Source organism: Podarcis tiliguerta, assembly GCF_965153285.1.
Source record: "Podarcis tiliguerta genome assembly, chromosome: 1".
Lineage (NCBI taxonomy): Eukaryota > Metazoa > Chordata > Lepidosauria > Squamata > Lacertidae > Podarcis > Podarcis tiliguerta.
In genome coordinates, this window is record NC_139534.1 from 5181478 (window position 1) to 5253168 (window position 71691).

The following is a 71691-nucleotide window of genomic DNA, read 5'->3' on the forward strand; positions in this document are numbered from 1 at the left end:
GCTTTCTTCCCATTAGCATTCAGGTCTGCCGGATTGAGCTAGGAGGTGTCATTTATAGCCATTCTCCCTCCAAATTATTCCATACCATTTACATTTCACCCTCCCACTGTCTCCACACTTTTAGCACTTCCATACTCACCAACATTTCTCTGATGAAAATAGGGACGTCCTAAGGGAAAGCGGGACATTCTGGGATCAAATCAGAAACTGGGACAGCTTCTGTAAATCCAGGACTGTCCCTGGAAAATAGGGGCACTTGAAGGGTCTGCATTTGAGATATATATTTTAGGGCCCAACCAATGATGATTTGTTTTAACTGTTTCTAATATTGTGTTTTTGATGGTTGTAACCTTGCCTCAGGGGACATGGGTGGCGCTGTGGTCCAAACCACTGAGCCTTGGGTTTGCCGATTAAAAGGTTGGCAGTTTGAATCCCTGCAACGGGGTGAGCTCCCGTTGCTCAGTCCCTGTTCCTGCCAACCTAGCAGTTCAAAAGCACGCCAAAAAGTGTAAGTAGATTAATAGGTACCGCTCTGGCAGAAAGGTAAATGCCGTTTCCATGCGCTGCTCTGGTGTCGGTGTTCCGTTATGCCAGGAGCGGCTTAGTCATGCTGGCCACATGACCCGGAAAACCTGTCTGCGGAGCGGACAAACGTCGGCTCCCTCGGCCAGTAAAGCAAGATGAGCACCACAACCCCATTCGCAAATGGACTTAACTGTCAGGGGTCCCTTTACCTTTACCTTTACCTTAACCTGCCTCACACATTATGGTAAAGGGTGGCTAAGAAATCAAAACAATAGTAAAAAGAACAACAGCAACAATAATTATATTGAAAGCTTAAACTCATATTTTTTCCAGGCTTCAAAAATCCATCAAGTTGTTTCTTCAGAGTCTTAACTTTTGATCCTGCTGTGAATCCAGATGTTTCTGATCTCTCCCTTTCCCCTTTGCTTCTATCTCCTGGTCCACATCCAACAGTTTCAGTTCTGGCTAAGTTGTTGTTTCCTGAAGTTTGAGAAGCTTTGGCATATTCTATACAGCACAAAATTTAAAGCCAGAATTTATTTAAAATAAACTTTGACTTTTAAACATATTGCATAGCTCCATCTTTGCAGCCCCATTTTGACACAAAGCTGCAGACTTCAAAATGGGCGACGAAAGACACTCGACTGTGATAACCCAGTCAGTAGAGCAAGAGACTCTTAATCTCAGGATTGTGGGTTCAATCCCCACTTTGGGCAGAATATTCCTGCTTTTCAGGGGTTGGACTAGATTACCCTCATGGTCCCTTCCAACTCTACAGTTATATGATTCTAAGCTCTCCCCATCTCTGTGAGGGCAGCGGGGCAGCAGTGGTGAAAATAATAATAATAATTTATCTATTTATTATTTATACCCTGCCCATCTGGCTGGGTTGGCGGCTTCCAACAGAACACTAAAATACAATAACCTATTAAACATGAAAAGCTTCCCTAAACAGGGCTGCCTTCAGATGTCTTCTAAAAGTTTGGTAGTTATTTTCTCTTTGACATCTGATGGGAGGGCGTTCCACAGGGCGGGTGACACTACCGAGAAGGCCCTCTGCCTGGTTCCCTGTAACTTGGCTTCTCGCAGTGAGGGAACCGCCAGAACGCCCTCGGAGCTGGACCTCAGTGTCCGGGCAGAACAATTGTCAAAACAGCACCAGAAGAAGCGAAAGAAGTTTGGCGGCTTCTAGGCCCCATGATGCACCATCCTACTAACACCCTTGGGAGCATCTTTTCAGGCTGTGGAGGCTCCAGCATATGTGCAGAGAGCACTGAGGGTTTGTTTTCTATCAACCCACCAGCCGTGGCTCATGGTGCAAAATGGGAGTGGCAGGTGTGATCCTACCCCAATGGGAACGGATCCTGGGGTGTGTGGGTGTTAGGGAAGGAGTAGTACCTCTGGTGGGGAACATGTCGTGCTCCTTCTGGGGTAGTTTGTCCACCTTTTGCCCCCACCCTCAGGAGCACTCAGCTCTCACCTGTGGCTCCTGGAAGCTGTCAGCAGGCGATAGCAGCCGCACCCCAGGAAATGTCTTTGACTGGCCGGCTAAACCAGGTGCGGGTGGCTGATGCATCTCAAACCCTCAGTGAGTTAGGGACCTCCGCTACATGCAAAGAGAGGCTCTGGCGCATTGAGCAGACGAGACCAATAGTGGACCCAGTGGTCAGGAAGGTGGTTTCCGCATGTGCTGTAGAGGGAAGTGAGGGGCAGATGTGGCTCATCAACCTGGGAAAGTAGCCCTCTAGGAGAAGGAAAGCTCTGATTTCAAACCTCTGCTGACTTGTGGGAGAAGAAAAGGCTAAGGAGCAAAACCGACACAAATCTGGAGTGGAGTTCCTAAGACGGCTGGATGGTGCCTTGTACTCCTTCTTCCAGTGTGGCCAAGCTGGTGCTCTGCTTTCCAGTGAGCCCGAGAGCGGGGTCTTGTTATCCAGCCGGCCAGGACTGCCACACACACACGGCCCAGACTTGCGCCCCAGAGACGTTGCTTTGGTGCTGCTAACACAGGGGTTTGGCTTCACCCCCAGAAGCACACTCCATTGTCTCTTGAGACACAACAACTGGTTGCAAGGTGCCTGTCACCTACACACACATCCCCTGCCCTCTGGACACCTTTGTAAGGTAAAGGGACCCCTGACCATTAGGTCCGGTCGTGGCCGACTCTGGGGTTGCGGCCCTCATCTCGCTTTATTGGCCGAGGGAGCCGGCGTACAGCTTCCGGGTCATGTGGCAAGCATTTAGGACACCTTTAGGTAGCAGCTAAAACCTGGGTTGTTTAGGTGCAAATTTAAGTTATTTATAAATTGTGGCTTGATTGATTACCTCAGGTGTTTTTCAGCTATCTGTTCACTACTGGTGTTACTGTTCTTCTTCTTTTAAAAAATATTTCTTTGTGTTCTCTCTTTGCAGTTTTTAAACAATACAAATTTAAGGGCAAGGGCAAGGGCAGTCAGGGAGGCTCCGCTGTGGAGCCAGCAAGCTGGATAGAAATACTTTTGCATATAAATAAATAAATAAATAAATGCCAAACATAGCGCTTTAAAAATTAGGAGCTCTTTAAATAATCTTACAGTGCGTTATCTATCACTTGCTAAACGGAACATTATGGAAGAAGTGTGCAAATCCTTTGCTCTTTGGTTCTCAAGCAACATTTAAGAAACAACAATATGATTTCAAAAGAGATGAAATGAAAATCAAACCTCAGTGGTGCACCCCCACTTTGAAGGAGGGATGTTTTAAGAGCTTAAAGGCCACACTGTGGGAACTCTGAGATGGGACCTTGTTCAGAGGGCTCTGCTTGTGACTTTTGTGTAATTCGTGGGTCACATTGCTGATAATAGCACATTTTAGAAGTATGATTCTTGGTTAACAAGGCACCCACGGCAATCTTCTTGGAATGACCCTAGAAATAAATAAAACTGTGACAAATTATATTGGTATAGCTGCACACAAGGTGGATGGAACAGACAGCAATAAACAATGTACTGCTGTTTGTACCTTCAGAGACTCATTTTTCATGTGTCTTTCCTACTGGGCTTGAGGTTTCTGTATTCACCTTTGCTCATTTAATACCTGACCCTCCATATTAGTACAAAGTCCGGGGGAGGGGAGTGCTTCTCAACCATTTTAAATTGGAATCCTGCCAGTAAGACTTGTTATCTTTGTTCAGGAATTACCTGCCGTTCTCCCACAAAACTCAGCACCTTCAGTTCCTTGACTGAGCTGTTTCCAAATCTGCACTGCAGTCTTGTGACACACTTTCAAGGGTCTTCCGCAACCCAGGGGGAATCACTAACACACAAACTGGCACAGCGACAAGACAGTCAGAAAGTTAGGGTGCCAAGAAGGAATTTTCTACCTTCTTGCCAGAATAACATCTGATTTCCCGATTGACTTAATTTGCAAAGCTGTATTCATGTCTGCCGCTGTGGATCCTAGGTGATGATTCGCACGTTCTGTGGGTTCTTTTCTTTTCTTTTTTAAAATATTTTTAAATTGTTTTCCTTAAGTATTCTTTTCCCAACAATCCATACCATCACAATATATTCCCTTTGACTCGACTTCCCTCCCTCCCTTCAGTTGGTATATTTATCACATTCTTATCGTGTATATTATTCTTATATCTCTACTATTTTACATTGAAGGTATTATTCCAGTCCTGCTAGTGTCTTTAAGTTTTTACAGTTCTCCTTTAAGTATTCAATGAATTTGCTCCAATTGTTCTTGTATCTCTGGTCCTCTTGGTCCCGGATCCTCCCTGTCAATTTGGCAAGTTCCGCAAAATCTGTTATCTTCACCTGCCACTCCTGGATGGTTGGTATATCTTGTGTTTTCCATTTTTGGGCTAGTAGGGTTCTTGCGGCGGCTGTGGCATACATAAACAAATTCTGATCTTTTGTTTTAATCTCCCTTCCCATTAGACCTAGCAAAAAAGCTTCCAGTCTTTTGGGAAAGGTGTACTTAAATATCTTTTTAAGCTCATTGTAGATTGATTCCCAAAATTTTTTAACCTTGTCACAGGTCCACCACATATGAAAATAATCACCATCTACTTCTTTACATTTCTTCTATCTCTCTTTCTCTACATTTTAGCCAATTTTGTTGGTGATAAATGCTATCTATACATCATTTTTGGGATGGGGTGAGCTCCTGTTGCTTGGTCCCAGCTCCTGCCAACCTAGCAGTTCGAAAGCACATCAAAGTGCAAGTAGATAAATAGGTACCGCTCCAGCGGGAAGGTAAATGGCATTTCCGTGCGCTGCTCTGGTTCGCCAGAAGTGGCTTAGTCATGCTGACCACATGACCTGGAAGCTGTACGCCGGCTCCCTCGGCCAATAAAGTAAGATGAGCGCCGCAACCCCAGAGTCGGCCACGACTGGACCTAATGGTCAGGGGTCCCTTTACCCTTTACCTTATACATCATTTTTAATACATTCCCTTTCAAAGCCATACATTCCGTAAATCTCAAACTCTCATTCCATAATTTTATCCACTCTTCCAACTGAATATTATGCCCAATGTCTATCGCCCTCTGTGGGTCATTTTCAAGCAGGGCAACCTCTGCCCCACTAAACTATTGATTAAAAAAATCTCTCATGCCTAATGCGTAGTGAAACTCTTTCTGCCCCATTCATTCCACCATCTGCTGCAGATGCAACTTGCCACCAGTCACTGTGAGGCAGACCCACCCACAGAGTAGCTAGAACAGGCACCCTGAGCACTGTATGGGGGGGGGGGGCGAGGAGTGGTACTATGGGCTGCCCTTTCCTCCCCCCCCTTTTTTTTTTTTGCAGGGGACTGTATTTGGATTGCAGCATCTAATAAATAAATTTCTCAGGAGAGGAAAAACTATTTTTAAAAAAGTCAAGTTCCTCTTGAGCTGTTGGAGTCCTCCCTGAATAATATTCAGCAAAATGGCAAAAAAAAAATAATAATCAGTGAAATCATATTTGATTTTCCTGCCCACAGTTTGCACTGAGAAGTCAGGAAGCCCCAGTTTGCTCCGATGCTGTGCTTTCTTTTTTTCAGCACCACTTTTCAATTTGTTTATTCTGGAGAGGCCTCTGTGGGACCTGCCTACTTTGAGTAAGATGTTGGAGGGCTGCATTCTTTATTTCCTTTGGCAAAAATCAAATGATCCTCAAATTCCTGTCTTCACCAGTGTCTCTCATCTCTCTTGTTTGCTTTTGTTAATCTATCCCATAATAACAGGTTAGTCATTGTGGTTTGCAAATATTCCCTTTCAGGGGGTCATTTGATGGCATACTTGGCAGAAGATTACGGTAATTTTCCCAATGTGCCAGTTGTTTCCAATAAGTAAAATTAAAACAGTCTTTCTGCTGGGTCTCTTTAATCTAGTACAAGGTGCAAGATATAGTCTGGATCCTGTTCCCCCCGCTTTCCCCCTTTAAGAGCAAAGGGGGGGGGGAGCTCTGCCTGTCATTTGTCTCAATGCACTGGAAATCAGTCCATTTATGGCATGCTGCAAAATCACTCGCACTTTTATATGAAGTCCAGTCAAATTACGTGTCTGTCTTAATTTGCTTGTAGAGGCAGTTTTCTTATGGGGGCGGCACTGGAGAATAAAGGATACAGAAGAAAGATCATCAGGATTCTGTTGAAAACTTTTGAATCATGCAGATTATAAAAGTAGCTGATTCTTAACTGGCCGCATTTCAGCGGCTTCCCTCTCCTCCCTTCTGCTTTTGCTGCCAGAGAAAGTGGCCAGATAAGTTGCGCAGAGAACAACAGTGACATCTAGTGAGGACAAGAGGAGACATCCTGCTTTCCCAGCCGCTTCCTCTGAAATCCTGGGCAATCCCAAGGCCCAGCAGGAGAGGAGCCAGGAGGGCAGCATTGCCAGGAACAGTTGCTGGAATCTCCCCCTACAAGGACCTCAGGTAGCAGGGCTAGGAAAGTCCTCCGCTGCCAGTCAGAAAATACTGAGCTCAGGGGCCAATGGCCTGACTTGGTGCGGTTCCTGTGTTCACAGCAGTCAAAACAGAGAAGCATCTCATGTGCTGGCACACAGGGTCCGCCATCCCAGGAGGCCCATTGAAGCAGCCCCCTTGGGCAGTGTCATTCCACGAGGTGGGGACCCGGCAGCTGCCCCACCAACCCTCGCCACTGCGGTTGCAGCTTCTGGCGAGATCTCACAAAGCTCATGCAGGATATTGAGAGAATTCTGTGAGTTGTTGCTGGAAGACAACATGCCAGTAGAATCACAGAATTGCAGAGTTGGACAGGACCACAAGGTCCATGCCCAAGGTAGGGCACGAACCCAAGTCTCATGCTGTGTCAACTAAGCTAAGCAAGGCTTTGGTGTGGGGGCACCTTCCATTTCGACAGCCTGCCTCTGATTGCTCATATCACAGGTTCATGTTCATAACTGATGCTCCTTTACTTTAAAAACCCAGTTTTAGCTTTATATACTCCCTGGGGTGGGCAAATTGACCCAATCTGGGGACCAACTGCCAACCTAGCAGTTTGAAAGCACATCAGAGTACAAGTAGATAAATAGGTACCGCTCTGACGGGAAGGTAAACGGCGTTCCCGTGCGCTGCTCTGGTTCACCAGAAGTGGCTTAGTCATGCTGGCCACATGACCTGGAAGCTGTCTGCGGACAAACACCGGCTCCCTTGGCCTATAGAGCGAGATGAGCTCCACATCCGCGATTAGACTGGGGTGGGCAAATTGATCCAATCTGAGGACCACAAATTGGGACCACAAGGTGGATTAGGTGTGTGTGTGTGTGTGTGTGTGTGTGTGTGTGTGTGCGCGCACAGAGTCCTAGTTTTCACCCATGCTTTGAAGAGGTGCAGGAGTCCATGAAATCCCCATGGCAGAGGTTAGTGTAATTGCATGTGGCCTGGATTGCTGGAATAGAAAGCATCTCTGTCACTCAGACTGCTTTTCCTTCTTTGAAGTTTGGTTCAGATGTAACAGGGAACCATGGTTTTACGACTGTATGTAAGAACTGCAACAAGCCTCGCTTTGCCTCCCCTCTTCTCTTTTGCAGCTCCAATTTGAAACACACCCAACTCAGGGTTGTTTGTTTAAACCATGGTAAGTGAAAACAGATCAGGATCCAACTGTGGTTTGCTTAAAAGTGGGAGCAAAAGCTTCCGATCTCCTTCTCTGGTGCACAAGAGAGGAGTGGCAGTTCGTGAGTCTGAGACTCACCACAACTCATTTGCAAAGTGGGAGACTGTAAGCTCATCCTGTACGGCCATAACATCTCTCACCATTGCCTGCAGCATCTGTGCTAAGGGGGTTGAAAATGGTGGCAGTTTTGGATTTTCACTTCGTATTTTTATCTTGGGAACCACTCTGAGATCTTTGGATGAAGAGTTGTATATAAATCTAAAAGGAGGGGAGGGTTCACTTAGTTTTCAGGAAATGGACTCATGAGTTAGACACACACACACAAAATAGGAACCATTTGAATGTAGCGGTGCTTTGAATTAGACTTTCACTGTTCCAGGGACAGTAAAAGGAGATTGCATCCCAAGTGTATTCACTCTCCCCTCCACGGCATCTTCTGCAACATTTCCTATGTCTGGAAGAGGTTCTCACTGTCCTGCTAAGTGGAAAAAACCTCACCGTGCCCCTCCCACCCTTGGAGAGTTTCCTGCTTACATCTGCTACTTCATTTAAATTGTTGTTGTTGTTGTTTAGTCGTTCAGTCATGTCCGACTCTTCGTGACCCCATGGACCAGAGCACGCCAGGCACTCCTGTCTTCCACTGCCTCCTGCAGTTTGGTCAGATTCATGTTTGTAGCTTCGAGAACACTGTCTAACCATCTCGTCCTCTGTCGTCCCCTTCTCCTTGTGCCCTCCATCTTTCCCAACATCAGGGTCTTTTCCAGGGAGTCTTCTCTTCTCATGAGGTGGCCAAAGTATTGGAGCCTCAGATTCACGATTGATCTTCTTGCAGTCCATGGGACTCTCAAGAGTCTCCTCCAGCACCATAATTCAAAAGCGTCAATTCTTCGGCGATCAGCTTTCTTTATGGTCCAGCTCTCACTTCCATACATCATTTAAATAAAAAGGTAAAGGTACCCCTGCCCGTACGGGCCAGTCTTCACAGACTCTAGGGTTGTGCGCCCATCTCACTCAAGAGGCCAGGGGCCAGCGCTGTCCGGAGACACTTCCGGGTCACGTGGCCAGCGTGACATCGCTGCTCTGGCGAGCCAGAGCCGCACACGGAACGCCGTTTACCTTCCCGCTAATAAGCGGTCCCTATTTATCTACTTGCACCCAGGGGTGCTTTCGAACTGCTAGGTTGGCAGGCGCTGGGACCGAGCAACGGGAACGCACCCCGCCGAGGGATTCGAACCGCCAACCTTTCGATCGGCAAGCACTAGGCACTGAGGCTTTTACCCACAGCGCCACCTGCGTCCCAATCATTTAAATAGGTAGAGCCTAAAATGCCCCCTATCAAAATGTGGGCCATTCTTTCTCTGCTTCAGAGGAAGGATCTGCCGGCTGTGCTCTGTCTAACACAAATGTTATTGGTTCTGCATTGTGGGTGCAACAGTATTATTATTTTCAGCTTGGAATCATAGGGTTGCCATTTTTCAAAAAGTAAAAAACAGGACGCCCCCAAAGTTATTGACCCCCATGCTTTTTCGATTGACTTGCCTAAGATGCAGGACAAAGCGCCGCCTTTTGGAAATCCCAGTAATGTCTGGGAAAATCCAGACGTATGGCAGCTCTAGCAATCAGGATCTTTAGCTAGCTGGTTTTGATTTTAGAAAGTCCTGCATTTCTTTGAGGCCCTGCTCAGCATTCTCCCCCCACAGCCTACGGTGCCCAGATGCGACAACAACTCGCATGTGACCTTGTTCAACGTTCTCCTCCCAACGGCAGCCACTGAGTCTTGAGGGCCCTGGACGCCCGACAAGCCTTCCGCTTCTGTTTCAGCTTCCTTCTGCCAGGGCCGTGACTCACATGTTCTGCACCAACTGTACTTGGATGCAGCTGAAGAACTAATCTGTACATGATGTCCATCTTCGTTTCGGATGATCTCACATGTAACCGAGGGCTCCAGACTCCTCTTCTCTCACCATATAGCTTGGGAATAGTTTGCGAAACTTCTCATATTTGAAAGAAGACGCCCCTCACTTCCACGGGTGGCAAAGGCCCAGTAGAGACTTCCTGCCGTGCCCTGTCCTCAGGTGTCCTTCCAGACAGGCTTGCCAGATCAGAGTTGGACCTAAAACTTCAGTTTTGGACTCTCAGTGTCTCCAGGAGAAGGGTGGAAAATACTGGGATGAGCAGGCCAGGAACAAAGTTTATCTGCTCTCCCGGGACTGTCTTTTTACAAGTTCTTTAAATTAGGGACATGTGCTATATGTGAGTACACTGGTGGTACTTGCTTTAAACAGCAGAATAACTCCTGGTGCTTCTTAATGGCAGAACTTGCTGCTCTGTTAAAAGCCAGTTTAAGCCATGTAAAAGTTGTTTTCTGAGCAAATTAAGATTTGTGAGAGGCACACACTCTTGGCTGTTTATAAAGTTTCCTAAAATAGCCTGGTGTTCCAGCCAAAGCTAATGTAGCTGGATTTTCCATGCATCGGTCTGGAGGCAGAGGAGGCTTTCAGGGCTGGTCATCCTTGCAGGGACAGATGCAGCTGCCCTCTTCAGGCACCTTGGAGCAGTGGGGGACTCCTGGTTTGACTTGCCATCTTAGGCTGAGTTCGGACATATAAATTACTATTTATTTAGCTTTTCTCCCTCATGCTGAAGCCAGTTGCACATTGTTATCTTTCTAATAATCCTGTAAAGTTGTTCAGAATGATTTTCCCATGGCTTAGCCAAGGCCACCTAGTGAGATTACAAGAACAGAACAACCTGCAATTTTCAGGAGTTTTAAATTCCATCAAGGTTAGAATGAGGATTTGATTGTGTAGACACAATGCCAGGTTCTATAGGTTGTTTTGCGGGGGTTTTAAAGTTTGAAATCTTGACTAGATGACCATAACATTATTTAACTGCTTAGCAGTCAGAATTTCAGTATCAAATTAAAAACTAAATTAATCACCACAGTTTATTAAAAGTTTGGCTATTATTTTATTTTAATTTTATTAGATTCATATACAGTGGTGATTCAGGTTACATACGCTTCAGATTTCAGCCTCTGCTAACCCAGAAATAGTGCTTCAGGTTAAGAACTTTGCTTCAGGATAAGAACAGAAATCGTGCTCCGGCAGCGCGGCGGCAGCAGGAGGCCCCATTAGCTAAAGTGGTACCTCAGATTAAGAACAGCTTCAGGTTAAGTACGGACCTCCAGAACGAATTAAGTACTTAACCTGAGGTACCACTGCACTGCTCTTCATCATGGTGGTTCACAAGATAAAAATACAGGATAGAAGCACAAGTAAATAGTTAAACTAGAAGCAACAAAGCAAAAGCCCTCTCCTCCAAAACACATTTAATAGGTTTTAGAATGTTAACAGTCAAAGGCCTAGTTGAAGAAGAATGTTTTTCTCTGGTGCCTAAAGGTGTATTATGGAGGTGCCAGGCAAGCCTCCCTGGGGAGAGCATTCCACAAATGAGGAGCCACAGCAAAAAAGGCCCCTTCTTGTGTTGCCACCCTCTGGATCTCATGTGGAGGTGGCGAACACAGTGGAGGTGGCGAACAAAGAGGGGTCTCTTCTGGCACATGAGGAAGGTCCTCAGAGGATGGTCACACAGTCAGCTCCTATGGGGAAAGGTGGTCCTTGAGGTATTGTGGTCCTGAGCCACTCAGAATTGAGCCTGGAAGCTAACTGGCAGCCAGTGCAGGATCAGTGTGATCTGCTCAAACTGTCTTGCTTCTGTGAGCAACCTGGTCGCCAAATTCTGCACCAGTTGAAGCTTCCGAACCTTCTTCAGAGGCAGCCCCACATATAACCTGTTGCAGGAATCCAACCTAGAGGTCACCAGAGCATAGACTACAGACGTTCGGCTACCCCTGTCCAGATAGGGGTGCAGCTGGGCAGCGCTGGATTCAGATCCCTGTGTGGCAAGGCAGATAAGATGCTAGAACAGAGACATGACGAGTTAAAATCTCAATTCAGCCATTGTTCCTTGGGTGACTGTGGCCAGCCACTAAGCCTAACCGCACAGGGCTGTTGCAAGGGTAGAAGTGGAAGGGATGAACCATGCAATACCACCTTCAGATCTTTGGATGACAAACAGGATAGAAGTGAAATGAAAAAGGCCTTAGTTTGGTCTTATCCACACTTACCTTTCCTCTGGTCTTTCCAGGCACAGTCGGAGTGCCCCCCCCCCTCTTTCTTTTTTGCTTGGGAGCTTTCCCCACGCAAAAATTGGAGCAAATGTCAGCCTGCAAAAGAACCGATTTGACATTTGTTCCAATTCAACTTTGAAGAACATATTTTCACAGAGAAAGCTTCGGGGGGAGAAAAAAACTACACCCCCCACTCATACACGGAACGCTGCAGTGTGGGCACTGGGCACCTGCCTGGAAGGAGTGGGGCAACAGGTAAGTGTGGAAAAGCCTTAAACTCTGACATCCAAACGCAACAGAAACTGAAATGCAAGCCGCATTTGCTACCTGGGTTTCCCTGCAGAGCAGGAGGCTATCAAGAGCTCTGTCCTCTGAGCTACCTGCTGAGTAGCTGAGGGATCCTCAGTCGATCTAGATGGAATAGTCTAGACATTTTTTCCCTGTTCAGCAAAGGGAGAGGAATTCCCTGCCCATGCCAGTCCCTTACACACTTTCATCGAGGGCACCCACAGTGGGAAGGGGTACTACTCCCCTTGTGGATGCTGGCTAAACTTATGTCCTTAGGTGCCATCCTCAGGATAAAACCTACCTGTGTAGAATTTGTAGGCACCTCGGCTCTTTTCATATCTTGATGTCAATGCGTATGGAGTGGAACCAGTGGTCCTGGCATTTCCCCTCCCCCTCCCCATGCATCTCTTAATGTGATATGGGACAGGTGTATCATGTACTCCACCAATGAAGGACATTATGAGAGGCCACTCCTGGGGCCCCACCCACCTAGCAAGGCAATGTGCAAAAGGGGGTCCTCTGGGTGCTCACAGTGTCTGTCTCCCTTATAGCAAACACTACAGGTTACTTCCCTGTGTATTCTTCCAACTTGGTGGGTGCGGGGTGTGATGTGTGTGTTCTTTCCTGACACCTTTTATCTGACTAAGCAAGGAGAGCATTTGTAAGACTGAACATCAATTGTGGATGCACACCTGTCAACTGGCGTTAAGATCCCTACAAATTCTGTCGGTGGTGGTATGAATCTCAGCCTCTTTTGCTGCTGTGGGTTAAACCACAGAGCCTAGAGCTTGGTGATCAGAAGGTCGGCGGTTCGAATCCCCACAACGGGGTGAGCTCCCGTTGCTCGGTCCCTGCTCCTGCCAACCTAGCAGTTCAAAAGCACCTCAAAGTGCAAGTAGATAAATAGGTACCGCTCCGGCGGGAAGGTAAACGGCGTTTCCGTGCGCTGCTCTGGTTGGCCAGAAGTGGCTTAGTCATGCTGGCCACATGACCCAGAAGCTGTACGCTGGCTCCCTCAGCCAATAAAGCGAGATGAGAGCACAACCCCAGAGTCAGCCACGACTGGACCTAATGGTCAGAAGTCCCTTTACTGTATTACTCATTTCAGTTAGTGGGAAGAGATGGAGCAAATGGAACATCATGGGACTCTGAATTAATCTGATGAGAGATACAGCCAATAAGTTATTCAACTGGGCACAGTAGATGGAAACTGGGTAACTACTGTGCCATGGAATTTGGAAATTATCCTTTGGGGACAAAAGATTTCAGCACCTTCAGCTTGAAGAAGCTGGCTGAAAAAACAGTTTGCCTCGTTCAAAACAACATGCTTCTCATGACCCAGAGCTGGGACAGAGCTCTCCTTCCTCTTCACTAGGTGAAATAGCCATCAGTGACAGACTTGCAATAACAAATTACCATATCAGAATAACATCAAGGAATGCTATTGTCTTGTCTTTCTCTTAAGAATTTGCTTTCAAAAATGTGCCTGTAAAGAGGCAAATTATCTCCATAGGGAAATGGCTCTGGCAGCAACAGGGATGCAACTTAATAAATACATAGTGCTGCTTTCTGAGGGTTTGTTTCCGTGCACTGGTGAACCTGTGCCTGGGTTCTCAGACTGCCTTACATGAACAAATAATATATGTCTAATGAAGATAGTTTAATGGACTTGGCAGAAACCATAATCACAGGTATCACGTACCTCTCAATGCACCTACTGATTGATTGCTACTTTTCCATCTGTTACCGAAAAAATCCGAGGGCTCCCTTGGACAAAAAGTAAAGACACCAACCAGAGTAAATTGGAGCAAATCAGCAGCCTGTAGGCTTGGCCTTTATTGAACTGTTGCAACATGGTGTTCCCCTCACTTGCAGGATAGAGGAAAGACACAGAAAATGGTGTGCAAGACCTTATAAAAACTTTTGAAATTCCCATCCTCTAGGTCAAGCCCACCCCCAGAAACATCATGCATACATTACAGAAAGGAGGGGTTGAGGGAGGAGTTGTGGTGGTAACCTGAGTGTCCTGTCACCTGGCTGGTTCCCTTCTACCCCTCCCCATGAGTCATTTTCTGAAGACAAAAGGTAGTCGCAGTTTCCTGCCCCCTGAGGGAAGATCTGATCATTGTCCTTTGTTCCAGTCTGTGCTGAATCCACTCCCATATGCAAGTTCTTTGTGATCTTGATTGTCTTCTGTCTGGGATCATCAGGGTTGGCATAGCAACTGGGCAGGGTTCCTGTGGATGTGCTGGTATGGTGAAGGGATTATGGCGCCCTGTATCAAACCTTCCCCATTTTGTAGTCTTTCCTTCATGGAGTAAAATAAAAGTGGAACAGTGCAAATCCGATGTATGGTTGATTTTCTATGAATTTATAACAGAAGTGTAGCGTATGTAGTGTGTGAGTGTGAGTGTGTGTGAAGTTTGTACAAACTGAATGATTGGGGGGGGGGGTGTTTCCTGCTACACATCAAAATCAAAACTAGAGTTCAGGGAGAAATGGTCTAATTTAGCCTCAACGCTGACATGCTATTTTTCTGCATGCAGGGGCCTGAATCCCCCAAAGTGCTAGCAAAAGGTGTCTCCCCCCCCCCAACTTCTGGCAGCCCTGAAGCCTCTCTTGAGTGGGATGGGCTGTCAGCTGAAGGGCTGAATGGGGAAGGAAGGGGGCATTGCTGTTAGTGTGATCTGGTTTTTACAAAAATCCAGACTGAGCAAGGTAATAACTGCTATTACCTTTGAATTGCAAGTAAAGGAACAGAAATGTGAGAGTTTAGCCTTGACAAATGCAGGGCTGGCCAGCTTGGGGCAGTTTTAAGTTTGCACCAGGAAGTTCAGATGACACACCGCCCTTATTAATTCAGGAGTGTAGAACAATCTTCCTTGCAAGAGGCTCAGTGATGCAGCCTTGCAGTGTCGCTTTCATTCAGTAGAAGCTGCCATTTTAGAGAGCAAGAGGAGGGGCAGAATTTGGATTTTGCTGTCCACTCTGAATCTGCTGCCTCCATTGGCCATGGCACTTTGGGTCAGGTTAGGGATGGCTTGCAATGTAAGTTGGCGTTATAACAGGACTGCAGCAGTTCAGATATCATTTACTTTCCCCTCCCCTGAACCTTCTCCTAGTGTACCAAAACCAACCCCATAACTCCAACACAATAATTTAGGTATTCAGAAAACCCCAATGGTTCGTGATTATCTAAGGAACAAAGGAAGTGTGAAAAATGCTACACTGACTACAATTGATGGGCCTGCAATTGACATTTGTGCCAGTAAAAATTAATTATCCATTCGTAGTTTGGGCAGAGCCTTGCATGTTGAGCTCTATTGACACAAAATGTCTTATTAACTATCCAAAATTGCAAAGCAATGTGTTGTTTAAAGTAGCCTGAAAGATGCAGTATGAATTCAGATCTTCCACATTTCCCATTCCAGGTGTGTCTTTTGAAATGTACATTTAAAATAAAAAAGAGATAGATAGATGATAGATAGATAGATAGATAGATGATAGATAGATAGATAGATAGATAGATAGATAGATAGATAGATAGATAGATAGATAGATAGATGATAGATAGATATAGATGATAGATAGATAGATAGATAGATAGATAGATAGATAGATAGATAGATAGATCATAGATAGAGATAGATGAGAGATAGATAGAGATAGATAGATGATAGATAGATAGATAGATAGATAGATAGATAGATAGATAGATAGATGATAGATAGATGATAGATAGATAGATAGATGATAGATAGATGATAGATAGATGTGCACTTTTTGCACTCTCTAAATGGCAGGTCTGGGTCACTGAATGTGAAAGGAAATTAGGTTTAGTTTATAGAATTCCAGCACTCGCGCTTTAAGTTTTGACATGAGATTTTGAGTTTCAAAATAGAGGCATTTTCAAATGAAACTTTAGGCAAGATTTCCCTTCAGTGTTGGTTTAGATTATGCGACACCCTTAGGACCTCTTTGGCAGAGCTCTTTGGGCAGTGCCCACAGCTGCCTCTGCTTGTCACACAAGCAAAACTGTGAGTGACCCCTGCTTCCTCCTGCCATACTCTGCCAGTGTGAAGGCAGAGACATGCATTTCTCATCACAAGAGGCATATATGCCTTCCTACTTTGCACAATGCCCAGTGGAATGAGGAAGAGAAAGCAATTAATTCTCTGTTTCCTAATCTCACGTGAAGGCAACTGGAATTACCCTTTACCTTCTTTTATACTGGCACCCCAGGGCCAAATGATATGGGGTTGCAGGTGGTATTAAGACCATGTTCATGGTAGACCATCTTACTTGACTACAAGTGATCACCAAAGAAGAAATTTCCATGCTGAGCAATTTAGCCTAGGGTGGCAAACCTTTCCTTTTTGCCTGTATTTGTGCTTGGCCCACCCTCTGGGAACCACATGTCACTGGTGTGCTGTGTCTATTTTTTAAAAAATATTTTATTATCGCTGGCACTGCCAAAATTGGTGGGGTTGTCAGGGGTGGGGAATGGCAGATGAGGCTCCCAAGTTGTGAGTTGGCCACCCCAGTTTACACATTCTGCCCTGCAGAAACTAACAAACACAAAATTTGAACATGCGATCAGAAGAGCCCAGCTAGATTAGGCCAAAGGCTCACCTAGCCATAGAATTGGAGGGTTGAACGTGACCCAAAGGGTCATCGAGTCCAACCTCTTGCAAAGCATTGTTCTCCTAGTGGCCCACCAGACACCTGTGGGAAGTCTTCACACAACTGGCACTCCCATGGAAACATGCAGCCTGCCTATCCAAGATGGCAGCGGACAGTCTCCAATGGGATGTCCTCAATGAAGCTGAGTTCCCCCAACTCAGACCAGGACTTGCTGGAGGGGCCCTGGGAGCACCTGCATCTCTGTGCTGGAGACTCTTCATCTTGTTTTCTTTCATTCCCAAGAAAGGCAAGCACTTTTCTTCCCCAAGATGACTCAGTCTTCACAGATGGAAAGAGTATACTCATCATGGCTTTGGCAGCGAATCCCACACGCATTTTCCCACCAGCCTCTCCTCAGATGAATCAAACACAACTGTTTGTTTAACCACTTCAAGCAAACTGGGTTCCATCCAGTGGCTTGCAGGGTCATGAGGAGGAGTCTGGCTGGCATGTGTGTTCGAGAGGAAGCAGAACATGGCAAAGGCTACCAAGTGTAAACAAGCGGGATCCTTTCAGGCCAGGACACATTGTTCTCTGCGAACAGTGAGCTCTGGGAGCTTTGCTAGTTTGCTTTTGGAGTAAATAGCCCAATCACTACCCTTTTAGCACAAGCTCCTCTGGCAACTTGTCTAAGTCTCACAAGCCCTTCCTGGTTTGGCCAAAGCACACGTTTTTATCAGTGAAATGTGATGTCCTCTGTCAGTGAGATATAAGCAAGGTTAATTCTCTCTCTTGCATACAGAGATTGGGCGGAATCTGGAATTACAGCCTTTGTTACAAAAAGGGACATTTGTAGTCCTCCTGGATGTCATGCATTTGAAAACAGGCAATGGATGACAAAGCCACTTCCGAGCTGGAAAGGAGGTGGGGTTGCAGGCCCACCCCCTTCCCATGCACACGGGGGCTGGCTCACAGCCCCTGCGAGACTAGGGGAATCCTCGGGCGCATCGCCAATTGGCGGACCTGGGAGGCGTGGCCTAGCACATTTAAGGCTGGTGCGCCCGGGGGCTTTCCTTTCTTCCCCATTCCAGCTGCTTCGGTTTCCCACCCGGCCCTCCCTTAGGTTTAGCTCCCTGACCTTGCTATGGACTCCGGTTGGTTGCCGCAAGGGGCCTGGTAGGAATTTTTCCACTTGGCAAATTTCCAGCCATTTGGTTTTTTTGCCTACCTCGTAGCAAACGTCACAACTTTCCCGGCATTGGCGGTTAGGCATTGGCAGGGGTATTGTTATGCAAATGAAGGGGGGAGGAATCGCCATCACCTTCCCCCAAAGCAAAGGGTAGTCCAGTAAAGGACTCCGGGGGGCGTTGCCCTGTCTGAAGCCTATGGAGGTGTGGGCCTAAGGCACGCCCCCGAGCAGTGACACCCGGGGGATCCTAGTTGGCGCACTTCAGCAGGACTCCCCCGGCTGGTGGTTAACCCTTCCCGGTCTTCATGCAATTGGGCTGAAGCCGGGTAGTCGATAGGAACCAATGCCTAAGGCCAATATCTCTCAATTCCTGTAATCAATAAAGTTGTGGCCTTTTACGCCCATTAACCTTAAATAAAGTGTCCTGTGTCTTCGTTTCACAAAGGGGGAGGGGACTTGCCACGGAAATTGCTGCTGCAGCAGGCAATGGAGCAGGCAGGCAAGGCAGGCAGCCTCCGCAAGGGGCCCCAGCTGTGCCACAGGAGGCATTCATGAGCTGAGTGCATGACGAGCTTCTCTGTCTTGACGGCCAAGCACAGCGCCACTGCCCGGCCACCATTTCTGCCCATCCAAGGGGATGGGGCAATGGAATGCAATTCTTTTTAAAAGTTTGAATGTTGCGTTCAGAAAAGGCTTTGGACATTTTTGTGAAGGGCTCTAACTGCTCCTTTGTAAAAGCATTTACTTTGTAAAGAAGTGGTGTTCCATACATGGTTTAATTTTCAGGGGCCACTGAAACAAATCCAATGTGTTTATGTGATTCTTTCTTGAGTGATGGTTAACTTGGAACCAAATGTAATGGTAAAAATACATGGGTCTCCTATCCTGGCTTGTGAGGGGGGTGGGATGCTAATGGATGCCTCACTTCAGCGGAAACAGTTAACTAGGGATGCTTCTCACCTGATTCCCACTGATGGTTTTGTTTTGTTTAAGCAGGTGAAGATCTTATTTTTATTTTCTCAGGTCTCTTTACTCACAGTTTTATCTGTGCTTGTTTTACTCTGCTTTTAGCTGTTCCATCATCGCTTTAACTGTTTTACGTATCTATGTACTTAGTATTTTATTGTTACATTCAAAAAAAAAACACCCCAGAATATTTGTTAATGTATATACATTTATTTAAATCAAACAAAACAAAAATGCCACCCAGGGGCACTAAGGGAAGCTCAACTACAACACTGACGAGAGCTGTCAAAGATTCCCCACACCTGTTCTAAGGGAAAGTGAAAACAATAGCCTTCCTTTGAAGTTGTTTTTTTTAAAAATAGCTAGATGTACATTGATTAAGTATACCATATCCTTCATTAGGCCAAGCTATTTAGTCAGGTAAGCAATGAAGTAGGACATTTATCTTTGTTGTATGAATAAGAATACATCAGCATTGTATTTTTCTTCAGGAAAACCTGAAGGCTTCTTGGATCCTTAACTTCAATGATCTGCAATTCCAGGAATTTGATCAGAAGCTCAAGGCTTTTCCTGTAAACGCTCCCATTATGCCCTGACAGGAGGAGGCAAAAAAAGAGGTAAAGGACCCCTGACAGTTAAGTCCTGTCGCAGACGACTCTGGGGTTGGGGCGCTCATCTCGCTTTACAGGCCGAGGGAGCCGGCGTTTGTCTGCAGACAGTTTTTCGGGTTAAAGTCATATAAATATTCTCCTGACCTGCCTGGACACACACTCCGTTTTTCACCACTTTCCATCAAGTCAGCGATGTAAGAACTTCTGCTGTATCTGAGCTCCAGTGCTAAGGCACCATTTTAAAATACAGTGGTGCCTCGCAAGACAAAAAGAATCCGTTCCGTGAGTCTCTTCGTCTAGCGGTTTTTTCGTCTTGCGAAGCAAGCCCATTAGCGGATTAGCGCTATTAGCGGTTTAGCGACTATTAAAGGCTTAAGGGATTAGCGGATTAGCTGCTAAAAGGCTATTAGCAGCTTAGTGCCTTAGAAAAAGGGGGTGGGGAGCGAAAAAAACCCCCAGGAATCGCAAGACATTTTCGCCTTGCGAAGCAAGCCCATAGGAAATTCGTCCTGCGAAGCACCTCCAAAACGGAAAACCCTTTCGTCTAGCGGGTTTTCCGTCTTGCGAGGCATTCGTCTTGCGGGGCAACACTGTACACTTAAGCATGTAACTGAATTACCATTTTAAGCCTGCCTGCCTGAACAAAGCTGCTGTATCTGTCACTCTTCAACAAGTATTCTGAGTAAATGTTATTTTTTTACTTTTCACAAGACAGCGTGTGATTATTGTTTTAAAGGGGAGAAAAGGGGGAAATAGCAGGAGACTCCAGTCTGCCTTAAAGCATCCTGCATTACTTAAACTAGTAGCCTAAAACTAGCCTATCTAAGCTTCCTCTTAATCTGCAAAGGGATGCAATCACAAACACGAAGGACGGATAATATTTAATAAATATATCCTCTCCTAGAATCTATTCACATCCCTAACACCATTAACTTTGCAAAAACTGAATTTGGCATGCCAGAGAGATAACCATGATTTATTTTGTTTTGTAAAACAAAACTAGAGCCACATTGTCATCCAAACCACAATCTGAACTGTTCTCTCTCAGCAGCAAAAACGCCTAGCAGTTAATTGGTGATTACTATAATTTAAAAAATGCTTCTCATCCCAGCAGACCTTCACTCGCTTTAGAGCAAGTGCTCGCTTTCAGCTATCCTTCTGCACATTCAAGTCTTTAGAGGAAGTGGTAAAGGGGAACGACAATAAATCTCCAAGCAAATAACAGATCCAGCGGGATTCATGTGGAAATTTATTCCCAAGTAATACCAAGGGAAATTGAAATGGGAGAGTGCCCAGGATCATCTGCCAAGATTCAAATATTCTTTAGGAATCAAGTATCAGATGCATTACTTGTAAGCGCCATTTCTTCAACATGGGAAAAACCAGTGGTAGTCAATAAAAACGGACCTGTGTGGCCATTGAACAAATGACCTTCTACTGCCATTTATACAAAGTCTTTTAAAGAAAAACCTCACAGAGCTTTAGAGATGCAGCTGCACAAAAGCTGTTTTCGTCCTCATAAACTCTTCCAACATCTGGACCCCACATTCTTGGAGCAAACAGTTCCCCAATGAACGCCTCTGCTTTGCTGCTCACATTTAGCTCTGCATACACTCCCTTCTTAAGGTCGTGTCCTGGGCACATAGCAAATTTTAGGCATGCATGTGTGTAAATTTTCGCAACCAGTTTTTCATTGTGCTTTCAATTATCATCCACCAGCCAAATGACCACTTCTAGCAAACAAATTGCCCCCCCCCCTCTTGGGACTATGTGCAAGGGGCAGCATATTTTATAAGATCTATGGGAATATCAAACAATATCAATACAGCATATCTGTAAATATATTTCTGAGCAGATGCTCCTATGAATTCATATGAGAATGATCCATCAAGAATACTGTTGCAGGAACCTTTAAGGGCCTTTTTATGAGAACAAAAAGAAAGCAGTATTTTCTTCCCACAATCTCTTCAGACACCTGCCTCTTCCCTTAGCTGGGGAAATCCGCCTTTCCAAGCTGTGAGAGCGATGCATTGCTGAATTGTTAACCAACAATTCTCAGCTATTAGGCTGTTTGAACAGAATGGACTGCAGCTTTGCCCTCCCCAGTAGAAATCTCCAGTCCCTTCAGTCAAAGGCCAAGGTGTCACTGAGGAAGGAATCCAATGTTATGCCGGACTACTATTTCAGATGGAAGGCTCACCCGTATAGAGAAACAACAACAAAAAATTGGCATGTCAAGGTTTGGCTAGAATTTTTAGCCTTCTTTTCTAGGGGGGGGGGGGGAGAAAGCATTCAATCATGGAAGCCCCTGTCTGAGGCACTACAGCCCAGGCACAGGCTCATCTCCACAGTGGACAGGAAAAGGCCTAAGCAGGGGCGGAAAGCCCAGTGGCCCCCCAGAGGCCCTGGACTCCCACAGACAGTACCGTATTTTTCACCCTATAGGACGCACTTTTCCCCCTCCAAAAATGAAGGGGAAATGTGTGTGCGTCCTATGGGGTGAATGCAGGCTTTTGCTGAAGCCTGGAGAGCGAGAGGCGTTGGTGCGCACCAACACCTCTCGCTCTCCAGGCTCCAGGAAGCTATCCGCAAGCCTTGCGCACCCAGGGGGAGTTCCCCCGGGCGCGCAAGGCTTGCAGGCAGCAGCGCAGAGCATGGGGCGCCCTCCGGAGGCTTCATGCTTCATGCAGGTGTCCGCAAGCCTTGCGCGCCCAGGGGAACTCACCCCGGGCGAGCATGGTTTGCGGGCGGCAGCCTGCAGCGCGGAGCACGGGACGCCCTTCGGAGGACGCCCCGTTCTTCGCGCAGGTGTCCGCAGCCTGCCGCCCGGCATGTGGAGCACCCCTCGCGCCGGGTAGACATCGGCCAGCCCCACAAGCTCAGGGGACAGTGGGGAGGCGCAGCGCCGCCATCCCACTGTTCCCTGACCTGGTTTTGGGGGGGGGGGGAAATAAAGGAAACAATTTTTTCCTTTATTTCCCCCCCCAAAAAAGTAGGTGCGTCCTATGGGACAGAGCGTCCTATGGGATGAAAAATACGGTAGTTTCCCCATGCACTGCTGGCTGCATTCCTGATAAGCTCCCTCCTTATAGGATCTGTCAAGCAAGCTGATGCACAGAATTGAAAGGTGGTATCTAACACTGTTAGAACTCACAGGCAGCTAACAGCAAGAGCTTTACACCCGAGGTAAATATTGCATGGTATTACTTATATAATAAACTGAATCCAGGTGTCCTGAAGTTTGAACATACCTGAGCTGAGTTACAGGCTTTGTGTTGGATGCTGTGACACACAGCTGTGCGTCTTGGCAAGCAACCATCCAGGAAACATGCAGGTGGCATTATCAAGGTAGGAACTTAGCATGGTGTGCGCGTGTAACCAGGTGGGAGCCCAACTTTTCGTAACATCCCACCAAGTATGAAAGGACGCGGGTGGCGCTGTGGGTTAAACCACAGAGCCTAGGATTTGCTGATCAGAAGGTCGGAGGTTCGAATCCCCGCGACAGGGTGAGTTCCTGTTGCTCGGTCCCTGCTCCTGCCAACCTAGCAGTTTGAAAGCAGGTCCAAGTGCAAGTAGATGAATAAGTACCGCTCCGGTGGGAAGGTAAATGGTGTTTCCGTGTGCTGCTCTGGTTCGCCAGAGGTGGCTTAGTCATGCTTGCCACATGACCTGGAAGCTGTACGCCGGCTCTCTTGGCCAATAAAGCGAGATGAGCGCTGCAACCCCAGAGTTGGCCGCGGCTGGACCTAATGGTCAGGGGTCCCTTTACCAAGTGTGAAACTTTTTTGTAAAGCACATGTATCTGATCCAAGAACCATGGGAGAGGCCACTGGCAAAATTATGCTTGCCGCTGACTGGGACATTACAATTTTATACCCACTGCAGTACTTTGTAAGTGGCTGCATGTATGGCTATTATGCCATATTTAAAGCATTTTAGAGTCTTAAATCCAATCTAAGAGGAAGATGGCAAAAACAGTTTTGAATGAATCCAAGATGAATATATATCCAGACTGAAAGCTAAATGATTTTAAAAGCACTATACTGAAGGGCAGCTTTCAATGAACAGGCTGTGCTCCCCCTGGGCACTCATGTACTCCTTCCACATCTATGCTTGTGCACCTTCATTTGCACATGAATGCTTTCAGGTCTGTGTCTCCTAAATCTCTCAGTGTTCACCATCCATACTATTGGCCAGTACTTCATGGCATCTTGAATCCCAATTCTGTCTTCTGTAGTATTGCTACCCCTGCCAGTTTGTTATCATCTTCAAATTTGATGAGCATCCCCTCAATTAGAATCATAGAGTTGGAATAGACCACAAGGGCCATCGAGTCCAACCCCCTGCCAAGCAGAACACACCACCAGAGCACTCCTGACATATGGTTGTCAAGCCTCTGCTTAAAGGCCTCCAAAGAAGGAGACTCCACCACACTCCTTGGCAGCAAATTCCACTGTCGAACAGCTCTTACTGTCAGGAAGTTCTTCCTAATGTTTAGGTGGAATCTTCTTTCTTGTAGTTTGGATCCATTGCTCCGTGTCCGCTTCTCTGGAGCAGCAGAAAACAACCTTTCTCCCTCCTCTATGTGACATCCTTTTATATATTTAAACATGGCTATCATATCACCCCTTAACCTCCTCTTCTCCAGGCTAAACATGCCCAGCTCCCTTAGCCGTTCCTCATAAGGCATAGTTTCCAGGCCTTTGACCATTTTGGTTGCCCTCCTCTGGACATGTTCCAGTTTGTCAGTGTCCTTCTTGAACTGTGGTGCCCAGAACTGGACACAGTACTCCAGGTGAGGTCTGACCAGAGCAGAATACAGTGGCACTATTACTTCCCTTGATCTAGATGCTATACTCCTATTGATGCAGCCCAGACAAAATTCCTTTGTCCAAGGCGTTTATAAAGATGTTGAACAACAGGTCCAGGACTGAACCCTGCAGAACCCCACTTCTCAATTTTTCCAGGATGACAAGGAACCATTAGTGAGCCCACATTGGGTTTGGTCATTCAACCAGCTACAAATCCACCTAACAGTTACCTCATCCAGCCCACATTTCAGCTGCTTCTCTGAAAGAGGATCATGGGGGACTTTGTTAAAAGCCTTACTGAAGTCAAGATACACTACGTCCATAGCATTCCCCCAATTTACCAAGCTTGCAACTCTATCAAAAAAAGAAATTAGATTTGACTGGCATGACTTGTTTTTGAGAAACACATGCTAGGTCTTATATAATTTACATAGGTAAACCAATCCCTCCCAGAATTGAGGGAGGACAAGTCGCAGGAGAGTGGTGGATCACATGCTTTGCAAATGGAAGAACCCAGATTTGATATGTGGCCCTGAAGAGCTGCTGCCATCCAATGCTGGGCTCGGTGATAAATAGACTAACCCAGTGTAAGGCTGTATCTATACTGGTAACGTCCGGATCAGACTACTGCAATGCATGCCACATGGAGTCCCTTTTGCCGACTTTAATTGATCCCAAATTCTGCTGTTAGAATGTTGACTGGGCCTTGCTAAAGGAAACCTCTCACCAGCCAGTGTGCATCTTCACAGTCCGCCAATCCATTTTGAAGCGAAATTCTAAATGCTTGTGCTTATCATTAAAATCCTTTACAGCTTTATGACACCAGAACAAGGTATCCTGCCTGCTTAGTAAGGTTGAGATCTTTCTCTAGGTGTTTTTCTGGCCTTAGCAGGCTTGCAACTAGACAAAAAGTATTTTCAGTTGTGGTACGCTACATATGGAATGTTCTCCCAAGGGATGTTCAGCTAGCACCTGCTCTTAATGCCTTTCCAACTGCAAGTCTGGTCCTTTGTATAGATGCCCAGACTCAGGCCTATTAATATCGGTTTCTAGGCCATGCTACAGGGGGACAGAATGATGGAAACTAGTAGATATCATGAATGGTGGCATTGGACAAACAAACAGGAGTATCACATCACATTTCAAGCATTAGTGCTCTCCCTCCTCTAGAAGCTATAACAACTTTTCTACCCCCTCCCATGCGCTTCACATTCTGGCATGCTTTACGGAGCAGAGCCCTTGACCCCCTAAAGACTAGAGCTATGAGCAACAGAAGTAATTAATTATAATATTGTGGTTACAATTTAATAGATAGGGTGCCACAGAAGGGGAGAAACTACTCCATGGAAAACAGGGTGGGAAGTCAATAAAAATAAAAGACAAAATTGTGATTGTACACACTGAAAATGCTGAAACTTTTGAGCACAAGGAACTTTCTCAAGAAGATATATTCCATAGTTCTTGTTTTATGGGGAGCGTTGTGGCAACAGCAGCTTTATGACTTATGTGGCCTTAACATATGCTAGTTAGGCAACAGTCCTATTAAAGTCAGTGATTCATCGTTATCATGCACTTAAATTGCCTCAAAGCAGATGCTGTTAATGTTAAGAACCATCTCCTCTGTATGCTGGAGTGCAGGAATGGGTAAAGGTTTTAAAACTTTTCCACAAGAGTTTCCTAAACATAAAGCATATTGCTGACATCTTCCTGCCATTTGCAAGCCCTGGTGATGCGTAGAATTCTGGCAGCAGTATCATAACATCCCTCCTATCATAAGATACTGACCCACCCGTGCATTTCTGAACCTTTGGCTCCTCATCAGCCACACACAATGGACAACTAAAATAAAGAGGTGCTAATACCCTTTCACATTCGGAGAGGATAGAGTCAGAAACAATGGTGTGCTGTTGCCATTATGGGATTTCAGATATCACTTGTCATAAAACATCTGATTTGACTTATTATTTCCATTCCTTCTGGTTTAATCGGAGCATGAAAAATACTAGGTTGCAGGTTACGCAAGAGCTACAATAAAAGTGAATCACTATTCTAACTTTTACAAATGATGCCTCAGAGAAATGCAAAGTCCTTACTTTCCAAGTGAACAAATGCCACTTTAATGGCAGCATCTATACCCTAACTAATTTTGAACAAAATTACAAAAATATTCAGGAGAAAGTAATAATAAAGATCTCCAAGACAAGAAAGCCACCACCACTCAAGGCTATTTTACCTATTTTAACATGGTGAGTACAGTGGCATGGCTAGGGAAGTTGTAACTGCCACCAGAATGGCAACCTGAAGCTTTGGTGAACCCCACCCCATGGTCTCTGCCTATATACAGGCTGTAGGACTCAACCGTGGTGGATGGTGTAACAGTGGGAAGGGGAGGAGACTGGCTATCTGTGATGGTAGAAGCAGGAATTAATTACAGGAGGGATCTCAAAAGAGGCGAAACAGCTAAACAAAATGCATCCAAGAAACAATCACTGCAAGCCAATTTTAAAACAATTCATTGGCCAGCTGAAATCAGTTTAAATCAATATACAGTGGTGCCTCGCAAGACGAAATTAATTCGTTCTGCAAGTTTTTTCGTCTTGTGAATTTTTTCGTCTTGCAAAGCACCACTGTGCATTGACGGTTTCCCATAGGAATGCATTGACGGTTTTTTTAAAAAGGCGCAAGACGTTTTCGTCTTGCAAAGCAAGCCCATAGGGAAATTCGTTTTGCGAAGCAACTCAAAAAATGAAAAACTCTTTCGTCTTGCGAGGCATTCGTCTTGCGAGGTACCACTGTAGATTGATTTAACAATAAATCATATCAATGAATTGATTTTAAGCACTCATACCAGTCTCTCCGCTCCCCCTTTTACTGAAATTCATTCAACAGTCCACTGACAATCATGCGGACACACACAGAGGAAATTGAGGGGTCAGGAGGAAGGGGGGGGATGCACATGGCTGGATTCTGACCAGAAGTCCATGAGACCAGAACTCCACAAACAGGAGTGAGGGTGGGAGGAGGAGAAAGAAAAGCCCGCAAGAAAACAAAAGCACTTTAGAGGTATTTAATACATAGCGCAGTCCTGTCAAGTTCAGAACAGTGGTACCTCGGGTTACAGACGCTTCAGGTTACAGACTCCGCTAACCGAGAAATAGTACCTCAGGTTAAGAACTTTGATTCAGGATGAGAACAGAAATAACATGGTGGCGGCAGTGGGAGACCCCATTAGCTAAAGTGGTGCTTCAGGTTAAGAACAGTTTCAGGTTAAGAACGGACCTCCGGAACAAATTAAGTTCTTAACCCAAGGTACCACTGTACAAAGGAAAAAGAGTGAAAGGTATTGATGTGTAAATACAAGCCTTAGCAGGGAATGCTGAGAGTATCTTCAGTGAAGCACTGATGAGCTAGAGGCAAGAAAATGAAAATGAAGACTTTTCCAGGAGCACAAAGATTTCAAAAGTTCCTAGGAAGCAACAAGTTCTTGCTGCTAGTTGGTGGTACTCATCCCACCTAGGCCCAAGAGGCCAACACAGCAGGGGCGTGTTGGATTTTCAGAGTTCAACATTTCTATGAATGACTTCAGGGTGGGGGAGAAGTTGAGGGAAGATGGACATGCTTTCAGTGATACAATCTGAACGGCTTCTTCCATGCCACTCCCCGGATCGCAGACATGCAATTCAACCATGGCCCACAGACTCCTGGTGTAAATAGCTGGTTTCCTGAGAAAGATTCAGTCATCCAATCTGTGAAATTCTCTCTCTATGGTCAGTGTTATCAAGGGAAGCAACTGCATGTGCATATCTCTAAAACTGCAAATGTTTGCATCAATAAAAGTAAATAGTTCAGTAAATGATTGGGGAGTCCCTTTGTCTCTTATTCCATTTTACTTGACATGTTCATCTATTTACTGGCTTGCTCCGCATTTTTTGTCTTTTCAGCTGCCTTCCATGCTCTTTCCACACCGCTCCATAGGATTTCTAGCCCCTTTCCCTGTCCAATTCTCAGCACCTAAAATTCTTCCTCAAAAGCATATTCTCTAGTCCTCCAGAAACCCCCTCTGCTGTATCCCCACCCTGCTCCTCCATCACTTGCACTGCATTCCTGAACAAATTTACTTGACAGTACATCCGAGGAAACATGATGTAGCTCTTACTGTGAAGTCCATTGAAAAGGAACTATGTAATCTACATTCTGCACAAGATCTATGTCCTAGAATAGAGGACTACTGCTGCTAGATAACGTTGACCTAAGTGCTGAAATAATGTTAATACTAAAGCCATCACTAGAAGAAAACCTTAGAAAGTAAGATTCTGGTCTGATGTAAGCACACTTTAATATTACCAAAATTAACTTCCAACAATTTCAAGAGCTGAGGCTCCCCCCTCCCCACAATAAATAATAGTTTGAGATCAATGGTTACACTCACAAAGAGCCTCTTAAAGTAACTGTGTACATACTGGGACCTTCTTGCACCCAAAAACATCCAAAACACTGTCAGAATGTACAGTAATAGTGCATTGGGAGAACAAAAGGACAGACACTACCCATTTCAGAGACAAGCTATGAAGTGATGGTGACCAACACCTGAAGAGGGGAACAAATGAAAAGAGAAAAAAGAATGAGACTCTAGAGGAGGGCTGCATTTTAAATGGAAGCATTACAGACAAGGGCATGGCAAGAGCAAGCTGCTTCCTTCCAGGCAGTACTGAAGATGGCAGTCAATACAATCAGGATTCCAATTCAGAAAAGTTGCAGCATAATTTCATCCATTTACATCAACCACAGAACTATTTTTTCAGTGATGGCAAACATGCTCCAGAATTGCTGGCTTAAATACAAGCCACATATGTCTGAAAGAACCTAAACACCAATAAGACTATCATCAAGCTAACTGAAGCCAGATGAAGCTATCTGAAAACTACACCCCAATATTTTTCCATCTTCCCCCAGAAGACCTAATGGCTGCTCAAATATGCTTTTAAAATGGTCACTTAGTTTCCTTTTAAAGAGAAAAGGACACATTGCATACAGCAGGCAAAAACTGCCTTGAGTAAGGAGACTTCAGGTAATTAAAAGCAGAAAAAGCAACTTCAGAATCTCATTATAAAGGAACAAGAGTGTAATCTTTAGCGTGTAGTATCAGACTCCACTTTCTATGGAAGGACACTGCAAAGACTGACACCCTCAGGTATAGACTTACACCTTGTTCCCTGATCTGGGTACAATCCTTCCATGTCCTTTCAGAGTTCAGTTTCTGTTCCACCCATGGCAACGGATGACACTCTTCTCCACTGCTGCATTTACAAGACATCAGCGCTGGAGAGAATCTGCCTTCCTCACAATAAAGCACAAGAGTTTAAAACTGAATATATAATACTGCTGTGCAGCTGGTTGATAATCAGGGGGAATCAAGTGAATTAAACCCTTGCTCCAGCAAAAGACACACAAAGATGAAATGCAAAACTATGTTTTACCAGCATATTCCACAATAGTGCATATATTGCAACATTCAACAGGACAAACATAGTGTTGAAAGGTCTAGAAGTACACAGGATGCAATGGATGAGCGACTGGAGTTATCAGTTTTCCAGGAAAGCCACATAGTCTGTTAACCGAGCCAACTGCTGTTCATTGGGAATCGGCGGGACTGAAGCAGGTTCTGAAAACAAGGCACAAAATGGGATGAAAATTAGAAGAAATGGGAAGGGAAACTGAAGTAATAGCTCCCTGCCACTGAAAAGCACAGAGAAGTCACATCTGAGGTCTGATCCATATTCAGTTAGGAGGCACTGCTTTTGCAATTGGGTTTCCTCTTGAAGGCAGAGGATGTGTGCCCAAGTAAAGGGTCATCTGGAGAGAGGGGGGGAAGGGAAAGGATCTCTTTGCCCTGTTGGGGGATTCACTCCCACATGGAAATCAAGGCCCAAGCTCAAGTTCTATTCTTGTGCCCAAGTCTTACATGATTTTACGTAGGTTCTGACACAATACTAGTACATAAATTAGATGGCGTAGATATAAAGCCAACTTGTGTGGCGCCTTGAAGACTAACAGTTGTATTCAACATAGCACTAAGTAATTAGTTCTGCCAATGAAAGGGATTTCTTGCTCCTGCAATGGAATGTCCCCCTTCCTCTCTTTCCCCTCCAAATCTGTTTGAGAAGTTCACCCAGCCATCTGCAGCAGATCTGGGGAGGTCACGGGATGGGTGGGGGGAAAGTCCTATTGCACTTGCACTGACCAGATGAGGAAGGAGAAGGCCACCCAAACACATCTATTATGGCATATGTTTTTGTGGACCACAGTCCACTTCATCAGCAAGCAAACATACATACAGTGGTACCCCGCAAGACGAATGCCTCGGAAGACGAAAAACTCGCTAGACGAAAAGGTTTTTCGTTTTCTGAGGTGCTTCGCAAGACGGATTTCCCTAAGGGCTTGCTTCGCTAGACGAAACGGCCCTGCCTCTCGTGTCATGGCGACGGTCACTGCATGCACACTTCCCCGCTCCTCCGGCTCCCTCCCACCTTCCGGCTGATGGCTCCTCCGGCTCCCTCCGACCTTCCGGCTGACGGCCGACCTTCTGGCTGCCTCGTGCCGCTGCCCGCTCCCCTCAGAGAGCCATTGCCGCCAGCAGCCAGCGCCGCACTCCTGAGCCCCGCCGCCCTCCAGCAGCCGCGCCGCGCGGTGGCCACAACGCGCGGGTGAGTCCGAGGTACCGGCTGCGGCAGCTGTCCTGCTTCTCCCCGCCCCCCCGCCGTTGTCAGTGTTTAAATGCAGTGGTGCTTCGCAAGACGAAAAAACTCGCACAATGAAAAAACTCGCGGAACGAATTAATTTTGTCTTGCGAGGCACCACTGTATGACTAAGGCAGGCAGAGGGGAGTGAGGCCAGAGAGAACTGAAATCTAAGGACAAACAGCGATGATTACCTAAAAGCAAAATAAACTACAGTCATCAACAAGGCAGTGTTGGTGATTACACAACTTTCTGTTATCGACAACAACACCTTGTTAACTGGCTACTGCGATTATTGCCCCTGCTTTGATTTCATTTCCCAGCCTCACTTTCCTATACTTGCCTTACAATTATATGCATACATGCTTGCCAGTATAGGATTATACTTCCTGCATCTGAAAGAATATGCCATAATAAATTTGTTCGAGTATAATTTAGCTGGATGCAATCTGAGTAGCCCCATTAAAATTAACAGACCTAAATGAGCTGTGCCCAGTAATTTCCACGGGCCACCCTCTAGACATAACTCATAAATGAACACATACCTGATAACGGGTGAAATCTGTTGAATGAAGGCTCTTGGGGACCTGAGACAGAGATACAAAATGACATTTATAAATTGTTCAAGGACCATTGCACCAAGAATGAGTTTCTAGATGTACCTAATTTTACTGTGAAATCTTTTATAGAGCTATCCATTACTAAGTTGCTTACTTGCTACAGAGATTTTACTTGCTTTGCCTAAAAGCACTGCATTCAGTGAATCCTTTCAAACTTCTCATTAAAGCATTCTTTTTCAGTAACTGACTTTATCAGTTGAAGCAGAGTTTACCCTGAACTCAAGTAAGGAATGTATCACACCTAGCATGACTGGAAGATACTAAAAATCAAATTAAGGTGTTCTGCACTTTGGAAAAATCCCAAGCACTGGGTCATTGAGGCATTTACAACATTAATTAAGTGCTGGTCAGAAATGATGTCTAGGACTATGAAAAGCCAGCTACTGAAAATGCTGCTGGTGCTAAGAAATGGACATTTATTCTATTCTCAGTCGCTCACTCCATCTCTTTTCAAGATACAAAAACAGTGATTCATCTATACTCCTTTATTTTAAAAAATGGCAATGATTTGAGAAAAAATTAACAAACTAACATTGCTTTGGAACAAAGAGCTATGTTACTAATATATATTTGAATATTATATCCAATAATTCTGCTCTTTACATTATTTTCAAAGCACTGTTGTTGTTGTTTAATACATCACCATACAGAGCTGGGACTATCCTAGCCCAGGTGAGCGGAGGTGTCACCCAGTGGGACACAACCAGCTCTGCCTGGCAGTCTATTTCTGGTATGTCTGTGTCTGTGCCTGTGTGGCCCTGGGGGCGTAACGCCAGGAAGTCTGGGGTGAGGACTTGGAACATGGAGGCCCCTCTCCCCACAGCTTCCCACTGCTGCCTTCCACAAGGAGCCCGTTCCCTCTCGGCCTAGAGAAGGGGGCACTAGGCGTATTGTGGGGGCTACAAAGTTGTATTACTGCTGCTCCTCAAAATTCTCTGTGGGCTGCATCCAGAGAACTAGTAAATGGAGTTATATTCACAGGAAATGAGAAATTTTAACAGATTTTCCCCCAAAATGAAATTCACCTCCTGAGGGCTGGGAGATGCTCTGGAATGGAATGAGAGGTAATGCAGGGTACAAGCTCCTCCATGTGTAAACCCAAGCCTGTGTATTTTGGAGGACTGGCTTATTTGCTGTTAATTAATTTTTGTTACAAACTTGCTTAAGATTTTGTGTGATGTAAGTATCCGTTCAGGAGCCAACACTGGCTGAAAAGAACACTGTAATTATTAACTGTTCTACAGCTATGCTCCATCTCTGCCATATAAAATTGTTGTAGGTTCCTTTGTTCTGTGGGGAATTCACCTCAAGGAACTCCTGCTGCTGTTAAAAGAAGCTAAAACTTTAAAAAGAGCAGTTCTGTAAGATTACTCCCGTATCCCGAAGAACTATTCGCCAATAAAAAACCCCAAACTGAGTTAAGTATGTATTATAAAGGTTAAGAACTAGTTAAAGAGACAGCAAACAAACCTTGGAGAAATTTTAGTTGGCTTGGAGTACACACAGTATTTAGCAACTGATCAAACCTCACAACATGCCCTGCTTGTTCTTTATTCCATTAAAGAAGAACATTAGAACATGGGTAGGCAAACTAAGGCCCGGGGGCCGGATCCGGCCCAGTTACCTTCTAAATACAGCCCGCGGATGGTCCGGGAATCAGCATGTTTTTACATGAGTAGAATGTGTGCTTTTATTCAAAATGCATCTCTGGGTTATTTGTGGGGCATAGGAATTCATTCATATTTTTTTTTCAAAATATAGTCCGTCCCCCCCCTCAAGGTCTGAGGGACAGTGGACCGGCCTCCCGCTGAAAAAGTTTGCTGACCTCTGCATTAGATTCAGCAACCAAATTACAAACTAACACCCAAGTTGGTTGTAATTTCAAAATGGCAACTACTGTAAGTTTTTACTACACTTTATTTGCATCACACATGTAAGTTAAAGTAAACTGACAAACGTATTCAACCGAGTCTCCAAAGCCAAGGCTAGCTGAGAGAAATTAAGGAACATTCCGTTTTCCTTTGCCTAAAAGGTTTACACCCGCTTGCTTAATTAAAGTGGTCTGTGCCCATGAGAAATACACCAAGTCATATTTCTGACATTATGTTTGAGGAATACCCCTTGCTGTTTTTTAACTTTGAATTAAGTCCTGGCATGCAAATGTTAATTATCCTTTTAAATTCATTCACAGGAAAGGCAAGCAACAAAAATGTACCCACCCACCCAGACACAATGTCTCAAAGGATCAAGAGCTCCACCTACCTGGCTTTTTAGGCATAACCATGCGAGTGGATGAATCTGCTTGCCATCCCTGATCAAGAACACCTAAAATGATTAAAATGAGATGCAAAATCATCAATGCCATACAGAACCTTCAACAAGGTAAATTCTGTTCCGAAAATTTCCTTATCTTCTGTGCAAGAAGCATTCTTATTTTACTATGCCCCTATATACTTTTTTTGCCATAATGAGAGCAAATAAAAATCCACTTGAAAGCCGAAAGCAAAATGGGAATAATTCCTGTTCAACAGTCAGATGCCATTAAACAGTAATTTTAAACAGTAAAGTCCATTAATTTCAATGGGTCTACCCTGAATGTGACTTACTTGGGCATCACTCTTTGAAAACCTACAAGTTTTACTTTTATTTTGAAGCTCTTTCATCATATGACATAAAGGCAACTGTGACACTTCTTTGTTCTGTGTCACTAAAGTTAAGTTTTCCTTACAGAAACCTTGGAGGGCTGCTGCCAGCCAGTGCAGGCAATGCAGAGCGAGGTGGACCAGGGGTCTGACTCTGTATAAGGTAGCTTCCTATGGTGCAAAATTAAATTTCAAACTCCTGTGAATTCATAAGTACACTTTCTAAGTATGCATTCAAAAATTTAGTTAAAAGAAAACATAAACACACCCTCCCTCCCTCCCTCACATACCCTGAGGTATATGCAATTTGTATTAGAATTTGTTCATCAGAATGTCTGTTATGTGTAAAGTGTGTTGAAATCTGATATAAGTCTTGAACTGCAATTTCAATGCATACCCCCAGCATCCTTTATTCAAAGGCTCCTCAAAAGCAGCCAACCTCTGAAGATGCAGGATGAGACTAAGGGTGCTCCATTATTACTACTGGGAAAATAGCCTTTCTTAACTTTTCTATTTTCTATTTTTTTATATAATATTTTATTAAGATTTTCACATAAGAGAAAAGAAAAATACAAAAGTGATAAAGAAAAACAATTAAAAACAATTCAATTTTCATAATATATCTTGCATTTGCTTGCTTCCCGGACCTCCTCACACCTCCCCTCTTTGTATTCCAGTTCAATTTATTTATTCAGCAAATCCTTTCCCTCTATCCTATCCTTATCTTGGTCTTAATATATTATGCCTTTAAGTTTTCATCTGTTAACATTCCATTTTTCCATATTCCTTCGTACTGTTGTTACTAAAAAACCCTTGACCTCAATCCAACATCATTCTAACATTCATTAATTTTATAATATTTCTGTAAATAGTCTTTAAATTTCTTCCAATCTTCCTCCACCAACTCTTCTCCCTGGCCTTTCTTCACTTTTCTAGGCTGCAGGTGCAGGCATTCAACAAAACCTGGTAACCACAACATATCTATAGTAGACCAGCACAAGGTTACTCCAAGGTGTGAAACACTAAGTTTAATAAAGCGTTTTTACACACACACACACACACACACACACGTACCTTTCACTGCTTCTTCTATAGGAAGCCCAACAAAGGCTGCAAAGTCATCTGCACTTATTGAGGTATATGCTTGAGAGACCAGTCCAAACGCTCGCCGCCTAGTTGCATCTATTAGAGAGATAATTGGGAAGAATGTTGAAAATCAGATGTAAAAAAAAATGTTTTGCATGTTTATGTAATGAATAAATTGGGGGTTTTTAAGAGCTTAATGCGTGTGACAAAAGCATAGCCCCATGGGAAAGTGGTTATACAGAGGCATTTTCAATGTACAGTGGTACCTCGGGTTACAAAAACCTCGGGTTACAGACTACGCTAACCCGGAAGTAGTACCTTGGGTTAAGAACTTTAGCTCAGGATGAGAACAGAAACCGCGTGCCAGAGGCATGGCAGGAGTGGGAGGCCCCATTAGCTAAAGTGGTACCTCAGGTTAAGAATGGTTTCAGGTTAAGAACGGACCTCCAGAACAAATGAAGTTCGTAACCAGAGGCACCACTGTACCCCAAAACAACTGTTGCACATAGGAAACTGGTGAAGACGCAACATTCTAAAATATGCTGGCTAAGTACTCAACTTGGGATAAGTAGTCTTGATAAGAAAACTAAGTGCCCCTGAAGAAACCTGCCTTCAGCCAAAACATTTTGCACTTTTCAATATTTTAGAAGGACTCTGGGTCCAAAACCAGTTTGAAGTCCGTATCATGGTATCAATTTCATAATTTTTGACCTGGCAATATATTGCAAATCATGGTGTGTGTGTGTGTGTGTGTGTGTGTGTGTGTGTGCGTGCCCTATGCAAAAATCACAATGTGGGAAAAATCATGAAGTCAGTCAATCCTTCTCTTGACTCCTGTAGCCCCTGTTAACTCTGCTGGCTCAGCTCTCCCCTGCCTCCTGCAGGCGGCAGAGAATCACAAGAGCAGGCACCATCAAAAATCACAAGGCAGGAAAAGCTGTGAAGCCAGCCAATGCCTCTTGTTAGCTCCAGCCTTATTTCAGACGTCGTGATATATCATGATGTCTAGCTTATGATATATTACGATGCTGAAAACCAGATACTGCCCAGCCCTCTGGGTTATATCTACCTATGGCATACTTACGACTAATATAAGTCCACTGATTTCAATGGGACTACTATGAGTAAGATTTTATCAACTACAACCCTCTATCAAGAGTTTGATACCATTCTGAGGCTTCAATGGGAATACAGACAAGTTGTGCTACCTTAATTTACGGATCATCATACAATACAAGTAAGAATTTGCCAAATATGGCCACAACACAACAACAAAGCAATCCTAACATGTATGCTGCCTCAGCTGCAGTGGACTTTTCCCATTCTTCACTTCAAAACAACCTGCCAAGAACATGGCAACAAGCAGAGTAGCAGGTGATCCTGAGCAACTTTACTAGTGAAAAAAAATACCCTGAGACCAGTGGAACTTCAATTAGGTAGACATGCATAGAATTGCAGCCTTCAGGCATCTTCTGTATAGACAAAACACAACTCCTCTGACAACTTCAAGTTTTGCTTTGTTATATTCAGATAGGTCTCCTTCTGTTTATAGGTCATCACTGGAGAAGGGAGAGGGGCGACTGCCACTCATTGTTCCTTCCCATGCTGTTCTGGGGAGTCTCCCAGTTCTCAGAAAGAGCTTTTCAGGGCCAATGTGGGTTGCAGAGGGACTGGTAAAAACCAACTCTCTCCCCCTATGGGCGGACTTCCATCCACAGATAGCATCAGTCCCACCCCTTTGAAACTCCCAAAATAAGTCAAACTGCTTCATCATAAATTATCACATGGCCATATAAAAGCCAGCCCCAAGGACTGTGTTACATCAAACTTGTACAGGAGACAAATCGCCAGGCACTAAAATTAAAAGAGAAACAAACCAGCAAAATCTTTAAGGAAATGCTGTAAAGTTCATGCAAACTCTGTTCTTTCACAGTGGTTACGCATACACTAAGAGCCAAAGCTTTTGAATCTGTATTGGAACAGGACGAAACAGCCATTATAAATTTTGTGCTGATTTTGAGCAACCATTTAAAAGAACACACTTTCCACACCAAGTGAAAATGACTAGAAATGTACCTCTAAGTGCTTCCATGATTGGCTGAATAGACTCAGACCACTGATGTGCACCAATTGTTGTATAAATTCCAGGGAAATCTCTTTGCCAGATTCTCTGCCCCACTGACCAAATTGCACCAAGTTCAGGGTTTGCCTACAAAGAAAGGAAGAAAAATTATTTAGAGGGACAAGCCATTGATCAGCAGAAGAGGGAAAGGAAGAAGTCCACAACTAAGGTAACTGGAGTGACCAAGAACTCAGCTGTGGTGGCCATGAGAGGGGAACCAGCATGTTCCCCTATTAGCAACTGAATTAGGTTGCCTCTGTTGCTGTATCATAAACTCTGCCCAACCAAGCACTTGAGCAGGAAGCAGAATTTGAAAACCTCTTTTCTTTCCATCTGCTCTAGCACCTACTTCTGTGCTTGATTTTGACTGCTGCTGCTTTTTGTGTATCTTCAGTGGAATCCTCCTCTAGTTCGTTCCCCAGCCCTCTCACTTCTCACATTAAGCATCAAGTGAAGCACAGCGCCCTCCATCCACAGCCTCTCAACATCCCACTCCAGAAAATCAGGGGGGAGGGGGATAATACGTATTGCACCAACTCTCTTGGCACTATCCTCCCAAAATTAATTAAAGCCCAACATGCAAGACTCTCTAGGTCACTCAATCGGTTAAAGTGATTCCACTTGTATGCAATTTGTGAAGAGTTTGGCTGTAAAGTAAAATGGTTCTACTGCAATTGTTATTTCTTTGTGGAGTGCCCATCCTAAGGATGTTAACATTCAACATCACTCCCAAGTTCTGTCAGCCACGCTGAATTTTCATGTGTTAAATGCATGCTTGGAATCTAGTATCTCTTCAATTCCTACCAAGCAAAGGCAAAATTCCTCATGTGCTCTATAGTTTAAGAAGCTGCTGTGGAAAAAGAGGGACTGGGAGGTAGAACACATTTGCAAGAAAAATGAAACTTCTTCTACCTAATCCATGATGTACTCTAGAAATGAGTCTGAACTCAGACATGAAATACTCTGCATGGAGCACCTGAGATGTACAAACTTAAAGAGATAAAATACAAATCTATAAAATACAGCAAGTGTCTATTAAACAATAGCAAAACGCAACCCCAGCAACCTCAACAGCAATAGAACATTTGTTCAGCAACCAGCAAAGGCGTTGCTTTTTAGCTTTCACTTTTGGAAACACAACCCTAAAGTTATGCGTGACACCACTGTCCCTTAAAGTATTGAAAAGTACTTACAGACTTAATTGCAGGAGGGATTCTTTTCCACAAATACCGTGCATTGTTCCTAATAACATAAAAGTGTCAATTTAAAGTATTTTTTTAAATGACGTTAACTAAAAACAAGTGCTTACTACTAGAAGACTATTAAAAGAGGCAACAATTCAACGAGAAGCAAGAAACATATTCCGAACAATGCAACACTTTTATATGAGCTGCAGATAACATTTCAAACAATGGAAACACACAGATTTAACAAATTTTCTTTCTTTTTTTTATGTAGTATGTTCACATATGGGCATGTTTAGTCCTCATGCAGTCTATACTATGTACAAGAAAAAACATTTTAGCATATAAAGGTTTGCTTCTAACATCAAGTACAGTTGTACCTCTAGTTATGAACTTAATTCATTCCGGAGGTCTGTTCTTAACCTGAATCTGTTCTTAACTAGAGGTGTGCTTTCACTAATGGGGCCTCTTGCTGCGTCCCTGGCACACGATTTCCTTTCTCATCCTGGGGCAAAGTTCTCAACTCGAGGTAACTCTTCCAGGTTAGCAGAGTTTGTAATCTGAAGCATTTGTAACTTGAGGTACAAGGTCTGGAACACATCTTCTGCACACTTGATACTTCCTGTAAGCCACACATGTGTGCACAGGCTAAGCTGCGGTAAAACAGAATGTTCTGTTGCTCAGGTATTTAAAACAATGTGTTGTTGTTGTTTAGTCGTTCAGTCGTGTCCGACTCTTCGTGACCCCATGGACCAGAGCACGCCAGGCACTTCTGTCTTCCACTGCCACCCGCAGTTTGGTCAGATTCATGTTTGTAGCTTCGAGAACACTGTCTAACCATCTCGTCCTCTGTCGTCCCCTTCTCCTTGTGCCCTCCATCTTTCCCAACATCAGGGTCTTTTCCAGTGAGTCTTCTCTTCTCATGAGGTGGCCAAAGTATTGGAGCCTCAGCTTCACGATCTGTCCTTCCAGTGAGCACTCAGGGCTGATTTCCTTAAGAATGGATGCGTTTGATCTTCTTGCAGTCCATGGGACTCTCAAGAGTCTCCTCCAGCACCATAATTCAAAAGCGTCAATTCTTCGGCGATCAGCCTTCTTTATGGTCCAGCTCTCACTTCCATGTATCACTACTGCACCAAGCGTGCAGGTCTTCAGTCTTGTCCCTGACACCCTTGGACAGCTTTTTGGTCTTGGTCATGGTGGCTACTTTGGAATCTGCTGGACTGATTGCTTCTGTCGACAGGTGTCTTTTGTACAGGTACTGTAACGAGCTGGGATTACAAGTAAGATCTCTCCCTTACACCAGGTGCTTCTAATCTCTGCTCGTTAAATACAGTGAAGATACCAGGTAGCCTGACATCTGTCTGGTTGATAGGGGATCAAATACTTATTTCACTAATTATAATGCACATCAATCTCTGACTTTTGTCTTCTGGGTTTCTGGGGGTTTCCCTGTTGTTATTCTGTCTCTCACAGCTACAATAAACCTACCATTAAAATTATGGACTGGTCGTTTCTTTGTCAGAGGGCAAACGGGCAAATTTAGCAGGGGATCAAATACAGTGGTACCTCAGGTTACAGACGCTTCAGATTACAGACTCCGCCAACCCAGAAATAGTACCTCAGGTTAAGAACTTTGTTTCAGGTTGAGAACAGAAACTGTGCGGCGGTGGCAGGAGACCCCATTAGCTAAAGTGGCGCTTCAGGTTAAGAACAGTTTCAGGTTAAGAACGGACCTCCATAACAAATTAAGTTCTTAACCTGCGGTACCACTGTACTTTCCCCCCTCACTGTACATTTTCTACAGATCGGTTTCATTTGCTGAGACATTAGTGCTACATTAGGAAAAAAGGAAGGAAAGAGGCGGAGGGGGGCGTGGTGAAAGGAGGTGAAGTCGGGTGGCAAAGCTTCTATTCTACTTAATGTATGTGTGGGATTTTGTGTCAGCGTAGCTTGTGCAAGTTCTCTTTACTATTCACTTGTGTTCCTTTGGCGGTGAGAGAGGTTGGGGTTGGCCTAGAGTGCGGTTGCTTGTTTGTGATTGGCTGTGGTGAACTTTGTTTTCATGTGTGCGTGGGGTTGGGCCTACAGGTAAATTTTGCAAAGTTGGAAGCTATGTGCTTCAACACGCCCCCTCACACCCAAAAAGAATTTGCCAACATCAGCAAGATAAAACTTTGCTGCACCAAGTTCAGATACCATGGGGTACAAATAAACAGAAACCTCAACAAATTATACCTCCACAACTACAACTCCTTGTGGTGACAAATCAACACAGACCTAAAGAGATGGAACAACACCAACTTCACTCTCTCAGACAAAATAGCCATAATCAAAATGATCACTCTTCAAAAAAATCCCACTGATTCTGAAGGTAAAAGTTAATACATGTGCAATTCCCTCACTGAAAACAAGAGAACTTCAAAGTGTTTCACTATTGCTGCGCCACACTCTTGTTTAAAACAGTATCAATAATGTCAAGTAAAATTTTCTGTTTGAGGACTGAAAGATACTGACAGTGGCCAACTTGGAATTAGTATCTACACTGTATGCGATTGCCTTTAGATGTATTTTTTTAATTTTAAATTGTATTGTTTCAACAGTTCTGATGATTGTTGCCATGTGTTCCTTTGGGAGGAACAGTGCGTGAGAAAGAAACAAAACCAAACAAATAAGCCTCCTTTTGTGCGCCTGTTCTGTAAACTCTTCCAATTTCACAAGCATTACCTGCTATATGAAAGTACTAAAGAATTAAATAAATAAGTAAAGCTCAGAGTGACCCTCTAGCAGCTGCTGCTTTCAAAGACACACTTCTTCTCAAGTCGAGGTATTAGAGGTAGATCGAAAATAATTTTTACTTACATGTCATTATGCAAAAGGTACAAAGCTAGGAGTTGCGCATAAACAGGTGGTGTTGCTATTCCTCCAGGGGCCTAGAAAATAAAAATAAAAGCGATTTACAGAATTAATTACATCTGTCCGCAGTGCCTGTAAGACAGAGCTGTTCCACCAGGCCTTTGGTCAGCCTGACCCCCTCCTCTGGCAATCTGCACAGAATCTTGCTTAATGGTTGCCATCAATTTGATTTTAATTAATTTTTATAATGAAAGGTTTTTAGAATGTTGGATTATTTTGATTGTTGTTAGCCGCCCTGAGCCCAGCTTTGGCTGGGGAGGGCGGGGTACAAATAAAATTTATTATTATTATTATTAATGACAACTGAGTGATTACATCGTAGGAAGAACAGCATCTATTTCTGCCATCTCTCCCCCCCCCCCCCGCCAGGATGGGAGGCTGTTTGAATCCCTTGATCCCATCGGCTGCCTCTGTTTTAACCAGTTCATGTCTCTGTTTCGTCCCCTGAAGAGGAGCTTCTCCTGCGTCTGGGCTGCGCAACTTCAGCCCCCGCGCAGAGAGAGGCCTCGCCAAGGAGCCCCCCGGGCGCCCCGCGGGAGGGAGGCCGAGAGGGAGGCGGGCCCGCCACGGGGGGGGGGCGGAGGGGAAGCAGCCTCAGGCAACGCCCCCCCCTCCCCACACACCTCCAGCTCCTGCGTCTCGCACTGCTCCAGCAGCTTCCGGTAGCCGAGGCCGCCGCTCGCCGCCATCACCGCCACTGGCATCTTCGCGCCCGGCGCCGGCTCCAGCCCAGGCGGAGGGACGGGTCCTCCAAGGCGCGCAGGCGGGCGCTCTCGCCGCTCTCCCTCGGCTTCCGCTTCCGGCCCAGAGGATTGACGTCACCCGCGCCGACGGGGGAAAGACGCCACAGAGATATGGAAATCAGAGAAGCCTCTCGCAGCCTACAACTCCCATCATCCCCTCTGGTGGCTCTCCTCGCCTGGGGATGACGGGAGCTGTAGTCCCTGGACACCCCGGGACTCAGAAAGAGAAGAGGCGCCCTACGGAATTGTTCGGACATCCTTGGAAGGCTGCTATGGCAACTTGGTGAGGCCTTTAAGGACAAAATGGGTCAGATTCAAACAGAGTTGGATGCCACCGTTAGAGCAAGTCCCATGGAGCACCTGCTCTGAGCAGCCTTGTTTAGAGAAGTTTTTAATGTTTAATGTTTTATTGTATTCTTAATATTTTGTTAAAAAATACATTTGTACAAAAACCTCTTTGGTAGGTATAATAGGTGAAGAGATACCAAGAGAAGATAAAAGACTTTTTATGTCTGCAACGACGGCAGGGAGAATGCTAGTAGTCCAGAGATGGAAGGAAGGAGAAGCACCAATGAAAGAAGAATGGCAGGTGAAACTGATGGAGTATGCAGAGATGGCGAAACTGACAGGGAAGCTCCGAAACCAGGAAGAACAAGGATTTTCTAAAGACTGGAGTAAATTACTGATTTATTTAAAAGACCACTGTAAACAGTTAAAGTCTTTGGCAGGGATGTAATGACACTTGTAATGTGGAATTATTTGTGGTAATTATGGTTATATAATAGATGGAAAAGGGTAAAAGATGCAGTAAACTTAAATCTAAATATGGAACCCATAGAGGGAGGTTCAAAGGTTTGAAACAACCTTGTATTTTAATGTTTGAAATGGTTTTGTTTTATATGTATAAAATCATCAAAAACTCAATAAAATCATTTTAAAAAGAGGACATTTGTCAGGAGAAAGGTAAGGGGAGTGCAGCCCTGCTCGTTCTCCTAGATCTCTCTGCAGCTTTTGGAACTGTTGGCCACTGAAGGATGCTTCAGTGGTGTCTCAGGAAGGTGTGGATGGGGGCGGCACTGTCTTAAAGGGCTCCTGGGAATTATCCTGGGGTGTCCCACAGGGCTCCATATTGGCCCCTGTGCTATGTAACATCCAAAGGAAGCTTCTGGGAGCTGTCATTGGGAGATTTGTTAAAATGCTGGTGACAACCAGCTCCATCTCTCTGTTCAGACTGAATCAGGAGAGGCAACTGAGGTTTTAGACCACTGCTTGGAGGTGGTGAGGGGCTGGATGCATAGGCATAGCTAAGGGGGGCAGCTGCCCCCTAAATCAATACACATCTGAGGTTCTCCCCCCCCCAACAAAAATCCTGGCTATGCCCATGGCTGGATGTGGACCAATAATGTTGAATCCTGAAAAGACAAGTCCTCATGGTCCGGAGGTAGGGAGACAGCCTGTCCTGGATAGGATTGCTCTCCCTTGGAAGGAGCAAGTTCACAATTTGGGGGTGCTCCTGGAATCTGCACTGTTCCCGGAGGCTCAGGTGGCCTTGGTGGTGCATTAGTTAGGTAGATTTCCATGTACTTTTACCATAGGAAAGATGCCCTGGTTTTGTATTTGTAACACACTCTGCCAGGCACACATTTGTGAATTCAGTGCTTCTGGTAATGTGTAAATATTACCAAAAAAACCAGCCCCACCTTCTCAGGCAAGCCTTGCTCTCACTCACAAGCCCCTTATCATCAGTAAAAAAACTTGGGCAGGAGCAATGGATCCAAACTACAAGAAAGAAGATTCCACCTAAACATTCGGAAGAACTTCCTGACAGTAAGAGCTGTTCGACAGTGGAATTTGCTGCCAAGGAGTGTGGTGGAGTCTCCTTCATTGGAGGTCTTTAAGCAGAGGCTTGACAACCATATGTCAGGAGTGCTCTGATGGTGTTTCCTGCTTGGCAGGGGGTTGGACTCGATGACATCTTGTGGTCTCTTCCAATTCTATGATTCATGTAACGAACCCTATTACTTGGCAGGCGTGCATGTGTCCGGACCCCCAGAACAGTGCATGGGTGGGACGGGGCTTGTTCTGCCTGACAGCTAATTCTCATGGATGGAGCAGTTATAATTTCTAAGATCACTCTTTCTTTAGCAGCGGTTAACAACTCCCTTCTAACAATGAAAGTTGCAATTATGCTTTTATGGGTAGTGGAAGCCACCCAGAGTGGCTGGGGAAACCCAGCCAGATTGGCATGGTATAAATAATAAAATTATTATTAATAATATGCAGTTTGGAAGAGGCTTCATCTGCATTAAACGCTTAACTGTGAGAACAGGTAGATGGGCTCTGCATGGGTCTGTGTCACTTTGAATTCCTAGCAGTTAATCAGGTTTATTTGCCACAGGAGGGATTGGAGCGTAGTTCAGCCTCGCTTGGCCTGTGTTTCCTCTTTCCTCCAGGTGGTGGAGGTGCTGCACTGCCAACTGCCCACCTAGGGCTGCCATTATTTCTCACTCAAGAGCCAACATTGACTTTTCCTCTCCATCCATAGCGGTGTAACTTTGGCATAGATCTGTTTTATTCTTTCCTCCTTCTCTATCAAGACATTTCTCTAAGAGGGTGACCATCTCACCAATACAGAAAAGCTCACAGGCTAGCTTTGTTGTTTGCTATAAGCCAGTTCATTATGCTGAAGTTCAGATGGATGAGCTAGCTAGAGCCCAGGGGCATGTCAGAAAAAGAACAGCCTGGTAGACATTGCAGCCAGACAATGTGTTCATTCCTGCAGTTTCACTATGAAATAGACTGTGCTTTTTATTTTGCACTCTATGTTAAATATGTATGCCCACTGTGTGTGTAAATGTCTGAATTCAAACATAGCAACAGCCCAGTGCAAATGGTGAAGGGAACTGATGGACTATATGGAATTAGCAGAAATGACCAGCAGAATCCGAGACCAGGGAGAAGAGTCGGTGGAAGAAGACTGGAAGAAATTTAAAGATTATCTACAGAAACACTGCAAAATGAATGAATGATAGAATGATGTTGGATTGAGGTTAAGGGGCTTTTAGCAATAATGTTATGAAAGAATATGTAAAAATGGAATGTTAACAGATGGAAAGTTAAAGTTAAAATATATTAAGATCAAAATTAAGATAAAGGTAAAGAGGGAAAGGATTTGCTGAAGAAACAAACTGAATTGGAATACAAAGAGGGGAGGTGTGGGGAAGTCCGAGAAACAAGCAAATGTAAGATATGTTCTGAAAGATTGAACTGTTTTTAATTGTTTCTTATTTTTTGTATTTTTTCTTCTTATTTTTTGTTTTTTCTGTTATTTTGTGAAAATCTTAATAAAATATTATTTAAAAAAAGCAAATGGTGAAGGCAACTTTTGGTCCTGAGACTCCATCACGCGTTCCACCAGGCCAGTGCTGAAGCTGTTGCTAGAAGTTTTCCCCCACAAGCAACTTAGCCACCATGTTCTGTACCAGCTTCACATAGAGCCCATGGCAGCAATCCAGCACTGAGGTTACCAATGCATGGACAACTGGCCAAGCTGCCCTGATGCAGGAACAGCCCTACATAGCTGTCTTAGCAACCAGAGCTGGTAAGAGGCATTCTTAGCCACCCCTCGAGTTACCTGCGCCTCCAGTGACGGAGATGGGTCGAGGAGCACCCCTTCAGGCTGTGTGTCATCCAGGGCAGGCACTGTACCAAGTTCCTGGACCCCCACACCTCTCACCCACAGAGAGCAGATCCAGACTCAGCTTCTTAGTCTTACCCACCTGACCCCTGCATCTGGACAGCACCAGTCAAGAGCCTGCACAGCCATTCCTGACTCGGATGGTGCGGCATGCTGGTGACACCTGGCTCCAAAACTCCTGTGGCAACAGCTCACAACAGTAGATGTTAAATAGAATTGGAGCACCCCTTAGCTGAAGACCCAAGGGGCCAAAAACATTAATCTGATGCTACCTTCAGAAACAGAAGACACTATCTTTTTTATGTACGCCACAACAGCAGCAAGAATACTCATTGCAAAGCATTGGAAGACACAAGATCTACCCACCCGGGAAGAATGGCAGATGAAGCTGATGGACTACATGGAAATGGCGGAAATGACTGGCAGAATCCGAGACCAGGGAGAGGAGTTGATGGAAGAAGATTGGAAAAAATTCAAAGTATATTTACAGAAATATTGCAAAATTAATGAATGTTAGAAGAATGCTGGAATGAAGTTACATGGTTTTAGCAGAAATGTTATAAAGAATTAAGTAAAAACTGATTGTTAATGGACTAAAGTGGAAAATTTAAAGTTAGATTGGGTTAGGATAAATTATAGAACAAAAATTGAGAAAGAGGGAAAGGGTTTGCTGAATTAGCTAATTTGAACTAGAATACAAAAAAGGGAGGTGTGAGGAAGTCGAGGAAACAAGTAAATGAAAGATAAAGATATGGAAATTGGATGTGCTTTTAAATGTTTTGGTTTTTGTTGTTGTTGTTCTTTGGATGTATTGTTCTTTTTTTTACGTATTGTTTGTTAAATTTTTCATTGTTTCTTTTTTCTTCTATACTTTTTTTCTGTAACTATAAAACTTTTAATAAATATCTTTTTTTAAAACAAAACAGAAACAGAAGACAGCACCTGCTCCAGAATAGTGCCCCTGAGACTCATAGATGGTCCAGGAAGATACCATCCTGCGTGGAATCAATAGCCGATGAGAGATCAAGCAGGAGCAGCATGGTCACACTTCCTCGTCCCTTCCTGAAAAGATGAGGCTCTATCCATCCACCAGGGCAACCAATCTGAACCCAGATTGGAATAGGTCTAAATAATCAGTATCCTCCAAGAATGCCGGCAACTGCTGTGCCACAATCCTCTGGAAAGCCTTGTCCAAAAAAGGGGGTTGTTTTGTTGCAGCTGGGCAGTAGTTGTTCAATGCCATCAGGTCTAAGGTGGTGGTTTTTCAAAGGAGCGCCTGCCGTGACACCTGCTTAAAGGTAGCAGGCCCCCTCCCCCAATGCAGTCACCACACCTTGGACCTCCTGGCCATCTTTGATCAGCCATGAAGGGAAAGGGTTGAGAGGGCACACCAGTGGGCGCCGTGTTCTCACAAGCATCTTGCCAGGGTCATTAGGCTGCAAAAAGTGAAACTGATGATCCCACAAAGCAGGGCTCAGCGGAGCATCGGAAACTTGACTCAGAGGTGCATCTGTCGTGGTGTTTGGCTCACTACAGAGGTGAACAACTTGATCCTCAAAGTGCCTAGCGAGCAAATCATAGAGGGTCTCTGGGGTGCCCCAGCATCCACCTACTAACGCAGGTGTCAACAGCCTACAGACAGCCTTGAAGAGCTCTGCTGGGAGATCACTTGAGGATGAATTGGAAGCAGCAAATCAGGCCCTCATTGCTGCTTTCACTGTCGTACAGTAAGGCTAGTTATGTGCTCTAATATGAGTTTGGTTGTCTCCACAGCAAGACCTGTGCTCAGATTGGCCCATAGGAGATGGTTAGGCATGTTGTTGGATGTGCCCCCCCCCATGAAATAACCTATAGCACTGGTCCTCCAGTGCTGATCTAAGTCTTAGGTGAACTCCTTAAAAGCCTTGTGTGAAGGGGGGAAACTTTGCAGGAAAACCAAAATTGAACACGATGTACAATAATGGGAAATGTACTTTTAACTCACCAAGTAAGCAGAATATTGACAGAAAGCCAAGGTAAAAATTCCCCACACCCTTCCATATCTCCTGAGAATCTTGGGTTTGTACTGATTGTGCCTGCTCTCAAGCAAAGCACACAAATGACTTCCTTCCCGAAAATCAAAGCTCATTTTACATAAAGCAGCTGAACTGTTCCAGCTCCTCCCCAGTGTGCCTTGTTCAGTTTAACAAGAGCTAAACAAGCCTTTCAGAAATGGAGAGCTCTAAGAAGTGGGCTAAGCATTATTTGATTGCTTTGGGATTTGTTGAACATGATAGAGGACAATTAATTCAATTGAATATGAATAAAGAACTGGCCAATCCTGAGGAAATAAACTATTCTCACTTTTTTCTTTTTCCAGAAACCCTTATCGTAAAAAACAACTGAAGAAATGTAATAGGCTTCCCTGTTTCTGAGTTATTGAAACTGTAAATAAAATTCCTCTAGGGTTGCTAGAGAAATCAGCTAGTCAAGTTCAAATCAGAGGGCTGATGTTCTGCAGAGGCAGAGAAACTCTGAGAGACAGCTTTCCCCTGAGTAAGCGAACCGGAGCCACTGTCATGGAAGAGCAACAGCACAGAAGGTTGTAGGGCAATTAAACCCCACAGGTAGACATGTAGGTGACTGAATGACTCCATTGTCTCTCAACTCCACATCAAAGTAACAAGCAATAATAAACTGGGTAGGCTCCCACCTCCATTTGGTTGGCCCTGTTTACATACTTCAAGACTTTCCCAAGTGAAAAGCAGTTGTGAGCAGGCAGTTCACTGGGGCTGTGCAAAGCAGCATAAAGCCATGAAGCACATGGCTTGTCCTAAAGAATCCCGAGGACTGTCATTTGCCAAGGGTTGTGGGAAAGCCGTATACTTCAAAGGTATGGTGCTGCTGGCAAGACCTGGGCCTGTGGTCATCTGTGGTCATCTTGGAGAGGTGATGCACAGACATGGGAGGCTGCGCTCAGTGTCCTGGGTCTGCAAATGTCTTGCCATGAGGGCATTGCGCATGCAGCTTGTTCACTGACTGTCCCATGGGTGCCTACATGGCAGACCTTCTTTATCCTTTATCTGCAAAGCGGGATCAAGAAAAGGGGTGGGAGGCCCTGGGTGCCACATAAAAGGAAACCTCCCAAAGCATCTGGAAATGACATGAAAGACAGGAAGTTTCTTATCAGTACCAGACAGGAATCATTTTTAAGAATAAGGCCAGGTACGGCAGGAAAATCACCATGGCACAGTTTCAGATCTTTAAATCTCCTTTAGCACTGCGAGCATGTTAAATATACCTGTTCACTTAACACACCCTAAGGAGATTACATGCAAGAAAGGCAAGAAGCAACCCCCCCCCCCAAAAAAAAGTCAGTCTTCAGTCCATTGAAGAGGTAACTTCTGGTCATACAGCTATATAGAAGCAGCCAAAGACCAACAATTGATCTGCTCTTCAACTGTTTCCAGTCCCAAGCAACTGCATTCAGTTGCATTCAGTCCATAAGTTGCCAATATGTGAGACAGAGAGATGGATAACTGTCATGCCCATGGCATTGGAACATTCTTATTGATGGCTTATAACTTGCTGCTTACACAGCATGCAGATTAAAATTATTTACTTTCATACAGCCAAATACTGTTATTGCTTAATTTTTAAACAGAATTCAGAACACCTTGCATACATTATCTTGCAGCCATTGCAGCAGCCATGTGAGGTGGATGAGCATTGTTACTTCCATTTCAAAGATGTGAGAGGCAGGAAATGAAGATGACACCTATTTCTGCCCTGAACATTTAATGCTGAATAGCCATGGTTTATGGAGTATCTGGATGATGTTGTGAAGAAAACATTCTCCTCCCATCTTTCCCCATTTCGGCTTAATTTGTTTTTTAAAGCATGTGCAAGCACACACAGCAAAACGTGCAGCTTCCCCAGATGTAGGGCACCCATTCCACAGCTGTCTTCTCGGCATCTCATGTCCAATGTAGATTGCTGTAGCCATTTGCGGTCTACCTCTCATCTCTAGCCATGAGCTCTTGTCACCTCAAGCTTGTCACCTTTGCAAATAGCATTCTGCATGCAGTTTGAAGCAGAACAGTAACAACTGGATGTTGCTAAATCACTCATGTCTAATAATAATAATAATAATAATAATAATAATAATAATAATAATATCAGTATTTATACCCCACCCATCTGGCTGGCTTTCCACAGCTACTCTGGGCAGCTCCCAACAGAACACTAAAAACAGAATAAAACTTAAGACATTAAAAACTTCCCTAAACAGGGCTGTGTTGGATGTCTTCTAAAAGTCAGATAGTTGTTTATTTCCTGTACAGCTGATGGGAGGGCGTTCCACAGGGCGGGTGCAACTACTGAGAAGGCCTGGTTCCCTGTAACCTCACTTCTCACAGTGAGGGAACCCTATTGCCCAACTTCCGGAACATGCACTCAGAAAACTGGGTCTTCCCAATAGGACGCCTGGTGTAAACTAATGACTTCCTAAAAATCACTGCAACCGCCCCCCCCCTGCCCACATGACCTGGGTTGCTGTGCGTAAGAGAAACCTGGTGGACAAGCAGCAGCAAGAACAGGCCCATCTGCTTCCTCCAACTAGGTCTCTGTCACACATGTCAGGTCAAGTCCTCCATCCACGATCAAGTCATGGATGGCAGTGGTCTTGTGAATCATTGACCTGGCATTGCACAGCAGCACCCTCAGGTCATGTGGGTCTCCCTTGGTGATTCCAGTATCCTTCCGGTCAAGACCATACCCAGAGGCAGGAATAGTCTTCAAACAACGACTACACCTGCCTCCTCGGTAATGACGTGGTCTGGTCTCACCATAACTCCTCCTCCTACACGTGATCACTGAGATCGGGCGTTCCAGTGCGTCCTCCCCCCTCCCCCCCCCCACCGTGGAACCTGCCCCAGCCTTTCTGTTGCTGGGGCCCACTCTCCAGCAGCTCTGACCCTCTCCCCTTAAGAACAAAGTATAAATTATGTAATACACCAGTAAAACAGTAGCAACTAAACAAAAACAAAACAAAACAAAAAACTAAAATCAGTGGTGTAGCGTGGGGGGTGCAGGGGGGGCCGGCCGCACCGGGCGCAACATCTGGGGGGGGGGGTGCGCTCGCACTCGCAGCTCTCTGCCCCTACCTGGCTCACTCACTCTCTCTCACTGCAGTGCTGGCTGTGCGAATCCGATCCGAGCCGCCGGGTCGCCGCCCACTGTGGAGGGGAGGGTGCCAGGCGGTGCAGTGCGGTGCAGAGAGAGAGCGAGGGGCTATCTGGGGGAGGGACAGTGCAGCGGGGGGGGGGCGCAAATTACTTGCCTTGCCCCGGGTTAGGGGGCGCAAATTACTTGCCTTGCCCCGGGTGCTGACAACCCACGCTACGCCACTGATCCCACCCCCAACATAGAAGTGCAGTGGATTGCCTAAGGCTGCACAGGGAACTTGCAACAGAGGGAAGTTGGCTTTGCCATGGCTGCCACACTAGTGTATTAAAAGCAGCTACAGTACTTGGAACAAAGTTTCAGTGTGGTATATTGTGTACTTCCCTGAAGTTTCCATCTCTGGATACCCATGAGGTCATGGTTTGGATGGTCAGTTCCTGTGCTTTATTACTTAGACATAAATATGGGCTGAGGTCACAATCTGAAGGCTACTTTCCTTAATCAAACAGGCAATCTTTGGACTTAACTGAAACATTACAAGAAAGGAAACGGTATTAATCCTAACAAAAAGGGGCCCATTTGCAAAGGAGGTGTGACTATTGTATGCTATTGAAGTCTTGCCAGAACAGATCTCTTAAATATGAGTTGTGATATTAGTTTGAAATTCTCAGATTCCCCAAAATGAACTCTCAACCCAGATTGTGGAACGTGCCTCCTATTCAACAGGTTGTATTGCAACGAGTAACAAATCTGCTGGATAAAACCTTCTCAAAATGTGAAGGTTTAAAATAGCCATGGTCACTCTAAGCTTTGACTCAGACATGTTTTTATCATAAAATTCAAATAAATTTCTAGTTACTTAACTGATTGAAGAAAAAACATCCTATTAAAGAATATCATAGCAGACTGTGAAACTTCTGGGTGTTTTGTTGTTGTTTTGCTGTTTTGCATATGTTCTTGGCTAATTTGTTAAGTATATGTAAACCTCTATTCTGTAAGATCACTGTGGCAAAGCTATGCGCAGACTTGAATGTAAAACTCTGGCACAAGGACCCACACAGCACCTGTGTTCTGGAAGTCACTGTTGTTGGATGAACTGTGTTTTGTGCCTAATCACAACTAAAGACCTCAAGAACTTGCTCTTCAACAGAAGGGGAAAGCATTTTTTTGGTTTTATTGTTAATTTGTTTAGGAAATATTTATTTTCTTTAGCAAAATTGATATACAGTGGTAGCTCGGGTTACATACGCTTCAGGTTACATACGCTTCAGGTTACAGCCTCCACTAACCCAGAAATAGTGCTTCAGGTTACGAACTTTGCTTCAGGATGAGAACAGAAATCATGCTCCGGCGGCGCGACGGCAGCAGGAGGCCCTATTAGCTAAAGTGGTGCTTCAGGTTAAGAACAGTTTCAGGTTAAGAACGGACCTCCAGAACGAATTAAGTACTTAACCTGAGGTACCACTGTACTGTCTGATTATAATAAAACCTCTAAGCAGCTTACAAGAGATATTAAGAGTATCGTTGATTTTATCATTCTTGATCCCAGGCTGGGTTACAAGCATATAAATGCAATACATATCAGCATCAGCAACAACAGATACACCATTACTGAAATGAATTAAGGGCTTGCCCACACTGGAGTTTACTGGGACTGTGTAGCTATTTGTGTTCCCATTTAATTTGAATGGTCCACATGATGTTACCCTCAAACAACATCAACCACAACGCTTCCCCACTGTCGATTCAGGTTTACCCGATATGGGGATAATCTGATAAAGTGGGGAAAATTGTGTTCCAAACCATTCCACTCAGGTTTTCAGATTATTTGTTTTGGTGTTTGAGGAGTGAGTGGATCAATTGTCATTTTCTGATGCGCCTCTTTTTATGCTTTGAGATTTTTTTCTTACATTCAAGATCAATAAATGCTTTTTTTTCATTCCTGGTTCTCCTTGTAAATATTTCTGGTGCACTCCAGGATGGAGGAATATATATATATATATATTCATTTGATCCCTGAGATTTGTACAAAACAAGAAAACTCCACAAGCAAACCACAACTGCCTACTCCAGATATATTGGGCAACAATCCAAAAAGTGTATGATGGGACTTTACAATTGCTTTAATTTCTTTTCCAGCCTGTTAGTAAGGGCACGTTAGTGGTGGTCATTTTAAAAAACAAAAACAAACAAAAATACCCAAGGCGTGCTCATCCATGCCTGATGGGTACTAAATTGGCATAAGAGAATCAACAAATTAGAAACCGGGGACAAAAGGGACTTTCCCCCCTATATATGGGGGTCTGGTCTAATACAAATGAGGAGAAAGTGGATTAAGAGCTAAATAATGGTGTCAGAGCTGGCTCCTGGTCCCAGCTCACAAAGGACCAACGCTAGCCGGTAGTAAAGTATCAAAGTCTTTATTGAAGAATAGTTTCCATTTCCAAGCCTCAGCGTCCCAGCTCTACGTCTGGAGTTTAGACCGGCGAAGCTCCGTCTGAATCTCCGCCCCCTGTGCACCAGTTTAAGACTCTAATCTTACTCCACCTCTCCCTTCTCTCCTTTCTCCTCTGGGTCCTGCTGCCCCCCGGGGTCCCCTCCCTCCTGGACTCCTCTGACGCCGACGTTGACCCTCCTGACTCCTCCCTCTCTCTTCGGTGGGCTTTAGGACTTGGCTCCCTACCCGGGCTGCCCACTGTGCCGCCTTCCTGTACATTTGAACTTGGCGCGCGCGCGCGTTTAACCTTCCTCTTAACCGTTTCCTCGCTCCCTGATGGAGGCGTGGTCACTCCTGCCTCATGTTCTCCTGCTGGTAGCGCGCCGCCTGATCCCGATGCCTGTGACTCCTCCCCCCTACTTCCCTCTGGTGTGGACGCTGGTCCAGATTTCCAGCTGCTGCTCTCTGAGTCCCCTCTGGCCCCTTCTCCCTGAAGTGCCCCCCTGGGTACTCCCCTTGCCCTGACCATGGGAGCCCCTTTTTGTGAATCCTCTGATTCACTGGACAGACTCAGAGACCTCGGATCGCTGTCATAGCTGACATTTCCTTCGGACTCCTCCTCTTCGCTCTCCATTTCCTCCCTCTCCTGTGCCTCTGCTCCTGAACCCCTGACAAATGGTCATTTGTGGACCATAAGGTGTCATAAAACTAACAACTGCTGTGGATGGATCTATTAAAAGCCCGGAAAAACAAGTATGTTTCTGCTGACACCAAAAACATTACACTGTAAATGGCCTAAAGGTAAAGGTAAGGGGACCCCTGACCATTAGGTCCAGCCGCGGCCGACTCTGGGGTTACAGCGCTCATCTAGCTTTATTGGCCGAGGGAGCCAGCATACAGCTTCCGGGTCATGTGGCCAGCATGACTAAGCCGCTTCTGGCGAACCAGAGCAGCGCACGGAAACACCATTTTACCTTCCTGCCGGAGCGGTACCTATTTATCTACTTGCACTTTGACGTGCTTTCAAACTGCTAGGTTGGCAGGAGCAGGGACTGAGCAACAGGAGCTAGCCTAGGTAAAGCCTTAAAAGGCTTGTGTCTGGTATACCTGGAGCAGTGGCGTAGCGTGGGGGGTGCAGGGGGGGGCCGCCCGCACTGGGCGCAACATCTGGGGGGGGGGCACGCTCGCACATGCAGCTCTCTGCCCCTACCTGGCTCACTCACTCTCTCTCACTGCAGTGCTGGCTGTGCGAATCCGATCCGAGCCGCCGGGTCGTCGCCCACTGTGGGGGGGGGGGTGCCAGGCGTGCGGTGCGGAGCGGAGAGAGAGCGAGGGGTTATCTGGGGGAGGGACAGTGCAGCGGGGGGCGCAAATTACTTGCCTTGCCCCGGGTGTTGACAACCCACGCTACGCCACTGACCTGGAGGATTGCCCTTTTTGTTCCCATGTGGTGGGGAATCTATGTCCGACAGAGAATCCAGTCTCTAATGTATAGCTTAGGGGTCTTTTTAAATGGATTACAGTAAAGATTCCTAGTAAGAATTCTTAACTGTATTTTTTTAAAAACCAGCAATACCTGCTGTGGGCCTCTTCAGCAAAAATTGAAGACCTGGTTCCTTTGTGGTTGCTGTATAAGGGTGAACTGTGCACTTGCAAGGGTGTGGGAACTTAACCTAATGAGACAAATGGAAAGGTTCTTGCAGATAGTGTTGTAAAAGGAAGCCAAGCTTTTTAAAAGACATTTCCGGGCCATTGTCAAGTAAATGCCAGTTAAGGTGGTTCCTAAAAGGGAAGTGAGGTGGATATAAAACAAGAGAAACATTGAGAAAGTCTCTTTAATCAATCCAGTGCATCCCATGGAGAAAAATGCTAGCAAGCAGTCGGGTTCAGCCTTTTGCTTCAACAAACACACCCCTGCGATGAATTTTTCAGATTTTGCCTCCTATCTCCTGATCGCTTCCTGTGGTAGGATGGAAAACTTTCCCAAGCCCCTTCCTCTCCTCATAAGTAGAGCATGACCCTGACAAGCAGTGCTCCATATGCTGTCCTTTGGAGAAATATGGACTCCTCCAAAGGGGAAGAGATCGGCATTCCACAGGAAACACCTTACGGCGGCTGGCTTGAACTCAATTTTCCACGCAGAACTTGCATTTCTGAACCATGAAATTGCCATATCCCTGCATGAGTTTTGCCTCTTCGAATGGGGTTAAAACAACACAGGTTGAGATTCTCTGTTCTGTTGAGCTTTACCAGTGCAAAATGGGTGGGGTGGAACCTAACCACTCAGGGAAATAATATGTTACAGTCATTTCCTTACCGCAAACAATTTTATAAAGAGTTCAAGATGATCAGATGTATAGATTCTTTTACATTGTGAATCGCAGTGTCTTTTACATACCATAAAACTCTACAGAATTATAAGACTGAAGATCTCACTATAGATTTAAAATTCCACCATAGTTCTCATGACTTCCAGTGCCAAAATCACCCTAATGTGAATTTTAAAACTTTCTTTATTTGTGCCAGTGTAACTACCTTTGCTTTTAATATATTGTAGCATGTTAGCTTCTGAAGTGTACAACATTTAGACCGCACAATTGCAAGAGACGACACAAGGTTTGCTGTACCTTTCTATTTTGAAAGACAAGCTCATAACAATTCATTTCCAGCAGGAACTCTCCATTTTATGGCATTTAATATGCTATTGCTAACCATCAGATTTCTTCCGTAAAAATAAGAAAATGTTGAGTCTCGTAAGTACCCCTTTTCCTAATGAGATAATGATGAGTGACACTTCAACTCTGACTGTTTAAAATCACTGGGAAGAGCAGATTGTCTTTAACTCATACAGTTCAGTTTCACTGATTTTCCTTATACTCCAGAGCAAGTGGTTTAAGGATTAGGGCCACACAGCCCACTTTTGTTATCCTTTTTTAGACTGCATACCTTAACAACAGTGCTGCTTTGTACACCTTGTGATTTGTTGCTGCTAATTAGTTACAGCTTAAGCCTAATATTTCATGTGTTTAGAAGTAGGTTTCAAATAATTTCTTAAAGCTTAAAGCTTGACTCTGAGAGTGCCACAATAAATTAGTTTCAAGCATCTCCCTCAGAAGGACAGTGTACGCATTTCGACAGGCTGTCGTTTACCCAAGTCTACCACAGTCCATTGAAATTAACTGACAGGTGTGTTGAGGAATGAGGTGCGGGAACACCAAGCCTCTTCTGCACATTCTCATGTTTGCTCAATTGGACCTCGGCTGCCATATATGGGTTCCTTGGAGAATATGTGGAAGCCCGCTAAAGACGACCACAGAGCATATGCAGTAAGCTCTGTTTCCCGTCTCGTTGTAAATTCAAGCAACACCATGCAGCTCCTTAGAAGAGACGCAACTGCCAGGAGTGCCATGCATATGCTTTGCATTTGCCACCAGAATCCATGTGGCTGAAAATGAGGTGCCCAACATATTCTCACCTGTGCATTGGACTCCTTCAGATCTCTGAAGTCAACATTAATTCATCAAGTACAAGTTTACAAAGTACAGTGGTGCCTCGCAAGACGAAATTAATTCATTCTGTGAGCTTTTTCGTCTTGTGAATTTTTTCGTCTTGCGAAGCACCACTGTGCATTGACGGTTTCCCATAGGAATGCATTGGCGGTTTTAAAAAAAAGGCGAAGCAAGCCCATAGGGAAATCCGTCTTGCGAAGCAACTCAGAAAACGAAAAACTCTTTCGTCTTGCGAGTTTTTCGTCTTCCGAGGCATTCGTCTTGCGAGGTACCACTGTAATTGCAAAATGGGAGGTGGGCGATGCATGTGCTTTCCTTGGAGTGAGATACATCAGTTTAACCATTCTTGTTTTAGCCTGTATATTCTCACAGGCATATCGAGAGGGAAAGCCCATTAACAGGATTTAGGAAAAGTCTTGCATGTGGCGTCTGCAGTGAAATATTTGACTAGCTTGCTAGCCATTGCATTCCCTGCACCCCACACCTGCTTGAGAGCCAGTGTGGTGTAGTGGTTAAGAGCAGTAGACTCGTAATCTGGGGAACCGGGTTCGCTTCCCCGCTCCTCCACATGCAGCTGCTGGGTGACCTTGGGCCAGTCACACTTCTCTGAAGTCTCTCAGCCCCACTCACCTCACAGAGTGTTTGTTGTGGGGGAGGAAGGGAAAGGAGATTGTTAGCCGCTTTGAGACTCCTTCGGGTAGTGATAAAGTGGGATATCAAATCCAAACACTTCTTCTTCTTCTTCTTGAGAGTGGTGCCCGCCATCCAAGCTGCCTATCCTTAACTCAGTTCTCCACCCATGTGAGGAAAGCCTCAAGGCACGACGAGACCCTGACCTTGGCCTTTAATTCCAGGAGTAGATTTGATGCCCTGCCCTGCAAGCCTCCATTTCTCCCTATCCATTTTAGTGAGATTCCTTCCCTCTGCCCTTCAGCCTGGGGCAACTTCTCTGAAAACTCTCCTGCGCTCATCTTCGTTGATTTCAGATTGGCTTCTACGTGCAAATGCTCAATTTTCTCCTGTATTTGGTACCGCTCCACTGATTGCCCTCTTCTTGAACCAGGTTCAACATGTAGAAGAATTTAATGAAACATTCCTCCTGATCACTTTGAACATGTCCCCTTTTCATTCTGATGCTAGCTGGAGACTCCCACACCAATTCCAATTCAAGGAGTGGACACACTTCTAAATGACAACTTTAATGATTTATATTACATGGGAGAGCCTTATCTGCAAGTGCATTTTATTTTCAATTAATCTCTCAAGGAGGGAACAAGATAGCCATGGTAGTTGAGAAACAACTGAATTAAGTCTGTAGCTTTTTTTGGCAGATAGTTTTGTGCAGGAACAGATTCTTCAACTAATGGGAGGACTCGGGGTCAATTGCACAAGCCTTTCAGCCAGCGACAGCCCATTTTTTATTTGCCTGTGCTGATATTCATCCACGCTGCCATAGACTAAGCTGCTCGTGTAACTGCCAACCTCAAATGCAGAATTTGACACAGATCAGCTTTTGTCAGTTGATTGCCACCACTTCAAAAGGTTACGAGGGTGTCAAAAATCAAAGCAGGCTGAGCTTAAAGTGTAGTGCTCAGCATGTGTTCAACTGTCCCTTGGCAGGAACCTACAGCGAAAGGCTGAGCTTAGTGGCAATTGCTTTGCAGGAAAATGACTCCAGGTTCAGTCCTCTTATCTCCAGACAGGGCTGAGAAGAACTCCTGCTGGAAACCCTGCAGGGCCACTGCCAATCAGCGCCAATCAGGGTTAGGGAACCTTAGGCCCTCCAGGTCTCTCTCTCTCTCTTGAGCTTGGAACTCTTCCTAGGCCACACCCCACACCAGTGGCGTAGCGTGGGTTGTCAGCACCCGGGGCAAGGCAAGTAATTTGCGCCCCCTAACCCGGGGCAAGGCAAGTAATTTGCGCCCCCCCGCTGCACTGTCCCTCCCCCAGATAGTCCCTCGCTCTCTCTCCGCACCGCACCGCACCGCACGCCTGGCACCCTCCCCTCCACAGTGGGCGGCGACCCGGCAGCTCGGATCGGATTCGCACAGCCAGCACTGCAGTGAGAGAGAGTGAGTGAGCCAGGTAGGGGCAGAGAGCTGCGAGTGCGAGCGCGCCCCCCCCCAGATGTTGCGCCCGGTGCGGCCGGCCCCCCCTGCACCCCCCACGCTACGCCACTGCCCCACACTGGCCCTGTGGCATCCCCCACCAAACAAAAGTGTTTTTGCCTGGGTGGAATGTGCCCTTGAACTCTGCTGATGCTTCTAACTTGCCTGGATGGAGGATAAAAACTTGCCCCTGTGCAAAAGCTGGCATCCATCTGTCTCAGGAGACAATGGAGGAGTGTGCCTTTGAGGGTGAAGCCTTCGAGGGTGAAGGTTGGAAGGTTACAGCGCCTGCTGTGGCTGCAGACAGCAGCAGAGGAAGGCTCTTGGGCACCTGGGGCAGTGTGCCCAGGCGTGGGGCAAACCACCTATAGGGCATGGGGTGCAGTGCCCATAGGGGTAGGGCGCGTGGCACCCATAGGGACAGAACGGGGTACGCGGCATCCCGTGTCAGTGCATCCCTCAGTCCACCCCGTCCCTATGGACGTCATGCACCCCATGCCGTGCCGTCCCTATGGGTGCCACACGTCATGGGACGCATGGCACCCATAGGGACAAGACGGGGCACATGGTGCCCATAGGGGCAGGCATGCAGCGGGGCTTCAGCCACCCTACAGCTGGGGGGAAGGCAGCAGGCGGACAGCGCAGAGCCTGTGGGCACCGGGATGCGTGGCCCGTGCACGCTGCAGGCTCCAGCAGTGACGAGTGCCGCCCACCATTTTGTCACCCCCATCAGGGTGACACATGGGACAGATCGCACCCCCTGGTGCAGATTGTATGCCCCTGGCTGGAGAGGCTGGATATGGGAGAGACAGGCCACACAATGACCTCTCCCACCGACGAAGGCAACCTGTAACACTTGTACCTTATCCCAATCAGGCCGAGCTTAGAACTAAAAACCGCTGCCTCCCAGATTGATTTTGCTGTGTTTGCAGCACCAAACAGAAGCAAAATTTAAAATTGTTGCTCTGCAGATTTTTGCCTCTGACTCCACTCACCAAGGACATGTGGCCCTTGGGCAGTTGCCCAAAAGGAAATGTGGCCCTTGGGATGGGAAAGTTTCCTCATGGCTGGCTTAGGCAATACTGAGCTAGCTGGACCAATGGTCTGACTGGCTTTGAAGGAGCTTCCGAAGCTCCACTCATAAAAAACTGGCCACCTTCAGGTCTCCATGAGACATAGTGGGTGGGGCATGCATGTTAAAGTAAGTACCGTATTTTTCGGCCCATAGGGTGCACCTAGTTTTTTTTGGGGGGGGGGGAAATAAAGGGAAAAAAATTATTTCCCCTTCATTTTTGGAGGGGAAAAAGTGCATCCTATAGGACGAAAAATACGGTACATTAAGAAATTAAGAAATTCGTTGACTTGCTATCTAACTTTGAGATGAAGCCTACAAAAGGCTAGATAAGAGTTAAGCACCTGGGAGGCAGCAACCTGGATTCCACCAGTTTTGTTTGCACTTCTATCTAGTCCAAGTTTTGCTTGTCCTTTAAACAGAAAGCTGCCTCTTATCACTTTGCAAAAGAAAAGAGCTGCAATTCAGTGTTTCTAGAGCGCTTTGCTGGAAGCAAAGTTCTGGGACTGTATCTGGAGCTGATGCCAGGCATACATGCTAAGTGTGGTCAAAGTGGTTTGAGTCCACATTCAATGCCCTGAAGAAGGAAGGATACAGGAGCAGGTGAAAGAGCCCCACAAATGGCCCCAGGGCAGAAAATGACCCCTGCCTGTTTCCACCTGCCTTTTCTTCAATAGCCAGGATACAGAGAGCCCTGGCAGATGACTCTCAGGGAGGGAAAGTTGCATTTCCCCATTAATTCTCATGATTAAAAGAGCAATATTTGTTTTGCTACTAATTTGCTGGAATGAGTTTGTTTCATTTGTTTCAGTAGTGATTTGGGAGTCATTAAAATAGTGGAGGTCTTGTTCAAGTGCTCTCTAAACAAACAAAATCAGGCAAAATCAAGGCAAGTCAAACTTTCCCAGACTACTAATTGTCTGATGGCATTGTCTTTATCTGCTGAAAGCTGGGTAAAATAAGGCATTAGTCATACTTAAAATTGATTGTTTTTAGTACATTGCTAGAAGGCATGTAAAACATTCATGAGAATGCAGTGTCCTTGAGTGTCAAGGAGAAAACAAGTTGGCTGTACAGAACACATTCTGTTACAGAGATTTCGGACACGCTCATTCAACTGCTACTATTAAGTATTTCTATGTAATATAAACAAGGGTGAGAGAAAGGCCAGAGGTTTTCTTTTGCTGTTGCTGTTGCTAAAATGTATTGATCACTTTTCTGTAAGGTTTTGTAAATATTAAATAATTGAATTGTTATAATTCAAACTATAAAACAGAATGAATGAAAACAGAAGGCAGCGAAATAAAATTTAAAACCATTTTTAAAAGCACAGGAAAATCAAAATTGAAGGGCCAAACTGCACGTTACATGATTCATGGCTTTTGTTTGGTTTGGTTTGGTTTTGAAAGCATGCTCAGGCTGGCCGCTTTTATTTTGAAGGAGATGCAACTGTGCAAGATTCAGATACGGAATACACTCTTGATCTGAGTTGGGGCAAGGTGGGGAGAGGAAACAGTACTTTTTGGGGCAAACAACAGCAGAAGGGGGGGGGCAATTTTGGGTGGGAAACTGGTGTGAGACCTTGATCTGCATCAGGAGCACATTCTGGACTGGGGCTCATGCAGTGGTTTTTCCTTTCAAATGAAAGTAGCCAGCTCAAACATGGTTTTAAAAAAGTCATGAATAATGTCATGTGTGTAGTTTGACCAAATGTTTTTCTTTGCATCTTAAGTGCAGGTTCTTTCCTGGAAATTTGGTTCCAAAGCTGCAGCCGAAACCAGGAATTCTGCACCTGCTGCAGTTTCCTAACTGTCCTCAAAGGCAGCCCCATGGACACGGCATTGCAGTAATCTAACCAAGAGGGTACAAGAGTGTAGACAACAGAAGGTAGGCTATCCCAGTCCAGACATGAGTGCAGCTCAGCCCCCAGGCAAAACTCCCAGGAGCCAAAGTCAGCAATAAGAAACACCAGGGTCAGGGAAATTAACTATTTATTCAAAGAAACCAAAACAGTGCAGGCCTTGTGATCACATCAACTCTTTCCAATAGGTTTTGCCCCAAGACCTATTCAGTTGTGAGGACTGACGTTGCCTTCCCACCCTCTCTAAGGCTCCTCCCCTGGTTCCTTCCCCAGCAACCTAAGGCTCATCGTCTTCTCTCTCTTTGCTCCACCCTCTTCATTCCTCTGAATGTTCTGGGAGACCTGAGAGAGGAGAGCTGGTCACAGTAAGAGGGGGAGACTCCCTGGCTTCTTGAGCAGCCTGCCTCCACTCTCCCTCTTGACCCCTCTCCTCTGCAGCCTCCTCTGGTTCCAGACTGCCCTCTGCCACAGCCTCTTCCAGCTCACTAAACCCTGTTACCTCTTCAGCTTCCAACACCTCCTCCTCCCAGTCTGCTCCCTCTGACCACTCGTTGTCATCCCACCAGCATTCCCCAGACTCTGTGCCTTCTTCCCTTGGGGGTTCCCCAGCTGGTGCCTCCCAACTCTCCTCTGCATCCATCCGATCCATGGCAAAAGCTGATTTAAGGCACTTCGCACCACCAAAACCACTTGACCATCAAGCCACAATGATGGATACAGAAGTATCCCCAAGCCCTGTGCCCTTCACTAGTCAGAGCAACAAAAGAAATGGTTTAGCAGAGTTGTGGGATGCGGGTGGCGCTGTGGGTTAAACCACAGAGCCTAGGACTTGCCAATCAGAAGGTCGGCGGTTCGAATCCCCACGACGGGGTGAGCTCCCGTTGCTTGGTCCCTGCTCCTGCCAACCTAGCAGTTCGAAAGCATGTCAAAGTGCAAATAGATCAATAGCTCCCTCGGCCAATAAAGTGAGATGAACGCCGCAACCCCAGAGTCGGCCACGATTGGACCTAACGGTCAGGGGTCCCTTTACCTTTTATAGACTGAGGGGGGAAAGAAATACAACAGATTGGAAAGCCAGCCAGGAGGTATGTAGTGGTCTAGTCACAGCATTGACAAGGACAGCAGCACATAAGGAAAGGAAAGGGTGGATCTCCTTGGGACTAGTGAGGAAGAGCCTATGGTTTTTAGGGACTGCTTGAATGCAGAAGGAAGGTTTGCAGGCTGACTGCAAAGCTGCAGGCCGGCAAGAGGAGGGAGCTTACAGTATATCCAACAGTGAAGAAATGTGTGCAGTAGGAAATACCATAATGAAACACAAATTTTGGAGCGCAAAGGTCTAACCAAGTCCCAGGCGTGCAGGACACATGATACGATGTCTATTGTTTAAATGTTGAAAAATGTATTACCTAAGTGGGAAAAAGAAGATTCTTACTGCAGTTTCAGAAAGACAAAGCTTTGGCCTTGTGGAGATGGGATAAGTACCAGTGTGAGGCTGGTAAGCAGGTCCCTCGGCAGTTCTGCAGGTGTGGTTCTGGTATTTTACACCAAGAAATCAGCTACGGAGATTTCTGCAGGAACTAACACTCAGAGCTGTGTTGCTGGGAAACCTCTGTGTGTCCAAAACAGTGTTACTGTCATCTCCTTAGAAGTTCTCTATCTTGTAGAGGAAAGCACAGCGCAGGTGTTTATCCAACACCTCATATTTCTGGTTGCTGGCTTCTTAAATAATTTCCGGGCTTCTCTGTCACTTCTTAAAGTAGTGAGTTAAGAGTGTGAGGAGCATAGTTGATAACGCAGTTGATGCCCTCATCACTTCCCCACAAAAATCTCCCTGCTGAGCACCGAGCACAGCAAAAGACAAATCCAGAAACAAATAATTTCAGTGGCTTCCAATATCAGTTTCAGCAAAGTGTTTTTCCCTAGGGAGAGGTTGTGCTTAAGAAATAGCAGCTTCTTCATTCACTCTCGTTTCTAAAGTTGGAGTGATTTGAGAGTGAAGAAAGGATCTGAGAGTGAAGAATGATGAGGAGATCTTGAGGCTTGACATACCTCTTTTTAACCTTGGGAAGAGAGAGCAAGCAAATAAGATCACAATCTTAGGTATGCAGAAAAGTAGGTCAGAATTCCTTAGAAGCAGTGACCTCTGAGAAATCTGCATATTGTTGGCATTCCTGCCCCCGCCCCCCATTATTTTTTCAACCAGAGCAAGAAAACAGTGTTTTCAATGAAAAGGGATTAAAAATAAATAAATCTCTGCAGATAGGAGGCTCCATATCTCCCAGAATATGTTTGATGGTCAGTATCTGAGAATATTTATAACCATGGGATCTCAATGAAATGAGAGTTTTTCAGCAGTAAAGTCAATTGAGCTGATGAATCTGAATTAACACTGGTGCTCCCCCACAGGTAACATTATCTATTTAAATATAAGAAGCACAGGACCACCCTTCCTGAAAGCAGTGGCTATGTCCCCCCACCATCCCACCATCATTTCTTCTTCTAAATATCCCTGAGAAGAAAATTAGGCTGAGAAAATATATGACTGGCCCCAGGTCACTGACCAAGCCTCATGCCTGACCAGGGACTCAAAACCTTGACTCCCTAGTCAAAATCTGGCACTATTTATTATACCAAGAGAAGGCAGAAGTCAGTTTTGTTTGGGATACTTTGGAGGGGGGCGGTTGTTTCATTTTGCTAGAATTGCTGTGGTCCTGCGATGTGTTTTAAATTTACAAAGTACAAAGCTTTGAAACCGTATTTTGGGTGTGGACAATTTTTATTCCAAGAGGAGTCAGTTTTTATTCATCCTGCTGCTTCAAGCTGCACAATATTACCAATAATAATAATAATAATAATAATAATAATAATAATAATATTTATTATTCATACCCCGCCCATCTGGCTGGGTTTCCCTAGCCACTCTGGGCGGCTTTGAACAAAACACTAAAAAACAATAACCTATTAAACATTAAAAGCTTCCCTAAACAGGGCTGCCTTCAAATGTCTTCTAAAAGTTTGGTAGTTATTTTTCTCTTTGACATCTGGTGGGAGGGCGTTCCACTAGTGGTGGGTGCCACTACCAAGAAGGCCCTCTGCCTGGTTCCCTGTAACTTGGCTTCTTGCAGCGAGGAAACTGCCAGAAGGCCCTGGGCACTGGACCTCAGTGTCTGGGAAGAATGATGGAGGTGGAGGTCCAGGAGGTCCAGGTATACTGGACCATGGCCGTTTAGGGCTTTAAAGGTCAGCACCAACACTTAGAATTGTGCTCGGAAACATACTGGGAGCCAGTGTAGGTCTTTCAAGACCGGTGTTATATGGTCTCGGCAGTCGCTTCCAGTCACCAGTCTAGCTGCCGCATTCTGGATTAGTTGTAGTTTCCGGGTCACCTTCAAAGGTAGCCCCACATAGAGCGCATTGCAGTAGTCCGAGAGATAACCAGAGCATGCACCACTCTGGTGAGACAGTCCGCGGGCAGGTAGGGTCTCAGCCTGCGTACCAGGTGGAGTTGGTAGACAGCTGCCCTGGATACAGAATTGACCTGAGCCTCCATGGACAGCTGTGAGTCCAGAATGACTCCCAGGCTGCGCACCTGGTCCTTCAGGGGCACAGTTACCCCATTCAGGACCAGGGAGTCCTCCACACCCGCCCGTCTCCTGTCCTCCCAAAACAGTAACTTCTGTCTTGTCAGATGCAACCTCAATCTGTTAACCGTCATCCATCCTCCAACTGCCTCCAGACACTCACACAGGACCTTCACCGCCTTCACTGGTTCCAATTTGAAAGCAAGGTAGAGCTGGGTATCATCTGCATACTGATGGACACCCAGCCCAAACCCCCTGATGATCTCTCCCCGTGGCTTCATACAGATAATAAAAAGCATTGGGGAGAGAACGGAACCCTGAGGCACCCCACAAGTGAGAGCCCAGGGGTCTGAACACTCATCCCCCCCCCACCACTTTCTGAACATGGCCCAGGAGGAAGGAGCAGAACCACTGTATGACAGTGCCCCCAGCACCCAGCCCCTCTAGACAATCCAGAAGGATGTTATGGTGTGAACACAATGGAGTACAGCTAGCGCACAGCAGTTTGCAAGAATCCTGTCAACCAGCTGGTGAAGATCCAATAGACAGAAGCTGGCATTCTTCCCACCCCTGTGCTCCATCTCCCCTAACCTTCATGGCTTCTCCTGTAAGTGAGGCAACATTTAAATAAATAAGTTTAATTTTTTTCTTTTCCTAGATCTTAATTATTCGCCATATTCAGGCTGAGTCACATCTAGTCAAAACAATAGCAGCAACCTGATATATTCAGTTGACCGAGTATGTTTTCATTCTGATGTCAGCTCAGTTTTGCTGATTATAATCAGCGGTGTTGTAAGTGGAAAAACAGAATTCCTTTAAACAGCCCTACCAACCTGCAGTTCTGTCAACTGAATATGAAGTAGTGGACGTAAGATAAGTTCTCAGCAGCTTCATTTTATCCCATTATGGCTTACTGGACTGCTTAAAAGGGCTGCTTAAAAGTAAACTATACAATGAATTGTGTCAAGGGCCGCAAGCCATGTGCCCCAAGAATGTATCCGGAAATAGGCTCCAAATAAAAGTACATTTTATAAAATATAAGACCCCTGTATTTCCTCAGCATGAGTTTGAGACAGATATTTGGAGCATTTTATTCCAGAAAAGGCCCTTTTCCATTTCCCTCCAGGAGTTTCCACAGTGAACCAAATGTGAGGTCATGTGGGACTCCCCACAATTAATAAACCCAAGAAGCTGCTTTTAATATCTTGTGGTAGCTGTTTTGCTGCACTCATGGAAACAGAACCAAATATTTCCATCTGCTAGCAGCTTAGAGCTGTGAAAGACCCACCCGCCTTCTGCGCAGATAATGGCTGGGCTCCACAGAGACCCTTGCATGAGGGGAGCTTCTCTGGGTTCCAGGATTCCCCACACATTGGCCACTCCCACATGACCCCCCCCCATAGGGCTATGCAAGAGGATGAAGCAGTCAGAAAGGGTGGGGAAGGGAGAGCCCCAGTGCCTGAGTGGAAGTGTACTTGGAGGGCATCCCTGTTCTATGGCAATTTCTTTTTAAATGTTGGTGCACTTATTTTTAACTGAAGATTTTGCAAGGTCGTGTAGCAAATTTCAAATCTCCAAGGTCTGATGAGCTGCATCAGAGGGTTATAAAGGGGCTTGCAGGTGTAATCTCAGAGCCTTTGTCTATACAGTGGTACCTCGGGTTACATACGCTTCAGGTTACAGATGCTTCAGGTTACAGACTCCGCTAACCCAGAAATAGTACCTCGGGTTAAGAACTTTGCTTCAGGATGAGAACAGAAATCTTGCTCCAGCAGCGCGGCAGCAGCGGGAGGACCCATTAGCTAAAGTGGTGCTTCAGGTTAAGAACAGTTTCAGGTTAAGTACAGACCTCTGGAACGAATTAAGTTCTTAACCCGAGGTACCATTGTAATCTTTGAGAATTCCTGGAAAACAGGTGATGTCCTGTCTTTATAAACAACTTGGATTAAGGAACTGAGGGGACCCTCCTCAAATTTGCAAATGACACCAAACAGGGAAGGGAGACCAATGCTGCAGAAGATAGAATCGGGATTCAAGATGACCGTAACAGATTGGAGAGCTGGGCCCGAGCTAACAAAATGAATTTCATTAGGGACAAATGTAAAAATTCTGCACTTAGATAGGAAGAACCAGCTGGGGGACACCTGGACTGCCAGCAGTGCAAGCTGAACATGGTAAAGGTACTCCTGCCCGTACGGGCCAGTCTTGCCAGACTCTAGGGTTGTGCGCTCATCTCCCTCTATAGGCCGGGAGCCAGCACTGTCCGCAGACACTTCCGGGTCACGTGGCCAGCATGACAAGCTGCTTCTGGCGAGCCAGCGCAGCACACGGAACGCCGTTTACCTTCCCGCTGGTAAGCGGTCCCTATTTATCTACTTGCACCCGGGGGTGCTTTCGAATTGCTAGGTTGGCAGGCGCTGGGACCGAATGACAGGAGCGCACCCCGCCGCGGGGATTCGAACCGCCGACCATGCGATCGGCAAGTCCTAGGTGCTGAGGCTTTAACCCACAGCGCCACCCGCGTCCCTAAGCTGAACATGAGTCAGCAGCAAAAAAAGTTAATGCTATTCTAGGGTGACCAAGATAAAGGGTCTAGAAACCAAACTAACAAAATGAATTTCAGTAGGGACAAATGTAAGGTCCCACACTTAGGCAGGAAGAACCAGCTGCACAAATATAAGATGGGGGACACTTGAATTGCCAGTAGTACATGTGAAAGAGATTTCGGAGTCTTAGTAGATCACAGGCTGAACATGAGTCCACAGTGTGATGCAGCAGCAAAAGAAAGCTAATGCTAATCTAGGCTGCGTCAAAGGAAGTTTAGCGTCAAGATCAAGGGAAGTCATAGTACCACTCTATTCTGCCACGTCAGACCACACCTGGAATACTGTGTCCAGTTCTGAGCGCCACAGAGGACAGTGATCAAGATGATCAAGGGTCTGAAAACAGCTTTATGAGGAGCACTTGATGGCCATCTTTAAATATCTGAATGACTGCCACATGGAAAATGGTGCAAGCTTGTTTTCTCCTGCTTCTGTCCATTTTGACTGGTCCGTCCCCAGGCCACCCTTGATTCTCAGGCACAGGTCTTTCTCTGCCCTACTTACAGCCTGCAGTTCATTTTCCTGGAAACGCCGGGGGCTGCACCGCGAATGTACTGTCCATACAGCATGTGTACTACCATGGGGCCAGGACAGTCAATATATGACAGCTGACATAGAGGAGCACTGCATTGTTGTTGTTGTTTAGTCGTTTAGTCGTGTCCGACTCTTCGTGACCCCATGGACCAGAGCACACCAGGCACTTCTGTCTTCCACTGCCTCCTGCAGTTTGGTCAGACTCATGCTGGTAGCTTCGAGAACACTGTCTAACCATCTCATCCTCTGTCGTCCCCTTCTCCTTGTGCCCTCCATCTTTCCCAACATCAGGGTCTTTTCCAGTGAGTCTTCTCTTCTCATGAGGTGGCCAAAGTATTGGAGCCTCAGCTTCAGGATCTGTCCTTCCAGTGAACACTCAGGGCTGATTTCCCTAAGAATGGATAGGTTTGATCTTCTTGCAGTCCATGGGGCTCTCAAGAGTCTCCTCCAGCACCAGAATTCAAAAGCATCAATTCTTTGGCGATCAGCCTTCTTGATGGTCCAGCTCTCACTTCCATACATCACTACTGGGAAAACCATAGCTTTTACTATACGGACCTTTGTTGGCAAGGTGATGTCTCTGCTTTTTAAGATGTTGTCTAGGTTTGCCTAGCACTGCATATAACCAGTATATATAATATTTAATGTTTATTGCATATAACCAGTAAATATTGCCAAATTGTAACAGCTGGTGCATGTTAGCATTTGATACCTCCCCTACTGTCTGAGGCAGTTCAAAATTGTAAAAATCCTGTAGAGTTATAAGCCAAGATGTACTTTTTAATAATAAAAGTTTTAAAAATGCATAAACTTGTCCATATATAAATGATAAATACAAACTTGCATAGAACCACGATAGCCCAAACACAAAAAGCTGAGTGTTGTGTGTGCCAGAATGTTTATGTGAGAGAGACTATATGCTGTGTGTCTGCATGTGTGTGTGTGTAGCCTGTATGTACAGCCATTTACATGTATGGGCTGCGTGGTCTCTATGTGTGCCACAACCATGGCTGGCACACAGCCCTTGGAAGGCTGGCTAAACTTGAATGGGACCCTTGATTTATATGGAAGCCTTTGAGAATCTGAAAAATGCACTTAAACATATATACACAAAATGTAGTGTAAAAATTATTTTATTGCATTGGGGGGAAAACATTATTTTTGTGCGCCGTTCACAGATCCCCAACGGTAGGTTAAGAACTCCTCATCTAAGCAATAAAAATAGGTGAGTTTTAAATGATTGTGTTAATACAGAAATTGAAACGCAGCATTTTTAGTTCCAGTTTCAGTGGTTTGGATGTGAAGATCTTGCTGTGTGTCCCTCTGCAGATGGAGAGGCCCAGGGTTTGCCACCATTGGAAAGGCTTCTTTGCTGGATCCCCTGAGCTTGCGGAGCCAGTTTCCTGTGGGCTCAAGGGGCTTCCAGCAGGGAGGGAAGAGAGGAGCCTGAATGAGCAGCAGTGCTTCATAGTGGGACATTTGGAGCCAATCTGTCAGGGAACTGCCATCAGAGCTGGAGGCGGAGAGAAGGCTCCAGAGGGATGCCGGAGAGGGTCCCAGTAGGGAGAGAGGCAGCCCATCCGCTGGGGAAGGAAATCAGCGTAACACCAGTGGAGAAGGGGGGCAGATGGGGGAATCGGAGAGGTGGCTCCAGGACTCCTCGCCGGAGACCAGCGGAGAGAGTACGGGTACTCCGCTGCCCACACCCTCCCTGCGCAGAAGACTTCCGCGCAGGGAGAGTAGGAGGAGACTGGGTGTCAAACAGCTTTTATGCTGGAAGAGGTTCAAGAAACACCCACTGACGGATTCTGCCAGCGACTGAGGCAGCCACGAAACTTGAGGCTGTCCAGACAGAAAGGGTTCAACCAGGTAACCTAGCCAGGAGTGGCGGCAACTTACGCACGAGCAACCCCTAGAACCATTACACAAGCCATGAGGAGCATCTGAATTTTGAAAGTGATGTGATGGCACTTGGGTTCACAGGAATTTTGTTCTTCAAAAACCTGCAAAAACTGTTGGCCAGAGACGACAGTGGGGCTGGAAGAAAGGAGTGTGTGCGCTCCGTGGGAAGCAATGCCTCATTCACCCTAGTTTCAGCTCTCTGAAAAACGATTATCTCTTTCCAGCCTGGGAAAATGATAACGCTACACTTCCAGTGATAGCTCCAGCAGAAGAGAGATTCTGGAAGTAATGAAAAAGGGCACATTCAACGCGCACTCTCTGCAATGTCTAATTTCCCAGACCTTTGTGACTCAGAAATCTTGTTTCTTTATTGCGGTGTCATTGAGGTGGTTCCTTGCTCTGTGACCTTGTCTTAGAACTGCCACACAGCATTTAACAGCTGCATGTCTCTTTTGTCATTGTCTGGCCTCTCTTCTAAGGCCAGGAAAAATGCCAGGCCTATTATGCATGAATATCAGCAGCATTGTTAGCATTACCTGGGAAACACATTATGACAAATTCCCCACTTAGGGTTGGAATACAAATGGCAGCATTTTATAATCATGCATCAGAGCTGTTATTGTAAGACAATCCCCAATGGCCACAATAAATCTGCCCAAAGTAACCCTTCACCCTAATTCCAATCAAATGATTTATAGTAATTTGAGATTAAGCCTAAACATGGATTTATGGCAGGAAAGCCTCATATTCCCTCTGGGGTTGGGTTTCTGTACCAGGTAGGAGCATACGCAGACATGAATTAGGTCTCAATCTGTAACCACGTCAGAATCTTCCTAGAAAGGCGCTATGGGGATCAAACTTCTTTTGTAATCTATCTCCAAACTTTTCAGACCAAGGACTCACTTTTAACCCCAGATGCAAC

At 45.5% G+C, this 71691-nt stretch overlaps 1 protein-coding gene and 2 long non-coding RNA genes across 4 annotated transcripts in view; 2 read left to right on the forward strand and 1 right to left on the reverse strand.

The window, feature by feature from the left end:
• Nucleotides 1–10575, forward strand: part of LOC310659680 — a 12605-nt gene extending 2030 nt beyond the window's left edge. The window contains exons 2-4 of one of the 2 annotated variants that reach the window (XR_014502929.1): nt 6244–6428; nt 7547–7593; nt 9285–10575. This is a non-coding gene — a long non-coding RNA (uncharacterized lncRNA). Of the gene's footprint in view, nt 1–6146; nt 6429–7546; nt 7594–9284 lie in introns of those variants that run through there. The other variant, XR_014502930.1, reaches the window with a different exon arrangement.
• Nucleotides 10576–28563: 17988 nt separating this feature from the next.
• COPS8 (COP9 signalosome subunit 8) lies at nt 28564–42368 on the reverse strand. Its single transcript, XM_083403012.1, has 8 exons — nt 42183–42368; nt 41506–41576; nt 38653–38701; nt 37414–37546; nt 35326–35433; nt 33872–33934; nt 31535–31576; nt 28564–29914 (listed from the first exon to the last, which is right to left on the reverse strand). Exons 1-8 carry the CDS (start codon nt 42261–42263, stop codon nt 29835–29837), a joined length of 627 nt encoding a protein of 208 aa, XP_083259138.1. The 5' UTR covers nt 42264–42368; the 3' UTR covers nt 28564–29834.
• LOC310659691 lies at nt 42347–43243 on the forward strand. Its single transcript, XR_014502934.1, has 2 exons — nt 42347–42609; nt 42767–43243. It is a non-coding gene; the product is annotated as an uncharacterized lncRNA (long non-coding RNA).
• The last annotated feature ends 28448 nt before the right edge of the window (nt 43244–71691 follow it).

What these genes read in the sequence shown, in the direction of transcription:
- COPS8 (XM_083403012.1), bottom strand. Translation starts at nt 42,263, where the DNA reads ATGCCAGTGGCGGTGATGGCGGCGAGCGGCGGCCTCGGCTACCGGAAG. An exon ending in TCCCTCCTGCAATTAAGTCT is followed by an intron (nt 37,547 to 38,652) that starts GTAAGTACTTTT and finishes CTTTCTTTGTAG; the next exon opens with GCAAACCCTGAACTTGGTGC. An exon ending in AATCATGGAAGCACTTAGAG is followed by an intron (nt 35,434 to 37,413) that starts GTACATTTCTAG and finishes TCTCTCTAATAG; the next exon opens with ATGCAACTAGGCGGCGAGCG.